General features: G+C 48.0%; 2 protein-coding genes across 4 annotated transcripts; one reads left to right on the top strand and one right to left on the bottom strand.

Annotated features, from left to right (window-relative positions):
* Nucleotides 1-527: 527 nt before the first annotated feature.
* On the bottom strand, nt 528-5,475 carry LOC123070273 (uncharacterized). Of its 3 annotated transcripts, none has more exons than XM_044493385.1 (4): nt 4,912-5,475; nt 4,724-4,805; nt 3,795-4,009; nt 528-845 (listed from the first exon to the last, which is right to left on the bottom strand). In XM_044493385.1, exons 1-4 carry the CDS (start codon nt 5,364-5,366, stop codon nt 701-703), a joined length of 897 nt encoding a protein of 298 aa, XP_044349320.1. In that variant the 5' UTR covers nt 5,367-5,475; the 3' UTR covers nt 528-700. The 3 variants fall into 3 exon arrangements, with proteins under 3 accessions (XP_044349320.1, XP_044349322.1, XP_044349321.1); XM_044493387.1 differs by lacking the exon at nt 528-845 and adding an exon at nt 2,477-2,861 and having other exon boundaries at nt 4,912-5,474; XM_044493386.1 differs by lacking the exon at nt 528-845 and adding an exon at nt 2,863-3,277 and having other exon boundaries at nt 4,912-5,473.
* A 19,676-nt stretch (nt 5,476-25,151) lies between these two features.
* On the top strand, nt 25,152-26,228 carry LOC123070272 (Werner Syndrome-like exonuclease). Its single transcript, XM_044493383.1, has one exon. The coding sequence runs from the start codon at nt 25,285-25,287 to the stop codon at nt 25,876-25,878; it is 594 nt and encodes a 197-aa protein (XP_044349318.1). The 5' UTR covers nt 25,152-25,284; the 3' UTR covers nt 25,879-26,228.
* Nucleotides 26,229-60,948: the final 34,720 nt, after the last annotated feature.

The following is a 60,948-nucleotide window of genomic DNA, read 5'->3' as shown; positions in this document are numbered from 1 at the left end:
TGTACTTGCGGAGACTAGGCCAACAAGCACACCCAAAAATCTGCAGAGAGGAATAATTGGGCTGAACATGAAACAAGCGGAATAAGGGCGCGTCCTTGTTGAGAACCGGAGTGGGCATACAGTTGATGAAATAACATGCCATAAGAAAGGCCTCATCCCAAAACCTGAGTGGGAGAGACGAGTGCGCAAGTAAGGCAAGGCCAGTCTCGACCAAATGACGGTGTTTGCGCTCGGCAATACCGTTCTGTTGGGATGTATGTGGACATGACACATGGTGAGAGATGCCCGTGCGTTGAAAGTAGCGATGGAGTTTGTGGTATTCACCACCCCAATCGGATTGAACCACCTTGATTTTGCAATCCAAAAGGCGTTCGACGTGAGCCTGAAAATTATAGAAGACTTGCTCAACATCAGATTTCTGTTTAAGCAAATAAATCCAAGTGAAACTCGTGTAGTCATCAACAAAACTAACATAGTACTTGTACCCCCCCTCCCCCCAAAGACGCAATAGCGGGACCCCAAACATCTGAATGTATTAATTCAAGAGGTACATTAGTGACATGATAAGACGTAGAATACGGTAGTTGATGACTCTTAGCACGCTGACAGGCATCACACACTAATGGTGAATTATTTGAACTAGAACACTGAAGGTCATGGCTCCGAATAATGAAGGTGACCACATTATTGGTAGGGTGACCTAAACGCTGATGCCATTGCGATGATGAAATGCGGACACTGGATGAAGCATGGTGAGATGACGAGGACGATGCACGAGCAAAGGGAATCGAGTAGACCCCCCCACGACTGCTACCTTGAAGAATGATGCGCCTGGTTGCTTTGTCCTTAACAAAGAAAAGACGACGGTGAAACTCAACAAACACGTCATTATCACAAATAAGGCGATAGACAGAAAGAAGATGCTCTTTGATGTGTGGACCATGAAGGATGTTGCGCAGTTTCAGGGATGAACCGGGTAAACGGGAATGACCAATATGTGAAATAGACAAACCTGCACCATTGGCCACCTGAACCTGGTCCTTGCCATCATAGCGCTCATGAACCTGGAGACGTTCAAGACCACTCGTCAGGTGATCCGTAGCCCCGGTGTCCAGTACCCAAGGAGAGTCGATGGTGTTGGTGGAGGCCGAGTTGGCGAAGCGAGTGTTGTGGTCTTGGTCATATCGCTTGTGGCAATCATCAGCCTCATGACCCCAGCTTTTGCAAATCTGACACCTGGGACACCAGCGATTGTTGCGACGGCCACCACCACCGTTGTTACCACCGTTACCCCTGCCACCTTGCCGACCGTTGCTGTTGTAGCCGGGGTTGCTGTCGCGGCCGCCGTTGGGGCCGCCATTGCCGCCTTGACGACCTTGCCCGGGCGGGCCACTCCCATCGGCCGGGGCAACCCCCACCCTGGAAGGGGTAGGGCTCCGAGTATGGAGCACGTCCGCCATTGTCGTGGGGGGCTGAGCGGGTTACGGCGTTGGCAGAGGGAGTCCACCGCTGCATTGCACTCTGCTAAGCCTGTAACGCTTCGAACGACAAAACGAGCAAGTAGAAGCTGGAGTAGGGCATAAGTGCGTTACTCACACCCAGGGAGGCGGCGATGGAGTTGTAGGCGGAGCCGAGTCCTGTGAGGATGTGGTCATTGAGCTCATCATCACGGACCGGAGAGCCGACGACGGCCATGGTGTTGGCGAGGGACTTCATCTTGTGCATGTACTTAGCCGCAGACATCTCCTCCTTCCTCAGCGTCTGGAGTTGACGCCGGATGTGACGGACGTTGGCGCGGCTCTGCGCACCGTACATGGCACCGACGGCCGTCCATACAGCCCGCGCCGTCTCGCAACTAATAAGCTGACAGGCGATATCCTCCTCCATGGAGGTGAGGAGAAGGCCCTTGACCTTCTGATCCTGAGTCCACCGGTGGTGGTACGCCGGGTTAGCGAAGGTCGTCGCGGCATCGCCAGTGCCCACGGCGATGGTCTTGTCGGGTGCCGCCGTGGTGCCGTCCAGGTATCCGTGGAGGTTGGCGCCGGCGAAGACGGTGCCGGGATGCCTCCCGATAACATGAAGTTGTGGCGGCCGAGGTGGACGAAGATTGCAGGGACGGCAAGGGCGGCGAAAAACGTGGCAGCCGTGGGCGAGGTGATGGCGCCGACGTTGTTGGAGAGGGAGAGAGCAGCAGACGACATCGCCACAGCGCGGAGAAGGGCGGCGCGCCGCGGTGGAGAAAACGAACTCGCGGCGGCGACGACGCGGAAGGGTGGCGGCGTGCGGCGGATAGGTCGCGGCGGCGATGACGCAGAAGAGTGGCGGCGCGCGGCGGCTGCGGCGAATAGGTCGCGGCGGCGGCGGCGCGGAAGGGTGACAGCGCGCGGCGGCTGCTACGGATGGATCGGGGCGGCGGCGTGGGGTTTGCTCGGCGGCCCTCTTGGCTATCTGATACCAAGTTAGAGAGGTAAGTTTAGGGTTTTGCGTGGGTGATACATCCACCTCACGTCTCACTATGATCAGGTTACATATGTATACATGTATAAATACAATATATGCAAATTAGACCCTATTTTACAGTTATGACAACCAATGTAACATATTGCATATTTAGATTACAAAACTGTTCCACACACGACAAACTCTGGGTGATTTGTGCACGACTAGAGAATCCAACGGCCGTTGCTTGGCTGTGGACAAGATTCCTCTGCTCGATTGAATCGTCGTCCACAAATCGTCCAAATATTATCGTCTCGTCGTCCACAAATCGTCCAAATATTATCGTCCCCATAGCACTGCTCTTTATAGTATACTAGGACGGAGTGAGTACTTAACTTATGAGATGTTATTGGAGCTTTCGCCTATTTCAAAGATGTATTGCAAAATCGTTATATTGTTTACATGTTTTTTGCCCTGAACAAAGGTAAATTCCCTTGCAGAAAAATCTCAACATTACTACCATGATACAGCGTATTCAAACACTGCTACTTGGATTCATTATACGAAGTATCATGGTAGAAACTATCAGATTTGCTGGCTGTCAGATGTGCTGCAGTGAACGCATTTTCAGCTACACACAGCCATTAAGCTATACAATGCCATGGGAATATTCTTTCATGTACAGGGGATATGAAACGTATGGTAACAAGATGTAAATTATTTGCAACTTGGTGGGTTTGTACACTTAAAAACACTAGAGGCTGGTTGCTTATATTCAGGTATACTGGCAGGATCAACGGCTCGGACCTCACCCGGCTGAAAGAACAGGCTGTCATGCCTGCAGAAGTTGCATCATTAGTCAGTTAGTCAGGATATGTTTCCCTTCTATTTTTGAACCATGCAGGAGGGCTGCATGTATCATACTCCCTCCATTCCTAAATATAAGTCTTTTTAGAGATTCCACTACAAACTACATACGAATATATAGACATATTTTAGAGCGTAGATTCACTCATTTTGCTCCGTATGTTGTCTATAGTGGAATCTCTAAGAAGACAAGAATTTTGGGACGGAGGGAGTAGTATTTAGGAACGGAGGGAGTACTTAAGATAGAGAGATACAACCGACCAACAGTTCAGATGATCCAGCTTACTACAGCCACTAAACGACCACAAAACTCAAAACTAAAATATATAGCCAGGATATGTTTCCCTTCAATCAGCAACTATTTATGGTGTATGTTTATGCATCGAAGGGAACGGAAATCCAAATGTCTGATGCAAGTAGTTTGTCCACAGGAAGTCTTTCTGATAAGCTTGCAAAATGAAGTGGAGTTGACAAGGATTAGTTTTTACCTCCGCAGGTCCAGTCCTATCAACCCAGCTTGAAGAATTGACAAGTTGTCAGAATCTGGTGAAACGATGACAACAGTATCCCCTGAGTACTGAGTCTCTAGTATTGACATGAGCTGTGTTACCCGAACAAATACATCCGCCACGCTCTCGTTAGGTGTACCATCATAAGTAGGAGGTGGTTTGATGTCCGGCGAAATATTATCAGACGCATACACCTAAATCCATCACAATAAAGGAAAACTCAATCATGATAGGAACAAAATCTATTAAACCAAAATTATCTGTATCTGTTGCACCGGATCATGTTGAGCCTGGGAAACATAACTCGGGCGATACATTATGTTCAAACCGAGAATATTCTCCCTCCAGGATACTCATTTGCCCACTAGCGTATGTCCACCTATGAAAATACTACTAATCTCACTGGTTAGCTACCAGTAACTTCAAACAGGCATGGAAACTTGCCTAATGATAAAAATGGCAACATGACTTTTATGTCAGGATGTACTGTTTCTCTAAATTAGTTCTCAGAATTCACAGAGGCCACATCCTGTTCTTAATCCATGTTTGTAAACCTATCTTATTTTCAAATGAGCCCATCTGTCTGTAGAGATTTAGTAGATTCACACATTCTATTAGGCTGATCTAGAACCAGTGACTGTTGCTGCCTTCCTGGCAAGCAGAATTTCACTAATCCTTCGTATTTCAGTTTTGCAATGTACACCTGCAAGGTCAGTGCACTCCAATTTCTAAAGTTCATTCGTTGTAATAATATATTCTGAAATTTCTCCAGAAACTAAGGTACCAACATCTTTGATTAAATATACTGGATATCTGTGAGCCCTCAGCTCAGTTGTTCTTCTAATACTCGATGTAAGTAAGTGCTAGTAGAATTTAGCTTGGAGCTCGAAAGATCGGATGAATAATACCTCTGGCAATGCTTCTAACTTCTTCCCCTCGTACGCACCCAGCCCCCGCGCGTCCAAGAAGCTATACTCCGGCACGATTTTACTTCGCATCAAGTAACCAACAATCTCAGTGCAGGATCACTGACCGACCGGTCATACTCATGTAAAATCAGGAAATATAGCCCACGAGGATGTGGATAGACAGGCACCTGCGGTTGATGCTGTTGGCGGCAGCGATGATCTCGGCGGCCTGGTAGGCGCGCTGGGTGATGGAGGGCCATATCCAGCAGTCGTCCTCGCATGCACCAAGGCGGCGGAGCTCGAGCGCGGCGCGCGCGGCCTGGCGGAGGCCGGCGGGGGAGAGACCGCTGTCGACGGAGGTCTTGGCGACGGGGTTGGTCCGGAGGAGTCCCTGCCCCTCGTACACCGACTCGCCAGCGCGCACGAGGAAGTAGCGGTTCGCCAGCCCCGGCGGCGGCATGCGGAACAGCCCGCGCGCCGAGGCGGCCGCCGGAGAGAGCGAGAGGGGAAGAGGCGACGCTGAGAGCAAGAGGAGGTCCCGGCGACGGAGAGAGGGGAAGGCGACGTGCGGGGGCGGGGGTGTAGACGGCGGCGCGGAGGGGGCCCGAGAGGACGGAGCGGAAGACAGAGAGGTGGTTTGCATTTCCGGACGCCCGGCGGAGCGAGCACTCGCCGGACTTGCGACTTGGCAGCTCCAACGATTGGAGTGAAAATATCCGTTTTCCGAGTATTTTCTAGCGTTCTCGTCGACCTCTCGCCAACATAACAGAGTGAACGGACAACAGGCAACGACTCTGTGCGGGCTTCTTCGGATGAAAATCAATTTTTTTTTTTGAAAAACGGTTGAAAATCAAATAGGCACGAAAAATAAATTCAGAAATTTTAACAACACTAACACAACTAAAATTTTATGTCTAATTTTTTTCTGAATTTTTTTTAACACATCACAGATGCAGACGCTCATACATACGCTCACTCCTATGAACGCATACACGACATCATACATGTATGAGCACCTCTGAGAGACTGAGCCGACACATCATGTTGACATTGACGAAGTCGTCAGAGACGCTTTTATAGTTGAGGAGAACGTCTCATCCACTGAACGTACATTACCAAAATGACTGAAATGAATCTGGAAAAATGTGATCATCAATCAAGTCTAGATCTTGATCCCTAATGGGTTGGGAATACCATTGTTCTCCTAACTATCCAGTCATATGTTGAAATTGACTAAGAATAGTGGGTGTACTACAATTCCTCAAATTTTAAGGCATGTACTACAACAGTGTCTAATGTAAGAGTTGCCACATATATAATTTAGTAACGTCCGTGGAAGGGGGAATCACCCCCGCCGGACTCTCTTCTGCCATGGAACTTATGACCGGAGACCCAGATGCGGTTTTCGACTCGCCTCTGGACAATAGCTCCGAACTATCAAAGTCTGCGTCGATCGGGCCCGATCATGTGTCTGTCGCCGAACTTATCCCTGCAGATCCGCGAACTCTTACCCAGCTTTCACCCTTAGATGAAGCACTGGGTTTAATGTGATCTCTCGCCATTACGGAAGAATTGCCTCCGAGATGCACCCAGCATATGCTGGGGGCTGGGAGCGGGGAATTTTATGACCCGCCCACCACCCACTTAATAGCCACTGTCGAGGATTTAACCGACATGCTGGACTACGCGTCCGAAGACATCGACGGTATGGACGACGATGTTGACGCCGAATCAGGCCAAGTCCCACCCATCACAGGGCGCTGGACGGCCACTTCAACCTATGACGTATACATGGTGGACACTCCTGATAAAAAGGACGACGAGGATAATCAGAACACTGACGAGGACAAGCCTGTCGATAAACCACCAAAGTGCCGACGTCAGCGGTGCCGCTCACGACCGCGTCGGGCAAAGGATAGTAATATCGACACCGGTGATAATGAAACCTGGGATAGTGTCGAAGATCCCGAACACCCCGTCGAGCCCACATCCGAACAGGATGAGAGGGGGAGGATCAGTATAACCCCGAATGCGCTGATCAGGAAGATTCAGAAGACAACAATTATATGCCAGTCTCCGAGGAGGATGTTAGCCTCGGTGACGAAGATTTTATCGTCCCAGAGGAACCCCTTGAGCAGGAACGCTTCAAGCGACAGCTCATCGCCACAGCACGGAGCCTGAAAAAGAAACAACAGCAGCTCAAAGCTGAACATGATACGCTCAATGAAAGGTGGACCAAGGTCCTGGCCGCCGAGGAGTACGACCACGAGCGACCTACCAAAAGTTACCCCAAGCGCAAACTGTCGCCATAATTGACGGCGAAGCCTTCGATCCAATACCATCGAAATACAATCAGGAAAATCAACCAGACTGACCACCACGTGGACGGGGTAAAGCGGCATATCAAGCTGAACACTAGCCCGCACCCCCTCGCCGAAGAGTCAAGGAGACAACAGCTGTGGGTTACACATATGACTTGCAACGGGACCTGGCTAATAAAGCCGGTCAGACCAGATTAATCTATGGGTAATGAGGCCGTGCCCCGGCATGAGATAACGGCTATGAAGTCCGGCGTGATGAACATTACAATATTCGGGATCAGAACCAAACTCAGATGTCATCCAATCTCTGTCATGATGTCGCACGATACACGGGTGCCGCACACCCTATGTGCTTTACTGATGAGGTAATACGGCACCAGTTTCCAGAAGGTTTTAAACCCATGAACATCGAGCAATATGATGGAACGACGGCCCCAAGCCGTCTAGATTGAAGATTTTCTTCTCCACATTCATATGGCTCATGGAGATGACCTCCATACCATTAAATATCTTCCTCTAAAGCTGAAAGAACCAGCACGCCACTAGCTGAACAGCCTCCCAGAAAACTCCATTGAAACCTGGGAAGATTTGGAAGATGCTTTTCGGGCCATCTTTCAGGGCACTTATGTCCGGCCACCGGATGCGGACGACTTGAGTCACGTAATCCAGCAACCAGGTGAATCGGCTCGCAAGCTTTGGAACCAATTCCTAATTTAAAAGAACCAAATCATGGACTGTCCAAACGCCGAAGCCTTAGTGGCCTTCAAACACGGCATCTGGGATGAATGGCTCGCCCGACACCTCGGGCACGAGAAGCCGAGGACCATGGTAGCCTTAACTGGACTTATGACCTGCTTCTGTGCGGGTGAAGATAGCTGGTTGGCTCGTAGAAGCAACAGCTCCGGTGACCCCGACACTTCTGAGGCCAGGGATGGCAATGGTAAACCACGCCGCAATGAAAACAAACGTCAGAGCAACAATGACGACGCAGATGATACGACAGTCAATGCCAGATTCAGTGATTCTAAATCCGGTCAGCGGAAGAAACCTTTCAAAGGCAATAGGGACGGTCCATTGATACGTCCATTTTGCATCATGCTTTTATATCGATATTTATTGCATTATGGGTTGTTATTACACGTTATGTTACAATACTTATGCCTATTCTCTCTTATTTTACAAGGTTTATATGAAAAGGGAGAATGCCGACAGCTGGGATTCTGGGCTAGAAAAGGAGCAAATATTAGAGACCTATTCTGCACAACTCCAAAAGTCTTGAAACTCCATGAAAGTCATTTTTGGAATTAATAAAAAATATTGAGTGGAAGAAATACCAGAGGGGGGCCACCCACCGTCCACGAGGGTGGGGGGCGTGCCCCCTGCCTCATGGGCCCCCTGGCAGGCCTCTGGTGACCATCTTCTGCTATATGAAGTCTTTTACCCTAAAAAAATCATAAGCAAGCTTTCGGGACGAAACACTGCCGCGACGAGGTGGAACCTTGGCGGAACCAATCTAGGGCTCCGGCAGAGCTGTTCTGCCGGGGAAACATCCCTCTAGGAGGGGGAAATCATCATCATCGTCATCACCATCGATCCTCTCATAGGGAGGGGGTCAATCTCCATCAACATCTTCACCAGCACCATCTCCTCTCAAACCCTAGTTCATCTCTTGTATCCAATCTTTGTACCAAAACCTCAAATTGGTACTTGTAGGTTGCTAGTAGTGTTGATTACTCCTTGTAGTTGATGCTAGTTGGTTTATTCGGTGGAAGATCATATGTTCAGATCCTTAATTCATATTAATACCCCTATGATTATGAACATGAATATGATTTGTGAGTAGTTACGTTTGTTCCTGGGGACATGGGAGAAGTCTTGCTATAAGTAGTCATGTGAATTTGGTATTCGTTCGATATTTTGATGAGATGTATGTTGTCTCTCCTCTAGTGGTGTTATGTGAACGTCGACTACATGACACTTCACCATTGTTTGGGCCTAGAGGAAGGCATTGGGAAGTAATAAGTAGATGATGGGTTGCTAGAGTGACAGAAGCTTAAACCCTAGTTTATGCGTTGCTTCATAAGGGGCTGATTTGGATTGATATGTTTCATGCTATGGTTAGGTTTACCTTAATACTTCTTTTATAGTTGCGGATGCTTGCAATAGGGGTTAATCATAAGTGGGATGCTTGTCCAAGAAATGGCAGTACCCAAGCACCGGTCCACCCACATATCAAATTATCAAAGTAACGAACGCGAATCATATGAGCGTGATGAAAACTAGCTTGATGATAATTCCCATGTGTCCTCGGGAGCGTTTTCCTTCATATAAGAATTTTTCCAGGCTTGTACATTGCTACAAAAAGGATTGGGCCACCCTGCTGCACACTATTTACTTTCGTTGCTTGTTACCCATTACGAATTATCTTATCACAAAATTATCCGTTACCTATAATTTCAGTGCTTGCAGAGAATACCTTACTGAAAACCGCTTGTCATTTCCTTCTGCTCCTCGTTGGGTTCGACACTCTTACTTAACAAAAGGACTATGATAGACCCCCTACACTTGTGGGTCATCGAGACTCTTTTCTGGCGCCATTGCCGGGGAGTGAAGCGCCTTTGGTGAGTGGAACTGGGTAAGGAAAAATTTATATAGTGTGCTGAAATTTACTGTCACTTGTTACTATGGAACATAATCCTTTGAGGGGCTTGTTTGGGGTATCTTCACCTCGACCAGTAGAGCAAAGAGTTGCTCCTCAACCTACTGAACCTACTGAAAATGTTTACTTTGAAATTCTTTCGGATATGATAGAGAAATGAGTAGCTAATCCTTTTACAGGAGATGGAACATTGCATCCTGATTTGCATCTAATCTATGTGGATGAAGTTTGTGGATTATTTAAGCTTGCAAGTATGCCCGATGATGTTTTCAAGAAGAGGTCTTCCATTTATCTTTGAAGGGAAAGGCATTGACATGGTTTAGGCTATGTGATGATATGGGATCATGAAACTACAAATGATTGAAATTGGAATTTCATCAGAAGTTTTATCCTATGCATCTTGTTAATCGTGATCATAATTATATATATATATATTTTGGCCTCGCAAAGGAGAAAGCATCGCTCAAGCTTGGGGGAGGCTTAAGTCAATGTTATATTCATGCCCCAATCATGAGCTCTCAAGAGAAATGATTATTCAAAAAAATTATGCTCGGCTTTCTCTCAACAATCGCTCCATGCTCGATACTTCTTGTACTGGTTCTTTTATGATGAAGACTATTGAATTCAGATGGGATTTATTGGAAAGAATTAAACGCAACTCTGAAGATTGGGATCTCGACGAAGGTAAGGAGTCAGGTATGACACCTAAGTTTGATTGTGTTAAATCTTTTATGGATACCGATGCTTTTCATGAATTTAGCACTAAATATGGACTTGACTCTGAGATAGTAGCTTCTTTCTGTGAATCATTTGCTACTCATGTTGACCTCCCTAAGGAGAAGTGGTTTAAATATAATCCTCCCACTGAAGTAAAAGTAGTTGCACCTATTAAAGTTGAAGAAAAGACTATCACTTATAATGATCCTATTGTTCCTACTACCTATATTGAGAAACCACCTTTCCCTGTTAGGATAAAGGATCATGCTAAAGCTTCAACTGTGGTTCGTAAGAGTAATACTAAAACACCTACACCACCTGAGCAAATTAAAGTTGAACCTAGTATTGCTATGGTTAAAGATCTCTTGGCTGATAATATTGATGGGCATGTTATTTACTTCTGTGATGAAGCTGCTAGAATTGCTAGACCAGATACTAAAATAAACATAGACCTGTTGTAGGCATGCCTGTTATTTCTGTTAAAATAGGAGATCATTTTATCATGGCTTATGTGATATGGGTGCTAGTGCTAGTGCAATACCTCATTCCTTATACAAAGAAATTATGCATGATATTGCACCTGCTGAGATAGAAGAAATTGATGTTACAATTAAGCTCGCCAATAGAGATACTATTTCACCAGTTGGGATTGTTAGAGATGTTGAAGTCTTGTGTGGGAAAGTTAAATATCCTGCTGATTTTCTTGTTCTTGGTTCCCCACAAGATAGCTTTTGTCCCATTATATTTGGTAGATCCTTCTTGAATATTGTTAATGCTAAGATAGATTGCAAAAAGGATGTTGTTACTATTGGTTTGGGGGATATGTCTCATGAGTTTAATTTTGCTAAATTTCATAGACAACCCCATGATAAAGAATTGCCTAGTAAGGATGAAATTATTGATCTTGCTTCTATTGTTGTGCCTCCTAATGATCCTTTAGAACAATATTTGCTAGACCATGAAAATGATATGTTTATGAATGAAAGAAGGGAGATAGATGAAGTATTCTTTAAACAGAGACCTATTTTTAAACATAATTTGCCTGTTGAAATCCTAGGGGGTCCTCCACCACCCAAGGGTTATCCCATGTTTGAGCTTAAACCATTACCTGATACTCTTAAATATGCTTATCTTGATGAAAAGAAGATATATCCTGTTATTATTAGTACTAACCTTTTAGAGCAGGAAGAGGAGAAATTATTGAAAACTCTGAAGAAGCACCGTGCTACTATTGGATATACTCTTGATGATCTTAAGGGCATTAGTCCCACTCTATGACAACACAAAATAAAATTGGAGAAAGACACCAAACCAGTTATTGATCACCAACGACGGTTAAATCCTAAGATGAAAGAAGTGGTAAGAAAGGAAATACTAAAGCTCCTGGAGGCAGGTATAATTTATCCCGTTGCTGATAGTCAGTGGGTAAGTCATGTCCATTGTGTTCCTAAGAAGGGAGGTATTACTGTCGTTCCTAATGATAAAGATGAATTGATCCCGCAAAGAATTGTTACAAGTTATAGGATGGTAATTGATTTCCACAAATTAAATAAAGCTACTAAAAAGGATCATTACCCTTTGCCTTTTATTGATCAAATGCTAGAAAGACTATCCAAACATACACATTTTTGCTTTCTAGATGGTTACTCTGGTTTCTCTCAAATACCTGTGTCAATAGAGGATCAAGAAAAGACCACTTTTACTTGCCCTTTCGGTACTTTTGCTTATAGACGTATGCCTTTTGGTTTATGTAATGCACCTGCTACCTTTCAAAGATGTATGATGGCTATATTCTCTGACTTTTGTGAAAAGATTGTTGAGGTTTTCATGGATGATTTCTCTGTTTATGGATCTTCTTTTGATGATTGCTTGAGAAACCTTGATCGAGTTTTGTAGAGATGCGAATATACTAGTCTTGTCTTGAATTGGGAGAAGTGCCACTTTATGGTTAATGAAGGCATTGTCTTGGGGCATAAAATTTCTGAAAGAGGTATTGAAGTTGATAAAGCTAAAGTTGATGCTATTGAAAAGATGTCGTGTCGTAAAGACATTAAAGGTATAAGAAGTTTCCTTGGTCATGCCGGTTTTTACAGGAGGTTCATTAAAGACTTCTCTAAAATTTCTAGGCCTCTGACTAATCTCTTACAAAAAGATATTCCTTTTGTCTTCAATGATGATTGTGTAGAAGCATTTGAAATACTTAAGAAAGCTTTGATTTCTGCATCTATTGTTCAGCCACCTGATTGGAATTTACCCTTTGAAATTATGTGTGATGCTAGTGATTATGTTGTAGGTGCTGTTCTAGGACAAAGAGTTGATAAGAAACTAAATGTTATTCAATATGCTAGTAAAACTCTAGACAATGCCCAGAGAAACTATGCTACTACTGAAAAAGAATTTTTAGCAGTTGTATTTGCTTGTGATAAGTTCAGACCTTATATTGTTGATTCTAAAGTAACTGTTCACACCGATCATGCTGCTATTAAATATCTTATGGAAAAGAAAGATGCTAAACCTAGACTTATTGGATGGGTTCTCTTGCTACAATAATTTGATTTACATATTATTGATAGAAAGGGAGCTGAGAACCCCGTTGCAGACAACTTGTCTAGGTTAGAGAATGTTCTTGATGACCCACTACCTATTGATGATAGCTTTCCTGATGAACAATTAGTTGTCATAAATGCTTCTCGTACTGCTCCATGGTATGCTGATTATACTAGTTACATTGTTGCTAAATTTATACCACCTAGTTTCACATACCAGCAAAAGAAAAAAGTTTTTCTATGATTTAAGACATTACTTCTGGGATGACCCACACCTTTATAAAGAAGGAGTAGATGGTGTTATTATACGTTGTGTACCTGAGCATGAACAGGAACATATCCTACGCAAGTGTCACTCCGAGGCTTATGGAGGACACCACGCTGGAGATAGAACTGTGCATAAGGTATTGCAATCCGGTTTTTATTGGCCTACTCTCTTCAAGGATGCCCGTAAGTTTGTCTTGTCTTGTGATGAATGTCAAGGAATTGGTAATATTAGTAGACGTCAAGAAATGCCTATGAATTATTCTCTTGTTATTGAACCATTTGATGTTTGGGGCTTTGATTATATCGGGCCGTTTCCTTCCTCTAATGGGTATACACATGTTTTAGTTGTTGTTGATTACTTTACTAAGTGGGTAGAAGCTATTCCAACTAGTAGTGTTGATCATAACACCTCTATTAAGATGCTTAAAGAAATTATTTTTCTGAGGTTAGGAGTCCCTAGATACCAAATGACTGATGGTGGTTCACATTTTATTCATGGTGCTTTTCGTAAAATGCTTGCTAAGTATGATGTTAATCACAGAATTGCATATCCATATCACCCACAGTCTAGTGGTCAAGTAGAATTGAGTAATAGAGAGCTTAAATTAATTTGCAAAAGACTGTAATAGATCTAGAAAGAATTGGTACAAGAAACTTGATGATGCATTATGGGCTTATAGAACTGCATATAAAAACCCTATGGGTATGTCTCCATATAAAATGGTCTATGGAAAAGCATGTCACTTACCTCTCGAACTAGAACATAAGGCATATTGGGCCATTAAAGAGCTCAATTATGATTTCAAACTTGCTGGTGAGAAGAGGTTATTTGACATTAGCTCAGTTGATGAATGGAGAACCCAAGCCTATGAGAATGCCAAAGTGTTTAAAGAGAAAGCTAAAAGATGGCATGACAAAAGGATACAAAAGTGTGAGTTTAATGTAGGTGATTATGTCTTGCTATACAACTCTCGTTTAAGTTTTTTTGCAGGAAAACTTCACTCTAAATGGGAAGGCCCTTACGTTATCGAGGAGGTCTATCATTCCGGTGCCATAAGAATCAACAACTTTGAAGGCACAAGTCCGAAGGTGGTGAACAGTCAAAGAATCAAACATTATATCTTAGGTAATCCCATAAATGTTGAAACTAATATTATTGAAACCGTAACCCCGGAGGAATACATAAGGGACACTTACCAGAACGTTTCAGACTCCGAAAAAGAATAGGTATGTGGTACGGTAAGTAATCCGACTCCAAAATAGTTCTAATAGCAATTTTTCTCCGTTTTGGAATATTTAAGAAAATAGGAAAATAAGAAGTAGTCCGAGAAGGACACGAGGCGTCCACGAGGGTGGAGGGCGCGCCCTACCCCCTGGGCACGCCCCTGCCTCGTGGGCACCTCGTGTGCTCTCCGGACTCCATTTTCTTGCACGATACTCCTTTTAGTCGGTAAAAGTTCATTACATAATCTCCCGAAGGTTTTGACCATCGTATCACGAAAATATCCTCTGTCTTTGTTTTGAGGTGTTGTCTGTCAGATTTGTCAAGGCCAGGCATCATGTCCTCACCCTCCTCCAACCATGAAGGCAACGATGCTTGGCTAATGAAGATGGAGCTGAAGAGAGAAGAACTAGGGGAGATCAACAAGGATGATAGGATCAATAAGGTCATGGAGGATCAAGCTCCGACGGCAGAAGAAGAAGACATCCTTCAACCTCATCACAACCTCTTTACCCCAACTGAGATTGAAGCTTTCAAGATGATTGAGCTAGCTCGCATACAAAACAAGTATCTCACACGTGAATTTTTTTTGTTGAAGGATCATATCATCGCACTCAAGGGCATTATCCGTAAACTGGAGGAGCTCCTATGCTCGATGTGCGACTATCCATCATCACCACCACCTTCTTCACCAACAAAAGAGACATAATCGCATGGGTATGGGCACTCCCCTTGGCAACTGCCAAGCTTGGGGGAGGTGCCCCGGTATCATATCACCATCACACTCCTATCTTTACCATTTTACTTAGTTTGTTCCTTTTAGTAATATCTTGATCTAGTAGAATAAAGTTTTGGTATGATTTAGTTTTGAGTTTTTGCTTTATGACCCCTCTATGTAATCGAGTCCGTGAGCTATATATAATAAAGATTAGTGTTGAGTCAAGGGCTTTGCTATCTTGCTATGATCTTGAAAGAACAAAAATAAATAAAGAGATCATATGGATTTATGGAGAGTAATGACTTCACATATAAAGAGTATGATGAATAAAAATTGTTGAGAGTTGGCAAACATAGTTTTGGTCATCGTTGCAATTAATAGGAAGTAATAAAGAAAGAGAGGTTTTCGCATATAAATATACTCTTGGACATCTTTTATGATTGTGAGCACTCATTAAAATATGACATGCTAAAGAGTTGATGTTGGACAAGGAAGACAACGTAATGGGTTATGTTTTCTTATATCCGAAATAAAGTATATTGTCATGGATCATCCAACATGTTGAGCTTGCCTTTCCTCTCATGCTATCCAAATTCTTTGCACCAAGTAGAGATACTACATGTGCTTCCAAATATCCTTAAACCCAGTTTTGCCATGAGAGTCCACCATACCTACCTATGGATTGAGTAAGATCCTTTAAGTAAGTTGTCATGTTGCATGCAATAAAAATTGCTCTCTAAATATGTATGACTTATTAATGTGGATAAAATAAGCTTTATACGATCTTGTGATATGGAAGCAATAAAAGCGATGGACTGCATAATAAAGGTCCATATCACAAGTGGCAATATAAAGTGATGTTCTTTTGCATTAAGATTTCGTGCATCCAACCATAAAAGCACATGACAACCTCTGCTTCCCTCTGTGAAGGGCCTATCTTTTACTTTTGTCTTATTCATTATGCAAGAGTCATGGTGATCTTCACCTTTCCTTTTTACATTTTATCCTTTGGCAAGCACCTTGTGTTGGAAAGATCCTGATATATATATCCAATTGTATGTAAGTTAGCATGAACTATTATTGTTGACATTACCCTTGAGGTAAAAGGTTGGGAGGCAAGACTATAAGCCCCTATCTTTCTCTGTGTCCGATTAAAACTCCTTACCCATAAGTATTGCGTGAGTGTTAGCAATTGTGAAAGACTAAATGATAGTTGAGTATATGGAGTTGCTGAAAAGCTCTTATATTAACTATTTCCGATGTTATGATAAATTGCAATTGCTTCAGTGACTGAGATTATAGTTTGTTAGTTTTCAATGAAGTTTCTGATTTATACTTGACATTGTGAATAGATTGTTACTTTAGCATAAGAAATCATATGACAATATATATATATGTTGCTGTTATAAGAATGATTATGATGCCCTCATGTCCGTATTTTATTTTATCGACACCTATATCTCAAAACATGTGGACATATTTTTCGTTATCGGCTTCCGCTTGAGGACAAGCGAGGTCTAAGCTTGGGGGAGTTGATACGTCCACTTTGCATCATGCTTTTATATCGATATTTCTTGCATTATGGGTTGTTATTACACGTTATGTTACAATACTTATGCCTATTCTCTCTTATTTTACAAGGTTTATATGAAGAGGGAGAATGCCGGCAGCTGGGATTCTTGGCTGGAAAAGGAGCAAATATTAGAGACCTATTCTGCACAACTCCAAAAGTCCTGAAACTCCACGAAAGTTATCTTTGGAATTAATAAAAAATATTGAGCGGAAGAAATACCAGAGGGGGGCCACCCACCGTCCAAGAGGGTGGAGGGCTCGCCCTACCCCCCGGGCACGCCCCCTGCCTCGTGGGCCCCCTAGCAGGCCTCCAGTGACCATCTTCTGCTATAAGTCTTTTACCCTGAAAAAAATCATAAGAAAGCTTTCGGGACGAAACACCGCACCACGAGGCGGAACCTTGGCGGAACCAATTTAGGGCTCACGTGGAGCTGTTCTGCCAGGGAAACATCCCTCCGGGAGGGGGAAATCATCATCATCGTCATCACCATCGATCCTCTCATCGGGAGGGGGTCAATCTCCATCAACATCTTCACCAGCACCATCTCCTCTCAAACCCTAATTCATCTCTTGTATCCAATCTTTGTACCAAAACGAGTCCGGTGTATGGCGGCCTTATCAAGCCGAATAATACGTCGGACATTAAAGCCAACAACATCTCTAAACGAGTCCGGTCCGCACATCACTGTGATAACTCGACGAATCCGAATGTCGATTAGCAGTTCGGACTCCGCCGACTGCACCATAAAGGTGCGGATTACGTACTGCGTGTACATAACTACGCACTCAAAATACCCTGGGCAGCACCAGAGGCACACTGTGGAACAAGTCCATAGTACGACTTGACCCTATTTGGACGACATACATCTTTTTTCACTACAGGCTCATTAAGAGCCCTATTTGCTGTATGGTTGTATCAGGGATCCTTTTAAGGCTAGCATTTCCCAACCATCAGATACTCCTATCAAAGGACTTATTACTAAGGAGAAACGACGCAGACGCGCGTCAGGGCATCACTGGAGTTTTTGAACTATTACTTTTAGGCCATGTGTTAGACTTTCCCTTATGATTTCTTTTCTTTCGGCATGTAACATGACCTTAATATTCATGGCATTGTGTGTCGAAACACGCCTCGACGTATTAATAAAGATATAAAGGAAGCAGATGATCACCACCTTTTTTGATTGGGCTCTTATATTATTTTGTCATCTGTATTACCTCCTTGCTTTCGACTGACATACGTGCTTCGGCACGACCTTCATACCAGGGGCTGTATTCGGGCCTGCAAACTCATATGTCCGAACACCTATAGGGAACTCTTCGACGTCCCGGATATTGCACTATATGCATCGGCTCCGAATCATGTCTTTGGTCTATAGTTGGGTTGAACGGCTCCTGTGTTTGCCACCTTACGTTCCGCAAGTTCGGCTAAGGTAGTAAAGGGAGAACTACTGCGATTGTATTTCTGGTTTGCCTGGTTAAGTACCTCAATAGAGAAAGCCGAAAACTGACTGTCATGATGTGCGAGAGCAGGTCAGCGATTCGGTGACTTAGTGTTATACTACAAATCGTTCATGATTTATGTCGTGTCATATGAGGGGCTGGGCTTCGACCAGCCGCGTTGCAAAGGCGCTGTACTCTGGATCGTCGTTCACGCAACAAGGGGCTAGTACTTAGCCCCACCAATGGACTCTTATGTCTAAGTGAAAGTGATAAAGTCGCATAGTCTGATTGCCTTGTTCATCTCGCAAGACGCGTCCTATATAGGACCAAGACGTTGGATAAAGTGCGGACATGCGTTACCAAACACCCCAGTAATATTTACATGGGGGCAGAAGCCGATGACTGGTAAACTTTCGAACTTATAAAATAAACGGCCAAACGGGAGGATAAAGAAACAAAATCATAAAGCGCAAGCATAAATATTTCACATTATGAGTTCATTACATGGTTTTTATAAACCGGACTCCACTACTCAAAGATGATATCCTTTGAGCACTGACCCTCTACAATGCAGGCTCCCTCGAGGACCTCGCCAAAGTACTTCTCCGGCCACCGATGATCCTTGCCTTCAGGCAGCCCTGCGGTGGCAATTTTGGTGGCCTTCATCTTCGCCCATTGTACCTTACTCAGGCGAAGGCCATCAGGGCACCTTCTATGTAGGCCGACCGCTTGATGGCGTTGATCCGAGGACGCGCGTCGATCAAATGCTTCACAAGTCCGAAGAAGCTGCTGGGTATGGGCTCGGTTGGACAAAGACAGACTATTACGTCCTTCATGGCCAGTCCGGCCACCCTGTGCAGCTCCGTCAGCTGCTTCAGCTAATCGCTGAGGGGCACCGGATACTTTGGCACAAGGTACTATGACCAGAACATCTTCTCCATTGAGCTCCCCTCTTCATCTCAGAAGAACTCAGCGGCATCAGCAACACTCCTCAGCAGATCCACAAACGCGCCTGGAGAACTCCAAACTCGGGTTAGCAAGATATATCTCTTACTTGTAAATTTACTCTGCATGAGAAAGGACTTACCAGCTGCTATCTGCCTCGCCTCTTGAATCTCCTGGCGAGCACCCTGGGCTTCAACCCGGGCCTCCTTCATGCTCTCGAGAGCTTTTTCGATTTTGGAGGATTTTTCCGAACTCTTCTGCTCCAAGGACTCGCAGTTGGCAATGGTGTCCTTGAGCTCCTGTTCGACCTCGCCCACCCGTGCCTCGTGTTGTTCACGGGCGGTTCGCTCCACCTCCAACTCCTCGGCCGCTTTGTCAGCGGCCGCCTTGCTCACCTCTGCCTCCTTCTTGGCTCGGGCGAGCGCGCTCTCGATGGACTTAACCTCGGATGCGCCAACTATGAGTAACATCATAAAACTCAATAAATTTAAAGAATTAATGCACATACCACTCCGGGTATGTACATGCGCCGCATACCTTGCGTTTCGTCGAACCGCTTGTTGACGCGGTCGAGCTACTCATCGGCTAGTCGAAGTTTCTGATTGAGCTCTGCAACCTCTGTGGCTTGGTCAGTAGCCGCCAGCATCGATGCCTGGCCCACACAATTGTATACTACATTATTAACCTGTTCTGGGATCCTTCGTCCGGATTGTTCTAATCCGGACAGAGTCTCAGGGGCTACTGTCTATACATGGGTTCAACCTTGCATATAAAAAAACTTGTAAGAGAACTACATCGCATACCTCAAAGCCCGCAGTAGGCTGTTGAAGGCTTCGTTCAGTCTACTTTTCGCAGACCGAACCTTTTCCATAACCGCACCCATCAGGGTGCGGTGCTCCTCCACGATGGAAGCACGTTGTAGTGCTTCCTCCAGAGTATGAGCAGCCTCCGGATTAACAGAGGCCTCCGATGGAGCTGCTGCTCCTTCCCCCATCGAAGGGGGGTGTTGGTCCGAACCCGGAGCCGCATTGGCCTCCAAGACAGTGTCTGGCGCGGGACCCAAACTATTGAGGCCCCCACCCTCGGTGGTCATGGGGGTCGTTGTGCCCTGCTCTGCAGCATCCGAGGTGTTACCCTCGGGCGCCTTCTGGACGGCCTCATCCGCCCCTCCCCGGCCAGGAGAGGTCCTTTGGGACGACACCTCGGTGTCCTCCATGGAAGGGGGGAGAAGGCCCACGATGGTCCGTTGCTCTCCGCCTCTTCAAGCGGCAGAGAATTCCCTGACGAAGTCAAGGGGTTCGGGATATCTCGTGGAGGGCTGAAATATGAGCCAAGATACAATTTATATAGAGGCGGGGAAGCAAAAATTGAACAAGTAAGGCTTTTATACTTACAATTCGTCCAGGGGCTTAACCCTGGAAGCTCTCCTTGGGCCGTGTTCAGACTCCGAGTCCGAACTTACCGAGAGGGTAACCTTTTTCCTCTTTGGCGTCTCCTCCTCCGGATTCTCGGAGGCCGTCCTCTTCTTCCTCCTCGTGATGCGAGGGGAGTCGCTCTCCACCTCCTCTTCATCCTTATCTTCCTTGTGAGAGGAGACGGCTTCGGTTTCTCCGGATATAGCATCCGAAGTACCTTTGCGGCGGGGGCCACCTTTGGGTCCCTTGCCCTTCTTCTTGCTCTGGTGGCCCCTTGCCCTTCTTCTTACTCTTCTTCTCCAGTGTTTGATAGGGCGCCAGGACCAGCATCTCCTCCAGCTGAGGAGTGACTGGGTCTTCGGGCAACGGAGCTGGACTCTTGATCCGCTCCGCCTTCTTTGTCCAACCCTGTAAAGAGGTGGGCTGATAAGATTCATATTGATCAAATATACAGACCGGATATATCTCCGGAGAATTAACACTTACCAGAGAGGCCGGATTCTCGGTGTCGAGACCGACGTATTCAGTCTCCATGGGCCAGCTCTTCTGGGCCTTGAACAACAACTTCCACATTCCCTTGTGGTCGTGCCGAGGAAGTGCTACAGGGTCCGCGACTCCTCCGGATTGAACTCCCACATGGGGGAAGTCCAGCGCTGGCAGGGCAGAGTGCGGCGAAAGAGCATGATTTGCACCACATTGGTGAGACCGACGTTCTTGCCCAGCACGTTGGTGATGCGCATTTGCAGCGTCCGCACCTTTGTCTGGGACCCCCAGTCGAGGCCCTTGGTGTTCCACGACGCGAGCCTCGTGGGGGGTCCGGGTCTGAACTCCGGAATTGCCGCCGGTTGCTATGGCGCGGCTCTGTGATATAGAACCACTCTTGTTGCCAGACCTTGACGATCTCAACAAAGGCCCCCTTAGGCCATGTGGTGTTGGGCATCTTGCTTATCATGGCCCCGCCACAGTCCGCGTGCTACCCATCGACCACCTTCGGCTTTGCATTGAAGATCTTTAGCCATAAGCCGAAGTGTGGGGGATGCGGAGTAAAGCCTCACACACAATGATAAACGCCGAGATGTGGAGGAAAGAGTTCGGGGCTAGATCATGGAAATCTAGCTCGTAATAGAACATGAGTCCCCAGACGAAGGGGTGGAGTGGAAAACCTAATCCTCTAAGGAAATGGAGAAGGAAAACAACCTTCTTGTCGGCCTCCGAAGTGGGGATGATCTGACCCTTGGTGGGGAGCCTGTGCACGATGGTGGCGGCTAGGTATCCCGCACTCCGGAGATCCTTTATCTTCTTCTCCGTGACGGAGGAGGCCTCCCACTTGCCCTTGGAACAGGATCCGGCCATGGTCAGAGGAGGTGGTGGTGGTGAGGAAGACAAAACTTTTTGGGCGCTAAGAGCTTGGGAGATTGGAAGGCTGAGGAGATTGGAAGGCGTGGGGAAGAAAGGAGAAATCCATTGCCCTCTTATAGGAGGTAAAAATGTCAACCGTCCCCCCACTTGTGCCTTGAAACTCGTCTATTCCCAATGAAAGCGTACACCGTAAACGGTTGGATTACCCAAATTTTATTGATGAGAAATCCCGTATTAAGTGGGCATGATATCTGTTTGACAAGACGTGCCAATGGGGCTTGGCCTCAAAACACAGAACGCGAGGTGCGAAAACGGTTCAAAACGCTGAAGGGTCAAGTCTGACGCTTTGCCAAAAAAAGTTGTTAGTAAAGACATTGTTCCTGTTTTTTATATATCCTTCCTTCGCGGCTAGGGGTTGTGTTAATTATGCAAGGCCGAATACAGTTCTTTTATCGAGGAAGGTTGACATATTTTGTTCAGGGAACCCGCCTCGCAATGTCGAAGACAATCTGCGCGCCGAACATGTCGTCATTGAAGACTGGTTCGGGGGCTACTGTGGGAGTCCTGGACTAGGGGGTCCTCGGGCGTTCGGTCTACTGGATATGGGCCGGACTAATGGGCCGTCAAGATACAAGACAGAAGACCACCTCTCGTGTCCGTTGGGGACTCCCGTATACGTGGATGGCAAGTTTAGGTGTCCGGATATACTATTTCCTTTTTGTTAAACCGACTTTGTACAACCCTAAGCCCCTCCGGTATCTATATAAACCAGAGGGTTAGATCGAAGGCAGGATAACAACAACTACATTGATAGGCTAGCCAAGCTAGGGTTTAGCCATTATGATCTCGAGGTAGATCAACTCGTGTAACCCCTATACTCATCGAATATAATCAAGCAGGAGTAGGGTTTTACCTCCATTAAGAGGGCCCCGAACCTGGGTAAACACTGTGTCCTTTTGATCATAGTTACCATTGATCCTCACACATACAACTTGGGCTCCCCTACCCGAGATCTGCCGATTTTGACATCGACAACGGTCCCTACGACCGCCCCGAGGTCTTTCGTCATCGACCCGACCTGCCCGCTGCCGCTGCGTCGCCCCTTCAGGCCGTAGCGCCGTGGCCCGCGGTCCATCATCGTCGCTGCGCATCGACCTCCCGTGGTATGTGCCGTGCCGCCTCCCTCGGCGCGGGTACGCCACCGTCTGCGCCGGTCTTCGTCAAGTTGTTGGGTTCTCCTCGCCTACTTCGAGCACCGCCGCCGCGCTCCTAACTTAGCTGCCGCCGCCGTTAGGCCGCCGCCGCTCTTCTTCGGCCGCCACACTGCTACCCTTGGCGGTCGCCACTCGTCCACCCCCGTCGTCTTCGTCCAGCACCAGCCATCGGCAGCGTCGCCGCCATCTACCCCGACCACTTCATCTACTCCGACAACCGCGGGCGACATCGGCCCCGCGCCGATTGGCGCCGCAACCGTCGCTGAGTTCTTCTCTGCTGGCCCCTCCGACTTCTTCGACATGGCGTATAGCTCGTGCAGGTCCCAGTCTATGCATGCCCGATGCCGGCAACACCGTCGGGGTGCCTTCGTCCACGACGTGTCCCCGGGCCTAGCAAGCCAGGTGTGGAGCTTCGTCAACTTCGTCTTCGTCTGTCTACGCATGCCCGGTGCTGGCAACACCGATGCGTGCCCTCGTCTACGATGTGTACCCGGGGTTGGCAACCCCTGCGTGACGCGTCGTCAACAACATCTTCTTCCCGGTGCACCACTACTTCGACACCACTGCGCCCATGCTAACTCGACGCCCCCTTGCACCCGCGGCTCCACGACGACTTCATCGACACCGGCTACCCTGACTCGACATCGACAACGACATATTTCGCACGACTACCTCGACCACGGCTCCACCACACACGCTCTCGGCTACCTCGACAAACGGCACAAAGGGCTACCGCCTTGCTTGACAACCTCGCCGGGTTTCCACTCCAGCCACGACTTTCGCGATGCATCAACCGTTACGACTGGTGGGGAGGGTCCGTCAGCTTGCCTTTGGATTCTTCTCCAGTCTCACCGTCTGCGTCGCTATCGTTGTGACTGCGGGGGGATGTTGAGTATATTGATTAGATTGGAAACATATGTTAGACTAGGAAATATTCTAGCTTGCCTTGTACTTCAAGTAGATCATGCACTCCTATATATATGCCCACAAGGCTCAAGCAACACAACAACTATTCTATCAATCCTCTCTCTCCCTTCTAACAAAAGGTGCTAGATCACATAAAAAAGGTGCTAGTTTCGAACAAACACCATAGTGTTTTTTTTTAAATGTCAGCAAAGAATCATGTTACCAGACAAAAGGAAAGAACACAATACATGGTAAAGATGAAAAGTATTATCCAAAGATTAAATAAAATTACAAACCTTTGGTGATCCTTTGTAAACAAATTTGATAGCAGGGCATGTGAACATACGGAGAAATCATTGTTTCTTGATCCTTTATATCGAATTCTTTCTTGAGCCCCCGAGTCCATTGTATGAAAGGAAATCTACATAGAAGTACACACGCCATAGGAACATATACCACATTTACTTCCAATAGCATGATGAAATTGAAAGGGAAAGCTAACGAAACTGTAGAGGCAAGCCACAAAATAATTGTAGTGGCGTGCTAGTGTGGTAGGGAAAGGGAGCCAATAATATGGACCGAGGCAAAGTAGCAGCACTATGGATCGTTTCTTATCAGGATCATCAGACTACTCTTTCTTCGTAATTAACTTGGCATATCAGATTCTATGTCTAGTTGGCAGCCATGGCAACCTGTACAAGATGGAGCTTAACGCCTTTTTTTTTTGAGGGGCAGGAGCTTAACGCCTGGTAGGACCGCCCTGCAGCCAGAAGCAGATGGTCAAACATATCTTCTGACAGCTTGATTCCTACGCGTCCGGCCCTGTTCTCGCCAGTAGACCAGCTACAGTACTAGTAACCCAAAAGCACGAGTGCAAAGCCTGCCAACGCTATTCTTCAGAAAACCCCTCTTTTCCCCTCGAAACTCGAAACCAGCCTTTGAAAAATAGCTTTGCCCTGCCTCCGGGGTTATGGCAATTCGTTTCCTGCAAAAACACTACGATCGCTCGCTCGAATAGTTGCCCTTTTCTTTTGTAATAATTTCAAACTAGTAAGAGGGTTTATTCTGTTATATTCTCCTTTCGAGATATAATGTCAGGCTGGTCCATGCCCTCGCCCGCCCGCCCGCCCGCCGCCAATCCGCCATCGCCGTTCGGTTTGTTTCTTCTCCCTTGCTCTGACCCCCTCTTGACCCCGGTCGTCTGCGGGCGGAAGGAGCGCTAGCTAGCCCAGAACCGACGGGGCGATCCATCATCCGATGGCCACCGACACGTTCGTCACCGACGTGACCTTCGGGGCGGACGTGATCGTCACCACCGTGACCAACTCCGGCGCGGCCGTGGAGGGCTGGCTCCAGGAGATCCGCTCCGTCCTCGGCGACCTCGTCGTCGGGGTCGACGTCGAGTGGCGCCCCAGCTACAGCCCATCCCAAAACCCCGTCGCGCTCCTTCAGCTCTGCGTCGGCCGTCGCTGCCTCATCTTCCAGCTCCTCCACGCCGACTTCGTCCCCCAGGCTCTCTCGGGCTTCCTCGCCGACCCCAACCTCCGCTTTGTTGGCGTCGGCGTGCAGGAGGACGTCGAGCGCCTCAGCGACGACCACAGCCTCGATGTGGCCAACGCGGTCGACCTGCGTGGCCTCGCGGCGGAGGGGATGCAAATGCCGGAGCTCCGCCAGGCCGGACTGCAGGCCGTGGCGCGCACCGTCATGGGAGCCAACCTTCAGAAGCCACAGAGGGTGAGGATGGGCCCGTGGGACGCCTACTGCCTCTCCTACGATCAGATCAAGTACGCCTGCATCGACGCTTTCGTCTCCTTCGAGGTTGGCCGGAAGCTGCTCACAGGCGACCTCTGAGTTGATGATTTCTGCGGCTGAGTCCTGAAAACTTGCATTCTTAAGTCTAGCTCGTACTACTATTGTACTTAGATCTAGTTCTTCATCTCATAATGCTAGGCAAGGGTTTGGGAGTGATTCTGTGATGGAAGAATTAGACATTGGTGGTGATGAGGATTAACTTCAGAGCAGGGAAAAGATTGCGCCTACAACTGAGTGCCATGAGCATGAACCCTTTTGTGCCAATCGAAACTGCTCTGCGAAATATTCTGTCCCATTATGCATTTTTAGTGAACTATAACTATTTTTAATTCTGTGTTAATGTCAGGGCTGCTTTCAGTTATCACCGATCGGATGTTCTAAACTTTCAATAGCTCCTTTGTTCTAAAGTTGCCATTCTAATTTTTCGATCTGCCTAGCATTTGGTATCATAATTTGGTATTTGTTGCTCATACCACAATTTGTAATTGACGGCATGAGCATTAGTCCTTTTGTGCTGATTGTGTATTCTGCTCAACTATGTTTGTTTTGGTGGAGTGCCAACCATTTCTAGTTATGTGCTCCAGGTCCATGCTGCTTCCGGTTATCACTGATGGGATGTTTCAGATTTCCGATAGAGTTTTGGTCTGTTTAGGCCCTGTTCGTGAATCCACCGCTCCTAAGATCTGAGGAGCGGCTGTTTGCTGGCTCCTAGATTTTGCATTACAGCTCCGTCCGCTCTTGGAGCGGAGCCATGGAGCGGATTGACGACGAACGGGGCCTTAGTATTTGGCATCATAATTTGATGTCTGATGCCCACTTATACCACATTGTCAGTTACATTTTTTCCTGTTATTCATTTGATACCCTATAACTAACTAAGCTACTGATACAGTCTTCAGTATACATGTCAGAAGTTACTGTTATCAATTACTACGGCCAGAAGAACACGCTAGCATGATGATTCCTTGTACTGAAAAAAAAGCTGCCAGGATCATCCTTAGTCAACTCCTCACTGTTTAGTTATTGAGTAATTAAAAAGGCCAGCCCCTTCCATGTAGCTCCCGCGTGCGCACGGTCCGAGGGGAAGGGTCCAATCATTTCTAGGTCTAATGTATGCATCCTTTCCCTGCATTTCTGCAAGATACTATTTTCAGGACTCAAAGCTGTGACCTCATGGTCACAAGGCTTACTGTTGCGCAAAGGCTCCCCTTCTGTTTAGTGATTGACTCTGGTTTGTAATTCATTTTGTAGGAATGATTTATCAATTCACTCTCCTTCCATCTGCTGTCAGACACGATCTTTCATTGAAATCATCTTTATTCATATTTTTGGTCATTATGGTCACATCATTCAACATACTCCTGTTCTTCTTAGTTCAAGTTCTTAGTTATAATTTACCCTTCTTCTGAGTTTGATAAATTGACCTGGCTCTATGCTTCTTTGTCCTAGTGTGTGATTACTATCAAATATTTAACTGATAAGAACATAATGTTGTATATTTTGGTGTGGAAACTACTTATCGAGTGTTGCAGGACAATGCGTCCTCCATCACCGAGTATCGTGCTTGCTTCATGTTAAATAAGGATAGAGTCAAGAAAAATTCTCAATGGGATCTAGTCGAACACTTCTCGAGCGTGGTGTCGGCCATGAACGGCGTCGGCAAGGGCGAACGATACCTGGGCTATGGAAAGATTCGTGGGTGCAACGGCGGCGAAGTACAAGATGCATGCATGAGTGGTGGTCCGACAAAAAACGAGTGGGCGCCGGAGTGGTGTAGAGGCCAATGGCGGCGGTCTTGATGGATGCAAATCAAGAGCAAGAGGGGAGGGACGGAGTGGGTGAAAACGGCCCATGGGGGTGGGGGGGTGGGGGGGGGGGGGGGGGGGTTGGGTGGATCGGGTGTGTCGGAGTCTGACGCGGCGGACGTTCGGACTCCCCCAAACACCCCATAAATTTGTTTGCAATTTGGCAGAATTTGAACGTGCGGACCGATCCGTGCACGTTTGATGCACAACGTTAGAGCATCTCCAAATGCCCTGTAGTTTGGCATAACCGCTCTTTAGGGCTTTTCCAGCCAAAAACATAGCTCCAACAATTGCCCTATTTGCAAAATTTTTTGCTTCGAATTCTTTAGGCGTTCCAAAAAAAAACACGATGTGCTGCAAATATACAACACTTTTGTTGCTGCCGCAAAACTGGTGCATTCGTGCATACAGCCCCAACTGCCACTAGGACATCTCACCGCGCCGCGACCGCTATTCCCCCAACAACCGACGACGTGATTTCAGCCGCAAACACCACGGTCTCCAGCCCGCCGCCCATACCCGAGTCTGCCTTGACCCCGCCGCTCGACACAACCGCTCCGGACAGCCGCCGAGCCCCCACCGACTATCCGATTTGGGGTCTGGCGACATGTCGATATTGGTCGATTTTCGGCCAGCGTCACCCTCCGCTGTCCATATGGCCGGCGCAGCTCCTCCGTGGCCTAGAGAGGTGGACTAGTAGTTGCCGAAGCACCGCCGCAAGTCTCAAGGCCACAGCGACCGCAGCTTCAGATGGCGTCTGATAGAGGCGAGGGTTTTCCCGATCTTTCGATAAGATGATAGCTATCGATTTGGTGTGGAGTCGACTTTGACGATCCAACTACAAACGTGCACGATGTTGCGCCTTAGCAATCGCTAAACTAAGTCCGAGAGGTTATTGACCACACCGGAGTACGATCAACCTGACCATGAAGGTCTATTCCTGCATGCAATCGAAGAACAAGCAAGAATATGATAAAAGCAACCTGAATATTGCGAATATAGATGAAATATTGATAAAGGTGGGGATCTGAAAGCAGTCTTGGCCTGGTCGTTGGACACAAACGAAGTATACGAAGTTGCAATGGCTAACTTTGAACTAAACAAATCCCAAGGAAAAAAACTACTAGATTGATCTACTTATATAGGAGCAAGGGGTGGCGCCCAAGGAGGTGGGAGGACGTCTCAAGGCAGCCTAAAACTAATCCTTGGTCCTACAAGGCTCATGGGCCCAAGTAGAGGAGATGCAACACCTTTGGATTTGTAGTTTGACTCGGATTCTGCTACAACGTCAGATTGTTTCGTCAATGTCTTAATGCTCCGGACAAATTTGAAGGTGAATCCAATTAGGTTGGAAAGTGCATGAAGTAAACTTTCCAATATGAAAAAAGAATCACCCAATTCGGAGTCTGAATGAAAGAGATCTTGGTGTTTTGAGTCAGGTATGTCTGTGCAGTCCGAATCTGAGTCCAGAACATGTGGGACTTGGACTCTATTTTCTCTTGGCCAAAAGTGATGTGAGAGGACTTTTTGAACAACACCTAAACTTCTCTTTTTTCCTTATCTTCATATGCGGATTGTACAAATGTCCCATACACCTGCAATTAGACATGACACAAAAGTCTGTGAAGTATTTTTATCCTGGATAACATAAATAAATTATTGCATAGTTTGCATTAGAAATCACCTCACAAATATGCATGTATGCAATATTTTTGGTCGTATCCAAGATAGTCATGTCCTCATCAGCGTCAATATCACGGTGTTGCCGATTTTTCGCCGCAAGCTCGACCTCTCGACGCTAAGGAGGCTCTTCCTACGCATTAGCCCTGACGTGGCAACCATGGCTCCAACGAGCAGGCGGCCGACTTCCTCCTCCTCGCACACAAGGTGTTCGACCAGATTTTTACAAGATAACAAAATTCCTTCACGCTTTTTTGTCATGCACGAAGAAGTAGTTTAATGACAGAGATTCTCCACTGGATCTCTTCCTAGGGTGTTAGGGATATAACTATTGAGTATAAACCGCCCAGGAGGGGCCGGGTTATGCTCATGATGGTTTACCAGTATTGAAGCCCATGAAGACATAGAAGATGGTGACTTACGAAGGAGACTTAATAAGAAGGCCCAAAGCCTAGAGGCAGGTTAGGACCCATAGATGTAAACCGCCATAGGTGTATGACTTATATTTTAAGATAGGAAAGAGTAGATACTAAGCCAGACACGTTTATGAGCCGGCCAGGATTCTGTGGACCGTCGGGCGTCTACCTGTGTATATAAATGGACGACCCGGCGGCGGTTTAGGGACAAGAAACAACAGATCGAGAGCCAGGTTAAGCGTATTCGCTCCCTGGTCATCGAAACCCTAGCAATACCACCTCAAACTGGATTAGGCCTTTACCTTCACCGCAAGGGGCCGAACCAGTATAAACTCCTCGTGTCCTTTGTCCTGTTTAACCCCTTTAAGCTAATCTCGTTGCAATGACTCCACGACTAAGTCCTCACACTAGGACATCTGCCGTGACAAACCCACGACAGTTGGCGCCCACCGTGGGGCTATCGCATGATGGTTTCAAGTTCTTAGAGGGCAACTTTGAAGGGATCAAGGGATACGCCGTGGGCCGGATAACCAAGAGTCATCGCGGCAAGCTCTACATTGATGATGCAGGCTGGGGCCCCGAGGCCAGCTCAATTGAGTATGGGTATCGGGTCCCCTTCAGCGGAATTCACGTCTTCATCGGCAAGATCAGCGAACCGGGCCCTGAGCCGGACATCTACACCGACATCATCGAGATGGCTCAGCGTGCGAGACCCGCCCGAGTTCAGCCCGCCATGAACCGTGCCTTCATGGGATTCATCCATGGAGCGGAATTTGAAGATAGATCGGCATCTGGTGGTGAGATAGTTGTCTACTCGGATGGCGAGTCATCCACCGGTGAAACCGAGTCATTGTATCAATTGCAAGACGGCCGGCTTGGGGGCTGTTCCGATGGCGACAGTACTCCAAACCCCTACGAGCCGCCGAACCGGGTTGCAATCTTCATGGCCGGTACACAGCCAGTATAACACTCTTCGACTGCAGCTGAGCTGATTTCCGGATCAGCGGCGGCAACGGCTGCTGGGGCAGGAGGCCCTATGCGCCCGCCGGCTCAGGTCTTAACTGACTTGCTAGATAAGCTGACGGCATTGTTAACAACCATGGTTAACCTGGCGGATCAGGATCAGCATAACGAAGTGGTTGCAAAATTGTGTGATGAGATAGCACATGCGAAGGAGGAACTGAGCGCAGAAAACATGAGGATGGCCGAGGAGCAGGCTGCTTTGCATGCTCAGGCATAGCGGATTCGGTCAGAGTCTTACCGGCTCATGATAGATCAGAACGCTTCAAACGATGTCATGAGAAGGAGGCATCAGACTCGCCTGCCCCGGTTTACGAGGCAAGAAATCTCTATAACACACCAGGAGCAGGAACCAGTAACCCGATAGTGGTAAACCGGGTCGAAGCACCTGGGACGGGTACGCCGGTTCAGCCACACACAACGGACCCGCCCCGTCATAACAATAACCCACCGCAGCACGTGCCGATGCCATCGGGTCATTACTCTAACCCTTTGGATAACATTATCGCTGCGGCATCACGATTGGCGGCTCTCCCGGTTGAAGGCGAGTCTCCGACGGCGTTTGAAACACGGAGGGCTAGAGAGCTCCTTCAGACAGTGCTGGTTCAGCAGCAGGCTTATTCTTACAGTCGTGACAGGATTCATTCCACCCCTCGCCCGAGCCGGAGTTACATCAGGCATATCGATGAGCTGGCTGTGTCAAGCAGTTGACGGAACCATAACCCGCCTCGTGGACATAACCCGGCGGGCGGTGGCGTTGATGCTCAGAACATAGTGGATCAAGGTTGGGCACGTCGAGAGGCCGAGCTAGCAGCACAGTATGCGGCCCGTCGACCTACTCTGGTTTGTCCAACAACTTAGGTGGAGCCAGGAGTAACCTTTAGAAATTTGGGCGTGCCATGTCTAGTACCGGCTCTGCGTAATGAGCGTCTGCCCAAGGATTTCAAAGGTGCTCGCAAGGTGTCTAACTACATAGCCGACTTACCTCTTGAGGCATGGATCGAGAGTTATGAGATGGCCATGGAATTGCTGGATGTTAGCGATGCTGTATGTGCTAAATATTTCCCCCTGATGTTGGAGGGGACGGCCCGCACTTGGTTAAAGGGGCTCCCCGCCAACTCCATTGGGTCATGGGCCGAGTTAAAGGCCCGGTTTATCCAAAATTTTAAAGATACATGCAAGCAACCCATGTCAGTTGTGGATTTAGCCACCTGTGTCCAAGAAGAAGGTGAGTCAACAACTCATTGGGTACGCTGGGTCTCAACAATCATGCACTCGTCGGATCGCATCAATGCCGATTCAGTAGTCTTAATGTTGGAGAGAAATTTTCGTTTCACGCCTCTGAAGCAGAAATTAGGACGGCTCAAACGCCACTACAATGACATGGGAACACTCATGGCGGCTCTGGTTAAATACGCTGACTCTAATGGTACTAAGGACCCCGAGTCTGATGATGAAAAGCCGGGGAAGGGAAAGAAGAGCGGCAGCACCAGAGGGCAGCAGCATAACCCGAGGAATCAGGGAGGTAACGGTAAGCGCAAAGCTGATAATAGTTTGGACTTTGTGGCTAACACCAACACACAGAATAATGGCCAGCGTCGCAAGGGTAAACCGCCCCCGTGAGCCGGAGGATCAGGCTTTAACCTTGAGCAGATGCTAAATCAGCCCTGCCCAAGGCATGGGACACGGGAAAGACTGTCCGGGCACCTCTGGAAGGATTGTTACATTATGAAGGAGTACAAGAATTCCAATCTTTTTCAAGACAGTCATGGGCCAGGTGGCGGTTCAGGATCTGGCTCTCACGGACCGGGTTACGGTGGTGGCGGCTCTAACTTTGGATTCCAAGGAAATCAAGGCGATCACGGCAACCAGGGTGGTTACAATCAGTAGAGTAATCAGGGAAGTCAACAACAGCAATTTGGGTATCAGAATAACCTGAAGTAGTTGAATAGCGGGCAGTACCATGTCTTCACCACAAGTTTATGCAAACGGGATCAAAAGCTTCATAAGAGGGAGGTGAACGCTGTTGAACCGACAGTTCCCCGTTACTTGCGCTGGTCTGAGCAGCCTATTGTATGGAGTTGGGAAGATCTCCCGCCCCGGGTTGATAATCTGGGTCACTTGGCTTTGGTAGTCACACCTCAGGTCGGAGGATATAAGTTCACCAAGGTACTCATGGACGAAGGGAGCAACATCAATATCCTTTATTATGAAACTTTCCGCCGCATGGGGTTGAAAGATAAAAATCTTAAACCATCGAACATTGTTTTTCATGGCGTGGTGCCTGGTAAGTCGGCATACCTAGTTGGTAAGATAGCTCTGGAAGTTGCTTTTGGAGATGAGCATGACTCTAGGTCAGAGACATTGACCTTTGAAGTAGTCAAGATTCACAGCCCGTATCACGCTCTGTTTGGACGGCCGATGTCGGTGTCAAAACTGGCGGATCTCGGGTAGGGGTTCCCAAACTATGCGTCTAGGCGGATGGTAACAGGAGACAAGGGACACGATGTTTTTACCCAGGTTCGGGCCCTCTCGGTGGAGGTAAAACCCTACTCCTGCTTGATTAATATTGATGATATGGGTAGTACAAGAGTAGATCTACCATGAGATCAGAGAGGCTAAACCCTAGAAGCTAGCCTATGGTATGATTGTTATTCGTCCTACAGACTAAAACCCTCCGGTTTATATAGACACCGGAGAGGGCTAAGGTTACACAGAGTCGGTTACAATGGTAGGAGATCTACGTATCCGTATCGCCAAGCTTGCCTTCCACGCCAAGGAAAGTCCCGTCCAAACACGGGACGGAGTCTTCAATGTTGTATCTTCATAGTCTTGGAGTCCGGCCAAAGATGATAGTTCGGCTATCCGGACACCCCCTAGTCCAGGGCTCCCTCAGTAGCCCCTGAACCAGGCTTCAATGACGACGAGTCCGGCGTGCATATTGTCTTCAGCATTGCAAGGCGGGTTCCTCCTCCGAATAATTCATAGAAGATTTTGAACACCAGGATAGTGTCCGGCTCTGCAAAATAAGTTCCACATACCACCGTAGAGAGAATAATATTTACACAAGTTCAATCTGCTGACGCATTTCGTGGCATGACGTCACACCACGGCCAAGCCTTTAGTCGAATTGTTTTCATTGTTCCACCTCAGCGCGTTTAGCGAGGCGGTTTCCTTGGCAGGTCTTGTCGAAGCAGAGATCGTGTCCCCTTATTCCGGGATTCTCATCAATACGGGCGTGGGTAACCCAACCGCGCCATTGATTACGGCGCTTGGGAGATAAACGAGTTTTACCAGGCTGGTGGGGATGCACAGTTTCATCCGTCCATATAAGGAGAGAAGGATCCACCTTTTTACCTACGCCTTCTTCCTCCTTTGCTTATCCATTTCCGCGCACTAGAGCTCCAGCACCCAAGTCCGCACATCTCGCCTCAACCTTCCCCAGCCATGTCCGGAGCGGGAGGCAAGTGGATGGTCTCCTCCGTAACGGAGGAACAAGTCAAAAAGCTGCGGAAGGCCGGATACTTATCCAGTGACATCGCGCACCGGCTCCCCGACAAGGGGCAGCTCCTTCCTACCCCCAGGCCCCATGAGAGGGTGGTGTTCCTCACCCACTTCCTCCGCGGACTAGGTTTTCCACTTCACCCATTTATCCGGGGGCTCATGTTCTACTATGGCCTAGATTTCCACGATCTGGCCCCGAACTTCATCCTCAACATCTCGGCGTTCATCATCGTGTGCGAGGCCTTCCTCTGCATCCAGCCCCACTTCGGCTTATGGCTGAAGATTTTTAATGTCAAGCCAAAGGTAGTGGGCGGCCGCCAAGCGGAGTGCGGAGGTGCCATGGTGGGCCGGATGGCCAACGTCCTATGGCTCGAGGGCTCCTTTGTGGGGACAATAAAGGGGTGGCAATCGGGATGGTTCTACATCACCGAGCCGCGCGACCCCGAATGGGCGGTGGCCCCCGAATTCTGATCTGGTTTCCCCACACGGCTTACCTCTTGGAAAGAGACAGGCCTAACGTGGGGAGATTCGGAAGAGCTGACCGGACTCCAAGCCTGCATCCAAAAGCTGGTGAACAAGAATCTCAAGCTTGTCAACGTAGTCCAGGTCATGCTCATACGCCGGATCCTCCCGTGCCAACAACGGGCCTTCAAATTGTGGGAGTTTGATCCAGCACAACACCAAACCTTGAGCAGGCTCTTCGACACTACGTACGAAGATGCCTGGAAGGTGCTGTTCAAGGGCGCCGAGGCTCCCGCATCCGCTATCGAAGATCGTGGATTCAGCTCATGGCATAAAACCGACGAGGTAATCTATTTTACCCTTTATAGGACACTTTTCATAGTTTGACACTATGCGGGATCTAAACTCCCTCACCTTTGACAGGACTGGCTGGAGAAGGCCGAGTAGGCTATCTGTCCGGCTCCTTTGCCAGAAGACCCAGCGGACGCCCGCTTGACGGGTTTGCTAGTTCCGGCACCTCACGTGGTGCCGAAGAAGAAGGCCAAGAAGAAGGCCACGGGAACTCGAAAGAGTTCCCGTCGTCAGGTGTTATTAGACTCATCATCTGATGACTCCGAGGCGGACTCCTCCCGCGAAGATGAGGAGGAGAAGAAAGAGGCTTCTCCCCCAACAGGGGAGAGAAGAAAAGGAAGGCCTCCCCAACTGGGGAGGCCGGAGGGTCCAAGAAGGGAAGGACCCTTCCTCCGGACTACTCTACCAACGTCGACGATGGCGAAGAGGAGTGGCCCTCGAGGGCCAAGCACCTGGCGAGATCGTAAGTGTCCGGATTCCAAAATAACTCATGATTTTTTATTTGTCGCATAATGTCTTCTAACGCCGAATACAACCATGTAGCCCGCCCAAGGATGAGCCTCCCGCTTCGTCGAGCGGCTCCCTGGGTTCGTCGGATGTGAATAGCACTTCACTTCCGACGGCCTCCTCCCCTCGCGACGTAGAAGACACCGCGGCGGAGACCCAAAAGGGGCCCAACCAGGAGGAGGTGGTCCTGGAGGCGCCACAAGGCGACCTCCCAGACTCCGGGCGCAAGGGGGCTAAAACCCCAGAGTGCTATAAGTCCGGCCCTGTGCCGGACTCCGTATCGGAACCTTCAGTGGTTCCGGAGTCCTGCAGGCAGCCCCTTCGTAAGAAGGGCAAGACTGCAACGCCGGTGGCCTCCGTCCAACCGGAGGCGCCGGATAACCTGCTGGAGGCGCTTAACGGCGCCTCCATCGACGAGGAGTACCGCACTGTTATGAGTGCGGTGATCCAAAAAGTTTAGTCCGCCAAGAGCGGGCTGACTGAAGCCTGTACTAGCCTTCTAACAGGCTTTGAGGTAAGTTTTAAAGATATGTAAGAATATTACCGCATAGACAGTAGCCCCTGATGCTCGGTTTGGTGTTCGGAAAGAAAAGCCAAGCTGAGGATCTAAAAAGATATACGCATGAGTCTAACAGAAATATGTCAATATGGGAATGCAGGCTGCGCTGCTGACCTCTGCCGCACTGACTGCGGAGGTCAATGCATTGAAGCAGAGCCTCGAGCGGTCCAAGAACGAGCTCGGCCTTGCCAAGAAGCAACTCGAGGACAAGGAAGGTAAGTAATACCTTATTAAAGTAGTACCTTATAGAAAAGGATTTGGTTGCAAAAAATGATAGGAATAACGTGGGTATTGTAGGGGCCACGAACGAGGTGGCAACCCTGAAGGAGGCGGTGTCCAAGGCCGAAAGCAGTGCGGCCTTGGAGCGCACCGAGCGAGAGAAGCAGGAGGCGCGGGTGGCGGAGGTGCGGCAAGAGCTCCAGGCTCTCGTGGAGAAACACGAGGGTTTGGAGCATGACTCGAAGACTCGAGAGTCCGAGCTTGCCTTGGCTCTTGAGAGTGCCAAAGCCGCTAAGGCCGAAGCCCAGAAGGCCCTCCAGGAGATAGAGGCGATAAAGAATATAGCAGCGGGTAAGGCATTCTTTATGCAAAGCAAGCATATAAAAGTGAATTATGTGTTACTTACCCGAATCTGGAGCTCTCCAGGAGCTTTCGCCGATCTGCCCCGTAGTGTGTCTGATGCTGCCGCATTCTATCGAGCCGAGGAGGGGAGCTCGACGGAAAAGGTGTTTTGGTCTCATATGCCGAGGCCGGACATCTGGTGCCCCTGGGCGACCAGCTGAAGCAGCTGGTCGAGCTCCACAAGGTGGCCGAACAGGCCATGAAGGGCCTCATAGTTCGGCTGTGGCCTAAGGAAGCCATGCCTGGGAGCTACTTCGGTCTGGTGCGGCGGCTGGTGGACGCCTGTCCATGGATTGAAGTCATCAAGCACTCTGCCTGCATTGAGGGTGCCCGTCGGGCCCTTGCCCATGCTAAAGTGCAGTGGGGCAAGATGGACGCTGAGAAGCTTGTGACGGACCCGCCACTGCCGGGCAAGGAGCATCGCACGCCCGAAATGTATTATAAGGGCGTCCTGAAGGGTGCCCGCGTTATAGCGGGTGAATGCTCCAAAGCTGTAATTTTTGAGTAAACTCGCATTTGTTATCCTGTACGCTGAAAACTTTGTTCATATGCGCTAAGCAACGCTTGTTAATTTAAAATATTACCTTCTGTGCGGCCGTTTATCAAATTTGAGAGATGGCAAGTCGTTGGCTTCAGCCCCCATGCCACAAGTGCTGGGGTGTTCGGGATAAACTTGAGCGCTCTTGTTCCCATTTTTGGGTCCTTCGAGGGAGGCGCTCAACACAACGAACGAGCCAACCGGACTTATAATGCTTGAACACTCCCACTTAGCCATAGAATTCTATAATTTTAAATTTCGGCGAAGCCCCTAGTGTTCGGAAGACCAAATTCGGGGCACTATCCACGCCTGGGCCGGACAAAGCCGACTCCTCGCTCTAAGCGGCATAAGTCTTTAGGGACTCGAAAAAACCTCTCGAACAGCGACCGGCTCTCGCCCTATCATGACAGTCAGTTTTAGCTTTCTCCACTGAGGTGCTCAACCCAGCTCAACTGGGGCACAATCGCAGTGGTTCTCCCAGTGCTACCTTAGCCGATATCACGGAACATAAGGTACCAAAACGTGGGAGCCGGGTAAACCCAACTATTGACCCAAGACATGATTCGGAGCCGATGCATATAATGCTATAAGTTCGGGGTGCCGCACTTGTGAAAGTGTTCGGACTTATCACACCATACTTTGGGGGACTTAAGCCCTTGGTGTATTTGGCCGTACCAAAGCGTACGGGTGCAACATGTCATAAGTGAACATATATAGATAGAAAAAGGAATGCAATGATAGGCAAAAAGTGATGCATTGTTTATTCAAAAAATACTGCAATGAAAGCAGAACGATACAAATAGTGCGATAAGCGAGGGATGGGACTATTTAACATGTCCCCCTCCAGGGGTAGACTGCGGAATGGTATGCAAAACAGGTATAATGCTCGTAATGGAGACCACCTGGACACTCGACGTAGCTTTTCTGCTTCCCTGGCTGTTGCATCGTGAGTTCGGCAAGTCTACTGCCGGACAGGGCTTCTGGAAAACGGAGTCCTGAAAATAAGAAGAAAGAAAAAATGACACAATTGGGAGCCCCTGGTGTGGTTGAGCCGCACTCTGGGCATTCCGTGGTCGTGCCCCTCCCCCTGTGCCCATGGTATCTCCAGAGCGTAGTTATGTACGCGTGGTACTGGTTTCGGATTTCGCGAGGGCTGGGGTTGGGGCCGCATTGCTACGCGTGCTCGGAACGTGCCAGGTGGTCTTGTTGTAGGTTACTCCGGGCGCGCTTGACGGTGTCCGGCCGCTTAACAGCCGGACTCGAGAATTGCCTTAAGAGGCTGCTTTGTACTTCCGCCGCGAGGGCCGCTATATGCTCCTCCATTCGGAGAGAGCGTTCGGTGTTTCCGTTGACCGTAATGACTCCTCGAGGGCCTGGCATCTTGAGCTTTAGGTATGCATAGTGCGGCACCGCATTGAACTTTGCAAATGCGGTTCGTCCGAGCAGTGCATGATAGCCGCTGCGGAACGGGACTATGTCGAAGATTAACTCATTGCTTCGGAAGTTATCCGGGGATCCGAAGACCACTTCAAGTGTAACTGAGCCTGTATAGTTGGCCTCTACACCTGGTATGACGCCTTTGAAGGTCGTCTTTGTGGGTTTAATCCTTGAGGGGTCTATGCCCATCTTGCGCACTGTATCCTGATAAAGCAGGTTCAGGCTGTTGCTGTCGTCCATCAGGACTCTAGTGAGGTGAAATCCGTCGATGATTGGGTCTAAAACCAATGCAGTGAATCCGCCATGGCGGATGCTAGTGGGGTGGTCCCTTCGATCAAAAGTGATCGGGCAGGAGGACCATGGATTGAACTTTGGGGCGAATGGCTCCATCGCGTATACGTCCCTGAGTGCACGCTTCCGCTTCCTTTTGGGTATGTGGGTTGCGTATGTCATGTTCACCGTCCGCACTTGTGGGGGGAAACCCTTCTGTCCTCTATTGTTCAACGGCCGGGTCTCTTCCTCGTCATCGCTATGCAACCCCTTGTCATTGTTTTCGGCAATTAACTTGCCTGCCTGCTTGAACACCCAACAATCCCTGTTGGTGTGATTGGCTGGCTTTTTGGGGGTGCCGTGTATCTGGCACAAGCGATCGAGTATCCGGTCCAAATTGGACGGGCCCGGAGTAGTTCTTTCGAATGGCTTTTTCCGCTGACCGGGTTTAGAGCCTCTGAATCTGGCGTTGACTGCCGTATCTTCAGTATTATCGCCGTTGATGCGGCGCTTGTGCTTATTGCGACGCAACCTACCATTGCTGTCCTTGGTATCCGAACTACCAGAGTTTTTGGTCAGGCTGTTACTGCGAGCTAGCCAGCTGTCCTCTCCCGCGTAGAAGTGGGTCATGAGTGATGTGAGGGCTGCCATGGATTTCGGCTTTTCCTGTCCTAGGTGCCGGGCAAGCCACTCATCGCGGATGTTATGTTTGAAGGCTGCAAGGGCCTCTGCATCCGGATAGTCAACGATTTGATTTTTCTTGGTTAAGAACCGTGTCCAGAATTGTCTGGCCGATTCGTCTGGCTGCTGAATTATGTGGCTTAGGTCATCGGCGTCTGGTGGTCGCACATATGTGCCCTGGAAGTTATCAAGGAATGCGGCTTCCAGGTCTTCCCAACACCCAATTGATTCTGCTGGCAAGCTATTGAGCCAATGCCGAGCTGGTCCTTTAAGCTTGAGTGGGAGGTATTTGATGGCGTGTAGATCATCACCGCGGGCCATGTGGATGTGAAGGAGATAGTCCTCGATCCAAACCGCAGGATCTGTTGTGCTATCGTATGATTCAATGTTTAAGGGTTTGAAACCCTCAGGGATTTGATGATCCATTACTTCGTTTGTGAAGCATAGTGGGTGTGCGGCGCCTCTGTATTGGGCTATATCACGATGGAGCTCAAACGAGCTTTGTCTACTGTGTTCGGCCCGGCCGGCATTGCTGTATCCCGCGTGACGGTTGTCGTCACGTATCGTGGGGCGCCCATGCAATCTGTAGATCGATCTTGTTTGTCTTGCCTTATCCTCCAATATGTCTCGTAAGTCCGGCGCATTCCCCCGTGGCTTTGTACTTTTCGAGCGACGCCGGGGTGCGGCTTTAGTGGAGGGCCTAGAGGCCTCTCTGTCGCGGCCACGAGGTGGCCGGTCGGCCGTATTGTGCGCTGGTGATGTAGGTTTATGTGCTTCCTCCTCTAATCGGGGTAGCAGCTTGCGTTTTGGGTAGCTTTTGGAGGGGCGTTCGAGTTCATGCTCTTCGGCCGCAAGGACTTCAGTCCATCTGTCGGCTAGCAAGTCTTGGTCAGCTCTAAGCTGTTGCTGCTTTTTCTTGAGGCTGCTTGCCGTGGCCATAAGCCTGCGTTTGAAACGCTCTTGTCCAATGGGATCCTCAGGCACGACAAATTCGTCATCGTCGAGGCTTGCCTCGTCTCCGGAGGGAGGCATATAATTATCGTCCTCTACCTCTCTGTCTGCCGCTCTCTCATGAGGGGCTGGTTTCTCCATCCTCCTGTGCTGAATCTTGCTGGAGGGGGTTGTCTTCGGCACTGTCCAGGGTGTTATTGTCTCCGGTGCCGGAATCTCCATTTTTGCCGTGGCGGGATTTAGAGCGGCGCCGCTGACGCCGGCGCTTGGGCTGTTTCTTGGAGGGGTCATCCTTCGTTGTTCCATCGCCATTCCCTTCCTTTGGGATATCCACCATGTATATTTTGTATGACGAGGTGGCCTTCCAGTGCCATGTAGGCGCTGGTTCTTGGTTGTCTCCGGCATCGTCATCCATACCGTTGATGTCTTCGGAGTCGAAGTCTAGCATGTCGCTTAAGTCATCGACAGTGGCTATGAAGTGGGTGGTGGGTGGGCTTTGAATTTCTTCGTCGTCCGCATCCCAACTGTCCTGACCATAATCCGGCCAGGGCTCTCCTGATAAAGAGAGACACTTTAGCGAATTCAGGATGTCGCCAAAAGGCAAGTGCTGAAAGATGTCCGCAGCGGTGAACTCCATGATCGGTGCCCCATCGGATTTGATTGGCAGGGGCGCGGAAGGTTCGGAGTTCAGAGAGGAGTCCGGCACCTTGGAGTCACGAGCTTCACAAGGGACAGGGTCGGTATTTGGCTCTATCGCCGTAGAGGTAGCAGCCCCCGAGGCAGTGTCCAGCCACCCATCCTCGATCGGCACAGTCGGCTCCGAGCTAATGGTCGAAGCGGACTCTTGTGCGGCCTCCAGGGCACTGTCCGGCAGCAGAGCTAAATCATGCCCATCGTGACAGTGCGGCGCGCTCGGCTGTGGCTCGAATCCGTCGAAGATCAAGTCTCCGCGGATGTCAGCCGTATAGTTCAAACTTCCAAATCTGACCTGATGGCCAGGGGCGTAGCTTTCGATCTGCTCCAGATGGCCAAGTGAATTGGCCCGCAGTGCAAAGCCGCCAAATACGAAGATTTGTCCGGGGAGAAAAGTCTCACCCTGGACCGTGCTATTGATGATCGAAGGAGCCATCGGGCCTATAGGTGATGACACAGAGGAACTCTCAATGAAAGCACCAATGTCGGTGTCAAAACCGGCGGATCTCGGGTAGGGGTTCCCGAACAGTGCGTCTAGGCGGATGGTAACAGGAGAAAAGGGACACGATGTTTTTACCCAGGTTCGGGCCCTCTCGGTGGAGGTAAAACCCTACTCCTGCTTGATTAATATTGATGATATGGGTAGTACAAGAGTAGATCTACCACGAGATCAGAGAGGCTAAACCCTAGAAGCTAGCCTATGGTATGATTGTTATTTGTCCTACGGACTAAAACCCTCCAGTTTATATAGACACCGGAGAGGGCTAAGGTTACACAGAGTCGGTTACAATGGTAGGAGATCTACGTATCCGTATCGCCAAGCTTGCCTTCCACGCCAAGGAAAGTCCCATCCGGACACGGGACGGAGTCTTCAATCTTGTATCTTCATAGTCTTGGAGTCCGGCCAAAGATGATAGTTCGGCTATCCGGACACCCCCTAGTCCAGGACTCCCTCAGCCGACTTATGCTAAGTTCATGGCCAAGCCTTGTTATGTCTATCTACAACTCAAGATGCCGGGTTACAAAGGGACCATCACAGTGCATGGGAGCCGAAAGATAGCTTTGGAATGCGAAGAAGGTGATGCAGCTTATGCCGAGTCGGTTTGTGCAACGGAGGAGTTAAAATTTTATAAGGACAATGTTGATCCAGCGGATATGACATCTTTGAAAAAGCCAACTATAGAGCATGATCCGGCCCTGAAGTTTAAGTCGGCAGATGATACCAAGAAGGTTGATTTCATTCCTGGCAATTCATCCAAGCAGTTCAACATCAGTGCTCATCTGGATCCGAAATAGGAAAGCGCGCTCATCGAGTTCATCCGTGAGAACTGGGACATCTTTGCATGGAAACCTTCTGACATGCCGAGTGTACCATGGGAACTCACTGAGCACACTCTTCATATTGATCCCAAGTTTAAGCCAGTCAAGCAGTTTCTTCGTCGCTTTAACGAAGAGAGGCGTAAGGCCATTGGTGAAGAGGTAGCCCGGCTCTTGGCGGCTGGTTTTATTGTTGAGGTTTTTCATCCTGAGTGGCTAGCTAACCCGGTGCTGGTACTTAAGAAGAATGGCACTTGGCATATGTGTGTGGACTACACAAATTTCAACAAGGCTTGTCCGGCTGATCCTTTTGCTCTCCCTCGTATTGATCAGATTATTGACACTACGACGAGTTGTGAGCATTTGAGTTTTTTGGATGCTTATTCTGGTTATCATCAGATCAAGATGACAGTTAAGGACCAGGAGAAGACAACTTTTATAACTCCCTTTGGAGCCTTCTGCTATGTGTCTATGCCTTTTGGGCTCAAGAGTGCCCCGGCGACTTACCAACGATGTGTGCAGAATTGTCTTCATAATCAGATTGGGTGTAATGTTCATGCCTATGTGGATGATATTGTGGTAAAATCCAGAAAGAAAGAGACGTTGATAGACGATTTGAAGGAAACTTTTGATAATCTCCAAGTTTATAAGATGATGCTTAACCCAGCCAAGTGTGTCTTTGGTGTACCGGCAGGCAAGCTCTTAGGCTTTCTGGTGTCTAACAGGGGCATTGAAGCTAATCCGGAGAAGATCAAAGCCATCACTTCTCTGGCTAAACTGGTGTGTGTCAATGATGTGCAACGTCTGGCGGGTCGTATTGCGACATTAAGCCAGTTCATAAACCGGTTGGGAGAGAAGGCTATCCCTCTGTATCAGATGATGAAAAAGACAGATAATTTTGTTTGGAGTGATGCTGCTAATGCAGCGTTTGAGGACTTGAAGAAGCAGCTGGCTGAGCCATCTGTTCTGGCTACTCCTGTTGATAAAGAGCCATTGTTGTTGTACGTGGTTGCCAATGCCCGGGCTGTCAGCGTGGATATTGTGGTGGAACGAAAGGAGGCAGGCAAGGAACATCCTGTTCAAAGGCCGGTTTACTACATCAGCGAGGTGCTCATTGAGTCTAAGCAAAGATATCCGCACTGGCAGAAACTTGTATATGGTGTGTTCATGGCCAGTCGGAAGCTTAAGCAATATTTTTTGGGTCATTCTATCATTGTGGTTAGTGCTGCTCCTTTAGGGGATATTATTCAAAACAAAGAAGCCACAGGTCGGATAGCCAAGTGGGCCATTGAGCTTGGTCCTCATGGTTTGAAATATATGCCTCACACGACCTTTAAGTCTCAGGCACTGGTGGATTTCATCAATGACTGGACAGAGCTGCAGATGCCCGAGGAAAAGCCAGATAACATGTATTGGACTATTCACTTTGATGGGTACAGGCAATTGGAGGGCTCGGGGGCCGGAGTTGTGCTTGCTTCCCCTCGAGGTGATAATTTTTGTTATGTTCTCCGTTTGATGTTCCCTTGTACTAACAATGCAGCTGAATATGAGGCCTTGCTCCATGGTCTTCGGATGGATAAGGAGATGAACTTAAGCCGGGTAAGGTGCTTTGGTGACTCAGATTTGGTGGCTCAATAAGTCTCTGGTACTTGGGATTCCAAGGATCCACTCATGGCGGCTTATCGATGAGAAGTGTATGTTATTGCTGGTCACTTCAAGGGTTATCAGGTTGAGCATGTTGATCAGCGACAAAATGAAGCGGCTGATGCCTTAAGCCGGTTGGGTTCTCAATGTAAACCGGTGCCACCTAATGTCTTTCTTGACGTTTTGCATAACCCGTCGGTCAATGTACCTACAGAAGAGGATTTGGCTATTCCTGACAAGGAAGCTCAGTTGGTGGCAGCTCTTCATGTAATCCCTGATTGGACGGTTCCATATTTGGCTTATATGACCTGGGGCAAGTTACCTGAGGATGAAACTTTGGCTAGGCAAATAACCTGGCGGTCCAAGTCAATGACTATTGTCAATGGGGAGCTACATCATTGCAGTGTCATAGGGGCGTTTCAACGTTGTGTTTCACCTGAAGAAGGCTGTGAGATTCTGCGCGAGATTCATGAAGGAGATTGTGGCCACCATGCTGGTTCTAAGTCTCTTGTGGCCAAGGCTTTTCGTCATGGATTTTATTGGCTGACGACTCATGCTGATGCTGAGGATCTGGTCAGTAAATGTGACGGATGTCAGAAATTTTCACGACAAGCCCATGTACTGGCTCAAGAATTGAGGATGATTCCAATTACTTGGCCGTTTGCAGTTTGGGGGCTTGATATGGTTGGACCTCTTAAGAGGTCCAAGGATAAGAAGACCCACCGTTTGGTGGCGGTTGATAAGTTCACTAAGTGGGTAGAGGCAGATTTGGTCAGTAAGTGTGATGCAGCAACGGCGGTTCGATTCATGAAGAAGGCAATCTTCCGCTTTTGCTTTCCACACATCATTATAACATAAAATGGCACTAATCTCTCCAAGGGTGCTATGAAAGAATTTTGTCAACGTGAGCATATCCGGCTTGATGTGTCGTCAGTGGCTCACCCCCAATCTAATGGTCAAGCTGAGAGAGCCAATCAAGAGATCCTGAGAGGCATCAAGCCCCGACTTATGGTTCCCTTACAAAGGACGCCGGGTTGTTGGGTGGAGGAGTTACCTTCCGTGTTATGGAGCATTAATACCACCCCCAACAGATCTATGGGTTACACGCCTTTCTTCATGGTTTACGGAGCAGAGGCGGTTCTCCCTAGTGACATCCATCATGACTCACCTCGTGTGGCGGCTTATGTTGAAGCGGACAACGAAAAAGCACGTCAGGAAGCACCTGACATGTTGGATGAGGAGCATGACATCGCAGCGGCTCGTTCAACGATTTATCAGCAAGATCTACGCTGTTACCACAACCCCCGGGTTAAAACCAGAACTTTCCAAGAAGGCGATCTGGTGCTCCGGCTTATCCAGGATCAGACTGATATGCACAAGTAATCCCCACCTTTGGAAGGGCCTTTTGTGGTCAGTAAGAATCTCAACAATGGGTCCTACTACCCTATCGATGTTCGAGAGCACAAAGACTCACGCAAGTCGGAGGAGGAGACCCACCGGCCGTGGAATATTGCTCACTTTGGCCCTACTATACATGAGCCACTGGCTCTTCTGATGTACATATTTTGACAATGTATATATTATGATCGATATAATAAAACCGACATCCCTGTTAAAGCAGGGCCTCTATCGTTCTCTTTAAATAATGAGTTTTTGGTCACTTTGGGGCTTCTGCTTTATACAACAAAGTTATGATTACCCTTTGATCTGGCTTATAGGCCAGACACATATAAAAAAACTTGGGGGCTTGCTACCCAGGTTAATGGGACCAAAGAGAGTATGTTGCAAAAACACAGCTCAAAATATTGCTTGGGGGCTCTTTGTTCTAGAGAACAAAGAGTTTTTATAACCCTTGTAATAGGCTTAAAAGCCAGGCTTGGAAGCCAGGTGTATTCACCTAAAACCCCGGGTTATCCTGCCTTTTTAAGTAAGCCACTCCACCCAGGTAATCCTGGAATGACCCGCCGAACATTTGACAAGTCAATCTTATGCAGACCCTGAACTTGTGAAAGTTAAAACAACGATTGGTTATGTGAGGTCCATCTTATAAGGTTTGTATATAGGTTTAACTCAGTGGCTGTGCGTGTGACACTCCAAAAATTTTAATTGGTTTTTATCAAAAACTTTGTGGTTTTGAGGAGAGAGAGCTTTTTTTTAAAATCTTTCTTTTTCAGAAAAAACCTTCCTCTTAAAAACCTCCTTTTTGCCTTGGCAGGGTTTTTAATTCTTTCAAACTTTGGTGGTTGATCTTTTGCAAACTTTTTCTCTGTTAGTTCCCTCTAAAGATGTAATCTTTTTGGGAGTTTTAATTTGTTTTTATTTTTAAGAGAAGCTCTATGAAAATTTGGGATTTTCTTATCTTTGAAGCCACCCTTGGCTTTGTATTTTTGCCCATGAGATAAAACCCCTCCAAAACCTCCCCTCCCCCTTGTGATCAACCTAAATTCTCTGTCCCAACTAATCCAAACTAGTTTTGGATTTTATTCTAATTATTTTCCCCCTCAAGTCAATTCTGAAAATTATTTGGAGCCTGAGGGATTTTCAAAGCAAGTACACTTTTTCATTTGAGTTTTGACCTCAAACCAATTCTCCTGGATTGTCCTTTGAACCCACAACCCAGAACCATCTTGATCCACTCCTCCTTTTTCAAATTTTTCAAAATACAGTCTCTGCAAGTTTGGACCAGATTTGCCAAATTTGGTGAAATTCATATCCACACTGCTCCAAAAATTCCACCAAAAATCATGCAGCCTACTTGAGCAAGGAGAAGCCACTCCACCAAAAATCAGCTCAAGGAAAAATCACCAGAGGCCAATTTCATTTGGTCGAACACCTTGTGGGCACTGTTACTGTTCAAAGTTCAGAAAATTCAGTTTCAGTGTCATCTTCAGTCCGTCAGTTTCAGTCACGCGGCCACAGTGCCCTTGGCACGTTCCTCACCGCCTCTTCCTCTTGTCCGAAGCTTCACACGCGTGCGTGGAGCCTTCCTGGCGTCGGTAGCGCGCTGGCTCGCCCTCGCCGGCGTCTTCTGCGGCGTCGGGACCTCCCGTGGCGGCCGACAGGAGGCACACCACGGCAGAACGCCGTTCCGCGCCGCCCATCGCTCCCTGGCTCTCCGCGTGGCCTCATGCACGCCAGCGCACGCCCGTAGCACAACCACCATGGCCGGCAAGCACGGAACGCGCTCTCCGCCGCCGATGGGCCCGCGCCATCACCGTTCCGTCGAGCTCGCCCTTAACACCCAAACCCCGGCCAGTTTAACACCAAAACGGACCCATTGAACCTCCGTGATGACGCTCGACCCCCTAACCACCCCGACCGAGCACTGCGCCACCGTAATCACTCGCCGGTGATCCTCGTTCACGGCAACCGCCTCGGACCGCCTATATAAAGGGTCCCGAGCTCACTCTCGTGCACGCAGCACCCCCACTACTCACCAACACCCCGCCAGGCCACTAGGGGGACCTCGAGGAGGTCTCCTCCCCCAGCTCCGGCCGCCTCGCCCCGCCTCGGCCTCCAGCCCAATTCGTTCTGGTGAGGCCATCTCCGGCACTCAAACCCCGTTCGTCACCCTCTCTAGCTGCCAGGAGCATAACCCCCTCTTCAATTTAACCTTTGCAGCCCTCTCCGACGAGCCCCTCGACCACCCGAGCCGCCGTCCGCCGGAGCAAAGCTCGCCGTCGACGTGGTGCTCGCCGACCGACTCCACCACCATCAACTGACGCGGAAGGGTACTCTGAGCACGGAGGTACTCTCCGATCTCTCTGCCTCGCCGTGGATCGCCGCCGGCGACCACCGCGGCTCTCGGGCACCGGCGAACTGTGCCGCCCCGTTTGAACATTTGAACCTGACGGGTGGGACCCCACCGTCAGCCTCTCTGCTCTCTCTTTCGAATCGTTTTCTGGAAGCGCCTTCGGGCAGAATGCGTTTTCTCTTCGGGCTGGCGTAGTCGCTACCGAAGCGTTTTCTGTTTTTATAAACTAGCCCCTGGAATTCTTCTGTTTCATTACAGATTAGTCCCTGGACAAAAACCCTTATAACTTTTAATCAGAAGAGTATTTTTGATTGATTCTTTTTCTGTTCTCTTTAAAATTTTGTCTAGTTTTTTATCAGATTTATTTGAAAAATATTTGGTTTACCTTCTGTGCACTCCGTGGTATTTACGTTAGCGCATATATTTTCTTTAAACCGTAGATACCGAAGGAGGTGACGGAGCCGCGAACTGCACCGAGCTAGGCTCCGACTACTCTGAACCAGGCAAGCATGTTTGAACTTTTGATATGATGAGTGTCTTGGCATGTTTTGCATTTGGTTAGTTTCATGGCATGTAGGTGAGCATACCGATGAACGTTATTTTATGTGATAATGAGGTAAGTGAGTTCGATGATCCATACGTGGATGAATGTGAATATGAATGGCCATGTGTTGGCATGAGGATGGGTACGGTGGCAGTGTTGTAGCATGCCAGTCGTACGCCAGACCATGTGACTTCAGTGTCAAACCATATCGGTCCAGTACCTATCATTTCCTTCCTTGTACTACCACATGTTTTCCGCAAGGAATATGGTTTAGTAAGTTGCAAACCGCTTTCATGGTACACACCAAAGAGGAGAGGCCGTGATGATGGTTCCATGGCCCTGGATTAAAGCCAGTCATCCGGTCAGGGGGCATGGGTGTTTCCGGTTGGGACCGAGAGGGGGGCACCCCTTAGAGCGCGCGTATATAAATTTGATCCCATGCTATTCGAGATTGTGATCTCCCCGTCTCAAAAGTTTTTCTTGGACGATGACTAGGGTGATTCCTAGCATCGAGAGGTAGGATGGGTGTGTACCGGTTAGCTGTGTTTTCTTCCGAAATACCGTAAACGGAACTAGTCCTTCGTGACTACGGAAATCCGTTGGCTGTGGGAAAATTTTTGTACAAACTCTGCAGAGTCATATATTCCTCCAAATCATCTATTCCATGTCAAGTTTCGTTCCATCTTATCCTAATCAATTGTCAGCTTTGGTGACAGAGACTCCGGTGAATCGCATGAATGCTAAGTCCGGTTGAATGATTATCCCTGTGGACGGACTAACCCGTTTATTCTCATGGATTGAATGTTTATTATGAGTATTATTTACTGGTGAATTTTAAAGCCCTTTCTACGATGTCGCTCAGACGTCCGACTGTGGCATTTATTTTAAGGCCCTTTCTGCGATGTCGCTCAGACGTCCGACTGTGGCATTTATTTTAAAGCCCTTTCTGCGATGTCGCTCAGACGTCCGACTGTGGCATTTCTTTTAAAGCCCTTTCTGCGATGTCGCTCAGACGTCCGACTGTGGCATTTCTTTTAAAGCCCTTTCTGCGATGTCGCTCAGACGTCCGACTGTGGCATTTCTTTTAAAGCCCTTTCTGCGATGTCGCTCAGACGTCCGACTGTGGCATTTCTTTTAAAGCCCTTTCTGCGATGTCGCTCAGACGTCCGACTGTGGCATTTCTTTTAAAGCCCTTTCTGCAATGTCGCTCAGACGTCCGACCGTGGCATTTCTTTTAAAGCCCTTTATGTGGTGTCGCTAAGATGCCCGACTGTGGCATCATTTCCTTATTTTTATTTGTTCACCTTTCGAGGCGTCGCTTCAGACACCCGATCGGTCCTTATTTATGCTCTGTGGGATTTCAGCCGGACTGCCGCCGTTTCCCTTTTTTTTACTTACCCGTTATGCCAATTTTATTTATTGTGCATTAAGGAATTAATCATGTTGCATCCATGCATGCTTTTGTTATATCTTACGTCCGAACTGTCTTGCGAGTACTTTCAAAGTACTCACTGGCTTGTTGATTTGGCCAGATGCTGACGAAGGCGATCTCATGGATGAAGAGTTCGATAGCGAGTCCGACACTTAGAGGAGTCCCAGTCAGTCTCGTGAGACCCTGGATTTGGCCACTGTTTTATATCCGCTTCCGCTACCAAATAAATTTATCGAGCCTCACCTCGACGTTCGATGAAATGATATTCTTAGAGTCTTGTATTTCCCTTCCCGCTGTGTTTTTCCACCACCAGCCTATCCTTGAGTCAGTAGTATGTCTCCACACCACTGTGTTCTGTCCGCCATTATGTATGATTATTGGCGTGCTTGTAATAATTTGGTTGAGCAGCCACAGTTCAACCCTGTAATATATTTTTATGCTACTGGCTTATTGTATCAAGAAATTGTCTACCAGTGAGGAGAATTTCTCTCATACTGGACTCAAAAGACTGGTTTATCAATAAATATTTTTATTGGAAAACCGATCGTGACAAGCTTGGTACCAGAGCCAGGCTGACTGTAGGAAGCCACTAGGTGCGATCGCTAATTAGTTATTAGCATGACAGAGCTATTTTATGTTTTTTGCAATTGTAGTCATTTTCTGTCAGTCAGCATAAATTTATGATCTGACCCTGCAGAATTTTGCCTACTTTTGTAGATGGCCGACATCAGCTGCGAGTCTCAGACCTTCGCCAACGTGCCCGATGGGTTCGTCAAGCTTCTTTCTTCCATCGTTCAGGTCGCGATGGGGCCATCCGTGCGCCCAGTCTTCACACTCTACCAACACCGAGTCAACGACAGTCTGACCATGCACCAGGCCGTGGTGCAGTTCAGGGGAGGGCGTGGTGAGTTATGCCGCTTCCGGTTCGTGGGAAGAGCCATGCCTACGGAGAGGCATGCTATGCAGATGGCAGCCCGCGAGGCGATAGCTCGTCTCAGGGATGTCCTTCCTGTGATGAAGGCTCGTCGTTACCGTTATCTTCCGTGCCATGTGCCTTACACCTGTCACTACGCATACTCCTGCCCCAGAGGAGAACGAGACGAGGCTTTTGAGATGCTCATTGAGTATCTTCGGGCCCTTGAGGCAGCCTTCGACAACCTGGTGGACGACTTCATAGCTACCCGCATGGACTCAGTCCATGGCTGTGCTGCCAACAGGAGGGAGCTCCTACCCATCGCTCCGCCACCGACTTTTGTCTCGTCATCAGCATCTTTTACGCCTACTCGTCGCCTGCCTTCTACCGAAGAATTTAACCAAGTCATTGCACCCACTCCAGCGCGCACTACACCCAACCTTCGCGCCCACTCCTGTACGTGTTGCTCCACCCCTGGCAACCGCTCCGTCCGCTCTATGCAACACTACACGTATGGAGCCCATTAGCGAGGAGGAAGTCGAGTCCCCAACCTCGCTACGCCTCGCCCTCGGCAGGGCAAAGGAGATCGTCAACACTCTGCCTGAGTAAGCTTAGCTGCCGTGTACTGTACCACTTTGTAAGATATGTGCATAGGTTGTGAGGAGTAGCCTGTTTGCGCATCATGTAGGATCTGGAGAAGTGCACTAGCCTTAATAACATGTCAGGATGATGTACGCATATCCTGAGTGATGTACTGTATAATTACCGCCCGCATGTAAGATATGTAATGAGCAATCCTTCTCCGTGCGCAAGTCGATTTGCTTTTCTTAAGTAAGCTTGGGCATTTATTTATATCTGCCAGCTTATTGCTTTTATGGTTTTATTTTGCGACTCTTTTCGCTTTTCTTAAGAGTTTTACAAAAAAATTTCCCAGAGTGAAAAATGTCTCGTCCTTGGACACGTTCCATGCCAACTCCACTAGAGGAAATTTTTGATACTCAACCCAACAATGAGTTCACTCAGGGACAGTCAAGCCAACAAGGCAGTGAATCGGCACTTTCACAAATGTGCCGCCTTTATGAACAGAGTCAGCAACAACATCGCGAGATGATGAACCAAGTCATCAACATGGGGAATCATCATGGACAGTATCATCAACATTCCAAGTTATCTGAGCTACAGAAGACACGTCCTCAAACATTTTCTCACACTGACAAGCCTCTTGAGGCCGAGGACTGGCTTCGAGATATGGAGAGGAAATTAATTATTGCAAAGTGTTCAGATCTCGAGAAAGTACTATATGCTCCACACTATCTCACAGGAGCAGCCGCATCGTGGTGGGAGAACTTTCTGCACATGCATCCCAACGAAAATGACATAACCTGGGATGATTTCAAGGAAGGTTTCCGTGGTGCACGTATTCCTAAGAGCATTATGAAAATCAAGAAGAGAGAATTCGATGACCTCAAACAAAGGAACATGACAGTGTCAGATTACAATAGTCAATTTACCCTATTATCCCGCTACGCCAATGAGGAGCGTATGACTGAAATCAAGAAGATGGAGAAATTCCTTGATGGTTTCAATTTACCCTATTATCCCGCTACGCCAATGAGGAGCGTATGACTGAAATCAAGAAGATGGAGAAATTCCTTGATGGTCTGGCGCCCGCGCTTAAATGCCAACTGGTCGTGCACACTTTTCCTGATTTTAAAACGCTGGTGGACAAGGCCACTACTCTGGAAAATGAGAGACGCAGTCTGGAAGATATCCGCAAGCGAAAAAGGGACCAGACTAATCACACTCGCAATCACCGAAGCAAGATAGATTTTAAAAAGGGTGGGACACCCAAATTCTCATCCAATGTCTCACGCCCAATCAAGAATTTTCATGCAAGGGACAAGGAATTCACCTATCGCCCCGGCGTTACTTGTTACGCTTGTGGAGAAGAAGGGCATTATGCCAAACAGTGCCCCAAGCCAAGGAACTCAACCCCAAAGCCGAACAACGGCGACAATAATTCAGCGCCCAAGCGAAACAATTTCAATCCCAACAATAACCACAGGAAGGGTCATCTGAACCACGTAAGCAAAGAGGCACAAAATGCTCTGGATATCGTACTCGGTACGTTTCCTGTCAACACAATACCTGCAATGGTTTTGTTTGATTCTGGAGCTTCTCACTCTTTTATCTCGAAAAGTTTTGCTTTGCAAAATAATTTTTCGATGCTTCCTTTGGAGAAATCCATAATAATCAAGTCCCCCGGGATTCAGCAAGTTTCTCAGAATTACTGTCAGAATGTGGTCACTGAGTTTGAAGGATTGGAGTTTTACGCAAATCTTATTGTATTGGAAAATAAAGGACTAGATGTCATCCTAGGGATGGATTGGCTAACCACCAATAAAGGTTTTATCGACTGTTTCAACAGGACCGTGATTCTCACACACCACCAAGGGAAGACAATAAGAGTATCAGCCAAGGAAGGAAAAAGACCCCGACAACCGAGATTAAATAAGGTGGACGTTTCTGAGCTAAACAAGGTTCTAGTAGTGTGTGAATTTCCAGATGTATTCCCTGAAGAGCTGCCAGGCATGCCACCAGACCGAGAAATAGAATTCCGCATTGAGCTAGCACCAGGAACCACCCCCATATACAAGAAACCATACAGAATGGCACCATCCGAGTTGATCGAATTGAAGAAGCAAATAAAGGAATTACTGGATAAAGGATACATTCGGGCCAGCTCCTCACCTTGGGGATCACCAATTTTATTTGCCAAGAAGAAGGATAGAACGCTGAGATTGTGTATCGACTATCGAGCACTTAACATGGTCACAGTCAAAAACAAATACCCGATGCCAAGGATAAACGATTTGTTTGATCAACTTGCTCAGGCCAAGGTATTCTCAAAAATTGACTTAAGGTCAGGATACCATCAATTGAAGGTACGAACGGAAGATATCCCCAAAACAGCCTTCACCTCCAGATATGGACTGTACGAGTTCACAGTGATGCCATTTGGATTAACTAACGCCCCGACATATTTTGTTCACCTCATGAACAAAGTATTTATGAAGTTTATGGACAAATTCATCGTAGTATTCATCGACGATATTCTGGTATACTCCAAAACACCAGAAGAGCACGCAGAACATCTCAGGATTGTACTAGGAGAGCTAAGGAAACACCAATTGTATGCCAAGTTCAGCAAGTGCGAATTTTGGCTAAGACAAGTAGGTTTTCTAGGCCACGTGCTGACTCAAGACGGTATAGCAGTGGACCCAGAGAAAGTCAAGGCCGTACTTGACTGGAAGTCACCAGCCAGCGTAACGGACATACGAAGTTTCTTGGGAATGGCAGGATATTACCGCAGATTTATTGAAGGATTTTCCACCATATCCAAGCCTATGACACAGTTACTCAAGAAAGATAAGAAGTTTGAATGGACAGAAGCCTGCGAGAAAAGTTTCCAAGAGCTAAAGCGGAAATTAACAACAGCACCGGTATTAATTGTACCCGATATACACAAGAATTTTGAAGTATTTTGTGACACATCCAGAAAGGGTCTCGGATGCGTGTTGATGCAAGAAGGCAAGGTTGTCGCCTACGCTTCAAGGCAACTTCGCAAACACGAGGAAAATTATCCCACTCATGATTTAGAAATGGCAGCAGTTATTCATGCACTCAAGGAATGGAGGCATTTTCTACTTGGGAATCGATGTGAGATATATACGGATCACAAAAGCCTCAAATACATTTTTACGCAGCCAGAACTAAATTTACGGCAACGCCGCTGGTTGGAATTGGTAAAGGATTATGATGTTGGTATCCATTACCATCCAGGGAAAGCAAACGTAGTGGCCGATGCCCTGAGTCGGAACCCCAACTCCAACGGGAACTATCTGCACAGCTTGAGGCCCGAATTCCATCAAGAATTTGTCAAGCTCAACTTGATAATGGTAGCAGAAGGCACCATATCAAACTTGGAAATACAACCACACCTTGTGGAGAAAATTAAAGAGGCTCAGTCCGGTCACCCCAGCATTGAAGGAATTAAAAGGAAGTTGAGTATGGGCAAGGCCTCAGAATTCGTCATAGACAATGAAGGAATATTATGGTACGGAGAAAGGCTATGCGTGCCAAACATAGAAGACCTTAAACGGCAAGTTTTAACTGAAGCACACACCACTCCATATTCGATCCACCCTGGAGGAACCAAAATGTATAAGGATATTCAGGAAAGATTTTGGTGGCACGGTATGAAGAGGGACATAGCCGCTTTCATTGCATGTTGCGACTCATGTCAACGCATAAAAGCCGAACATCAGAGACCAGCCGGACTACTGCAACCTAACAAAATACCTGAGTGGAAATGGGATGAAATAGGGATGGATTTTATTGTCGGATTACCTCGATCACGACACGGGAATGATGCCATATGGGTCATCACTGACAGGTTGACCAAAGTAGCACACTTTATTCCAGTGAAGACAACCTACACCACTCAGAGGCTTGCCAGGATTTATCTTTCCCGCATAGTCTGTCTGCACGGTGTCCCAAAGACTATAATTTCCGACAGAGGCACTCAGTTCGTCTCAAGATTTTGGGAGCATTTACAACAGGCTCTGGGAACCCAACTAGCCTTCAGTACCGCATACCATCCACAGACTGATGGACAAACAGAACGCGTAAACCAGGTTTTAGAGGACATGCTGAGAGCATGTGTCCTCACCTATGGAACCAGTTGGGAGGACAGCCTGCCATATGCCGAGTTCGCATACAACAACAGTTACCAGGCCAGCATGCAAATGGCTCCTTTCGAAGCCCTATACGGAAGGAGATGTCGTACCCCGTTAAATTGGTCAGAGACCGGAGACAGCCGCATCTTCGGACCAGATATGCTCAGAGAAGCCGAGGAAAAAGTCAAGCTAATCAGGGACCGACTTAAGACCGCTCAAAGTCGACAGAAAAGTTATTATGATCAGAAACATCGTAGGGTCAGCTTCGAACCCGGTGAATTCGTATACTTGAGAGTATCCCTGATGAGAGGATTGCAACGGTTTAAGATTAAAGGAAAATTAGCACCAAGATTCATTGGACCATTTTGCATAGTGGCACGAAGAGGCACTCTAGCCTACCAACTAGACTTACCCGAAGACTTGTCCGACATTCACGACGTATTCCACGTCTCTCAATTAAGGAAGTGCGTAAGCAACCCCGAGAAACAAGTATCTCATGAGAGCATTGACGTACAGCCAGACCTCACTTATCGAGAACATCCCATAAGAATATTAGAGGAGTCTGAAAGGAGGACCCGACAGAAAACCATCAAGTTTTTCAAAGTCCAGTGGAGCAATCACACCGACAGTGAAGCAACTTGGGAAAGCGAGGATTTTCTTCGGACAGAGCATCCACACTTATTTAAGGATCAGCTGAAATCTCGGGGACGAGATTTTTCTTAAGGGGGTAGGTGTTGTGACACTCCAAAATTTTTATTTGGTTTTTATCAAAAAATTTGTGGTTTTGAGGAGAGAGAGCTTTTTTTTTAAAATCTTTCTTTTTCAGAAAAAACCTTCCTCTTAAAAACCTCCTTTTTGCCTTGGCAGGGTTTTTAATTCTTTCAAACTTTGGTGGTTGATCTTTTGCAAACTTTTTCTCTGTTAGTTCCCTCTAAAGATGTAATCTTTTGGGAGTTTTAATTTATTTTTATTTTTAAGAGAAGCTCTATGAAAATTTGGGATTTTCTTATCTTTGAAGCCACCCTTGGCTTTGTATTTTTGCCCATGAGATAAAACCCCTCCAAAACCTCCCCTCCCCCTTGTGATCAACCTAAATTCTCTGTCCCAACTAATCCAAACTGGTTTTGGATTTTATTCTAATTATTTTCCCCCTCAATTCAATTCTGAAAATTATTTGGAGCCTGAGGGATTTTCAAAGCAAGTACACTTTTTCATTTGAGTTTTGACCTCAAACCAATTCTCCTGGATTGTCCTTTGAACCCACAACCCAGAACCATCTTGATCCACTCCTCCTCTTTTCAAATTTTTCAAAATACAGTCTCTGCAAGTTTGGACCAGATTTGCCAAATTTGGTGAAATTCATATCCACACTGCTCCAAAAATTCCACCAAATATCATGCAGCCTACTTGAGCAAGGAGAAGCCACTCCACCAAAAATCAGCTCAAGGAAAAATCACCAGAGGCCAATTTCATTTGGTCGAACACCTTGTGGGCACTGTTACTGTTCAAAGTTCAGAAAATTCAGTTTTAGTGTCATCTTCAGTCCGTCAGTTTCAGTCACGCGGCCACAGTGCCCTTGGCACGTTCCTCACCGCCTCTTCCTCTTGTCCGAAGCTTCACACGCGTGCGTGCAGCCTTCCTGGCGTCGGTAGCGCGCTGGCTCGCCCTCGCCGGCGTCTTCTGCGGCGTCGGGACCTACCGTGGCGGCCGACAGGAGGCACACCACGGCAGAACGCCGTTCCGCACCGCCCATCGCTCCCTGGCTCTCCGCGTGGCCTCATGCACGCCAGCGCACGCCCGTAGCACAGCCACCGTGGCCGGCAAGCACGGAACGCGCTCTCCGCCGCCGACGGGCCCGCGCCATCACCGTTCCATCGAGCTCGCCCTTAACACCCAAACCCCGGCCAATTTAACACCAAAACGGACCCATTGAACCTCCGTGATGACGCTCGACCCCCTAACCACCCCGACCGAGCACTGCGCCACCGTAATCACTCGCCGGTGATCCTCGTTCACGGCAACCGCCTCGGACCGCCTATATAAAAGGGTCCTGAGCTCACTCTCGTGCACGCAGCACCCCCACTACTCACCAACACCCCGCCAGGCCACTAGGGGGACCTCGAGGAGGTCTCCTCCCCCAGCTCCGGCCGCCTCGCCCCGCCTCGGCCTCCAGCCCGATTCGTTCTGGTGAGGCCATCTCCGGCGCTCAAACCCCGTTCGTCACCCTCTCTAGCTGCCAGGAGCATAACCCCCTCTTCAATTTAACCTTTGCAGCCCTCTCCGACGAGCCCCTCGACCACCCGAGCCGCCGTCCGCCGGAGCAAAGCTCGCCGTCGACGTGGTGCTCGCCGACCGACTCCACCACCATCAACTGACGCGGAAGGGTACCCTGAGCACGGAGGTACTCTCCGATCTCTCTGCCTCGCCGTGGATCGCCGCCGGCGACCACCGCGGCTCTCGGGCGCCGGCGAACTCTGCCGCCCCGTTTGAACATTTGAACCTGACGGGTGGGACCCCACCGTCAGCCTCTCTGCTCTCTCTTTCGAATCGTTTTCTGGAAGCGCCTTCGGGCAGAATGCGTTTTCTCTTCGGGCTGGCGTAGTCGCTACCGAAGCGTTTTCTGTTTTTATAAACTAGCCCCTGGAATTCTTCTGTTTCATTACAGATTAGTCCCTGGACAAAACCCTTATAACTTTTAATCAGAAGAGTATTTTTGATTGATTCTTTTTCTGTTCTCTTTAAAATTTTGTCTAGTTTTTTATCAGATTTATTTGAAAAATATTTGGTTTACCTTCTGTGCACTCCGTGGTATTTACGTTAGCGCATATATTTTCTTTAAACTGTAGATACCGAAGGAGGTGACGGAGCCGCGAACTGCACCGAGCTAGGCTCCGACTACTCTGAACCAGGCAAGCATGTTTGAACTTTTGATATGATGAGTGTCTTGGCATGTTTTGCATTTGGTTAGTTTCATGGCATGTCGGTGAGCATACCGATGAACGTTATTTTATGAGATAATGAGGTAAGTGAGTTCGATGATCCATACGTGGATGAATGTGAATATGAATGGCCATGTGTTGGCATGAGGATGGGTACGGTGGCAGTGTTGTAGCATGCCAGTCGTACGCCAGACCATGTGACTTCAGTGTCAAACCATATCGGTCCAGTACCTATCATTTCCTTCCTTGTACTACCACATGTTTTCCGCAAGGAATATGGTTTAGTAAGTTGCAAACCGCTTTCATGGTACACACCAAAGAGGAGAGGCCGTGATGATGGTTCCATGGCCCTGGATTAAAGCCAGTCATCCGGTCAGGGGGCATGGGTGTTTTCGGTTGGGACCGAGAGGGGGGCACCCCTTAGAGCGCGCGCATATAAATTTGATCCCATGCTATTCGAGATTGTGATCTCCCCGTCTCAAAAGTTTTTCTTGGACGATGACTAGGGTGATTCCTAGCATCGAGAGGTAGGATGGGTGTGTACCGGTTAGCTGTGTTTTCTTCCGAAATACCGTAAACGGAACTAGTCCTTCGTGACTACGGAAATCCGTTGGCTGTGGGAAAAATTTTGTACAAACTCTGCAGAGTCATATATTCCTCCAAATCATCTATTCCATGTCAAGTTTCGTTCCATCTTATCCTAATCAATTGTCAGCTTTGGTGACAGAGACTCCGGTGAATCGCATGAATGCTAAGTCCGGTTGAATGATTATCCCTGTGGATGGACTAACCCGTTTATTCTCATGGATTGAATGTTTATTATGAGTATTATTTACTGGTGAATTTTAAAGCCCTTTCTACGATGTCGCTCAGACGTCCGACTGTGGCATTTATTTTAAGGCCCTTTCTGCGATGTCGCTCAGACGTCCGACTGTGGCATTTATTTTAAAGCCCTTTCTGCAATGTCGCTCAGACGTCCGGCTGTGGCATTTCTTTTAAAGCCCTTTCTGCGATGTCGCTCAGACGTCCGACTGTGGCATTTCTTTTAAAGCCCTTTCTGCAACGTCGCTCAGACGTCCGACTGTGGCATTTCTTTTAAAGCCCTTTCTGCGATGTCGCTCAGACGTCCGACTGTGGCATTTCTTTTAAAGCCATTTCTGTGATGTCGCTCAGACGTCCGACTGTGGCATTTCTTTTAAAGCCCTTTCTGCGATGTCGCTCAGACGTCCGACCGTGGCATTTCTTTTAAAGCCCTTTATGTGGTGTCGCTAAGATGCCCGACTGTGGCATCATTTCCTTATTTTTATTTGTTCACCTTTCGAGGCGTCGTTTCGGACACCCGATCGGTCCTTATTTATGCTCTGTGGGATTTCAGCCGGACTGCCGCCGTTTCCCTTTTTTTTACTTACCCGTTATGCCAATTTTATTTATTGTGCATTAAGGAATTAATCATGTTGCATCCATGCATGCTTTTGTTATATCTTACGTCCGAACTGTCTTGCGAGTACTTTCAAAGTACTCACTGGCTTGTTGATTTGGCCAGATGCTGACGAAGGCGATCTCATGGATGAAGAGTTCGATAGCGAGTCCGACACTTAGAGGAGTCCCAGTCAGTCTCGTGCGACCCTGGATTTGGCCACTATTTTATATCCGCTTCCGCTACCAAATAAATTTATCGAGCCTCACCTCGACGTTCGATGAAATGATATTCTTAGAGTCTTGTATTTCCCTTCCTGCTGTGTTTTTCCACCACCAGCCTATCCTTGAGTCAGTAGTATGTCTCCACACCACTGTGTTCTGTCCGCCATTATGTATGATTATTGGCGTGCTTCTAATAATTTGGTTGAGCAGCCACAGTTCAACCCTGTAATATATTTTTATGCTACTGGCTTATTGTATCAAGAAATTGTCTACAAGTGAGGAGGATTTCTCTCATACTGGACTCAAAAGACTGGTTTATCAATAAATATTTTTATTGGAAAACCGGTCGTGACAGTGCGGCCCATGAAAGCACTCGATTTTTGGCCTGGCAGCCCATGAAAAGCCTTGTTTTTTGTTTGTTTTTATTTGACAGTTTTTTTGAGGTTTATTTGATGAGGCTTGTAATACTTTATGATTATATTTCACCGGTGTTTATTAACCCAGCCTGGCTGACTATAAGTCGCCAGTATGAGATGAGATACTATCCGGTGTTTATTAACCCGGCCTGGCTTTTTGACTGTAAGTTGCCAGTATGAGATATGATAATGTCCGGAGTATATTAAGCCGACCTGATTTTGTTCATAAACTAGCAATCTATGATAATTACCAGTGCTCAAATTTTGGGTTATCA

This window comes from Triticum aestivum, chromosome 3B (genome assembly GCF_018294505.1).
Source record: "Triticum aestivum cultivar Chinese Spring chromosome 3B, IWGSC CS RefSeq v2.1, whole genome shotgun sequence".
Taxonomy (NCBI): domain Eukaryota; kingdom Viridiplantae; phylum Streptophyta; class Magnoliopsida; order Poales; family Poaceae; genus Triticum; species Triticum aestivum.
Note: the sequence above shows the minus strand (reverse complement) of the source record. Positions and strands in the feature narration are given on the sequence as shown.

Excerpts from the sequence above, each read along its gene's own strand:
- LOC123070273 (XM_044493385.1), bottom strand. The coding sequence starts at position 5,366 with ATGCAAACCACCTCTCTGTCTTCCGCTCCGTCCTCTCGGGCCCCCTCC. Across the intron at positions 4,010-4,723 it reads AGTTAGAAGCATTGCCAGAG|GTGTATGCGTCTGATAATAT; the intron begins GTATTATTCATC and ends TGATGGATTTAG. Across the intron at positions 846-3,794 it reads ATAGGACTGGACCTGCGGAG|GACAAAGCAACCAGGCGCAT; the intron begins GTAAAAACTAAT and ends TTCTTTGTTAAG.
- LOC123070272 (XM_044493383.1), top strand. The coding sequence starts at position 25,285 with ATGGCCACCGACACGTTCGTCACCGACGTGACCTTCGGGGCGGACGTG.